Genomic DNA, 72,089 nt, shown 5'->3' with positions numbered 1-72,089 from the left:
GTGATGGACATGTGTGCGTGCACCGAGGTATTCATGATCCGGGTAGTTCGTTGGCTATTTTGTGCCTGGTGTTGCTATCATGCTTCTTAATATCATGTTTTCTCCATTTGTATTACTACGTCAGTTGTTATTCATGCTTGAAATTATGTCTAAGCTATATGATTTATTGTTGAGGCCCGATAGGGCTATTTTTCCATGTTGAGATAATTGCCTTAGTCGTAGTCATACTATTTTAGTCATGAAAGTTGTATCTGTATATTATATCTCTGCATCTGTGCATTCTTGATATGTTATATCACATGTTATTGATGTCTGTGTACGTGACACGAGTTTGAGATGTATTTGAGGCACATTGCGGTATTCTATATTATATGATTGGTATGTTTCTGTGATATGTTGACATATGGAGACTTGAGCGGATTGATGACTGATATGGGGACATAGATCCATGTTGTGAGTTATGCAGGATCGGGTTGCACGCTGCAACGGTTATATTAATATTGAGGTGACGCGTACACCAGACCACACAATAGGCTAAGTGTTACTGAATTTGAGGTTGTGCATGCACTAAGCCCCACGATAGGGCTATGTGATTATGGTTGGCGCTTGGGAAGGATCCGCCCCTCCGGAGTTTGACTTACTAGTAGTGGTGCAGGAACAATGTTATATATACGTGCTTTGATGAGGGGTTTTTATGCCAGGCACCCGTACTCTGCTAAGTGTTACTGTGAGTGATGGTAAGGGCCTTGTGCCAGGCACCGTGAGCGTGCTAAGTGTGGTTATTCTTGATGGTTTCACTGTGATGAGATTGAGTTGCCATGAATATTTGACATGTAGGCATAGACATGCAATTTCCTCATGCTAGACAGTAATAGGACATTTGATTATTTGACTTGTATATTAGACATATATATTAGACATATAGGCATAGAGATGTAAATTCCTCATGCTAGATTGTATATGATAATTGATGACTTGACATTTATATTAACATTTAGGCATAGAGATGTACTTTCCTCATGTTAATTGGTAAACGAAATTCTTATATGGTGTTGTGAAATAAAAATAAATACAGCTCTTTTGATAAACTCATGTTTAGTTGATTTTGGTGGTAAGATTTGGACTTTGACGGTCATACTTGAAAAGCATGTCTATTTTCCCATAACTGTGATCGAACTGAGCATAATATTTTTCTGAGTTGTTTACTGTTTTTGGAATTATCATACCTCATGTTATTATTGATTATAGATGTTGGACTCTGACTATCTTCCGAGCTTGTCATTGCTTTTAACCTGATGTTAGGTTTGCTACTTATTGAGTACATGGGGTCGGTTGTACTCATACTACACTTCTGTACCTTGCATGCAGATCTTGGATCCGATGCTGCTGTGTATGGCGGGAGCTGGCATTGAAGATGTATCTGCTTCTGGATATAGCTGCGACTTATCCTTGTTAGCTTTAGATTCATAATCTGTTTATGAACATTCCAAACAAATGTTGTATTTATTATCATATCATATTTGTAAATCCAAGTCTTAGTAGATCATGGCTTGTACTACCAATCCTTCGATTGATGTATAGAAATTCAGTTATTCATCATTGATCTCTTATTATTCTCATTTGATTTGTGTTGACTGTTAGTTGGCTTACCTAGCGAGTTAGGTTAGGTGCCATCATGACTAGTGGATTTTTGGGTCGTGACACTAGGTGACAGCTCTATGAGGGACAACAAACTCATATGCGAGCCAAGGATCCAAACTCCAGCTCAATTCGATCAGTAGAACTCCAAAATTGTCAAAGTCTTTCAAATCCTATAATCAAGTTGCAATTCAGAAATCACTGATTCTTGAAAACTTTTCGTCTTGCGGTATCGTCATAACACGATACTGGCCAATTCCTGCATGCATAAATCTCTCCAAATCATCATTCCAGAACTAAAAATGGCCCGATCCTCGTTAAGCCCAAGGTATGTAGGCGATTCAAAACTAGAATTCGGTCGTAATCTCAATAGGTCATGGTCTTTCACATTTTCATACATCCTATATGCAGTATATGCCTATAGTCGGGGCAAATTTGGCCATTAAGTCAATTTCTTTTCCCGCAAACTCTTTTATCGTCTCTAGTAAAAGTGGGGCAGTTGTTGACGACCGATTTTGACCCTCCCCTTTTAAAATTAAAATTTTACACTTATTAGTCAGCTATAAAAGTTGTAGAGTATTTTTAAAATTAATAATATCTATTTCTCAAAATGTAAACAATACAATAGATAATAATAAGTATAATAATAGTTAATAATAGTAATTTTATAATTAATAATAGTTTGGTCTTAAACATTTATGATTATATTACTTATATTACTTTAAATAATTAAAAATTAGCTTTTATAATTTTACAAACGAGTATTATAATTATTTTTAATAATATAATAATAATTACAGTAATTATTCAATAATACGTGTGTTAATTATATTTTATTACATTTATTGGAATTAAATAAGACTAGTTAATTTAATTATAAAAGGGGCTAATACTTTAAATGGCCTACAATTGCAATTGGTTAATTTTAAATCAATATGGACATAGTTTAAATTCCCCATCCAGCCTAATACCCCAAATGTGGCCCAATAACACCAGCCCAACACACTTGACCCGGTCCGGCCAACCCATCACTATCCTACTTGGCAATCGTTGCCACTCACCCTCAGCCAATCATAATGCGCCAAGTCACACCCTCTCAAACGCTCACACAACAAATACAACCAATCCGAATCGTTTATCAATATCATCAGCAGACCATAATTAATTCCAATTCCTCCTTAAATTTTTAGTTCCCCAACACTTTATCTCCACTGTTGGATCTAAATGATCTAGCGGCTCCAGTTTTATCTCCTTAAACCTTTTTCTTTCGTTTTATCTCCAAAAATCTAGAGCCGTCGATCAAATTGATCCAACGGCTCCCATTTAATCTTTCGTTTTAACTAGGAAACTAACATCAAACCCTAATCATTTCGTCCAAGACTGACTGCCCTTATTTCCCTTTCCCTCTTTTTTCTCTCATCCTCTCAGACCCATCAATCTCCGAAACCTAGCACGAAATGGTGCAAGGCCACTCAAAATCGACTGAAATCTCATTCTCTCTCTCTTTCGACCGCGAATCCTGCCGGTTGTTCTCTTTTCCATCATCCGAATTCAAATCTCAAACTCCCAAACCCTAGACCTAAACGTGAAAGGGTGAGAATCTCATCGTTTCGTCTTTTGCTTGTTCAAATCAACATATGCAGCTGTAGATTCATGAGAATCTTGACCATTTCATGATAGTCGATGGTCCAGAGGTCAAACGCAGTGACCTCTCGAAATTGTCTTTAACCGACGGTCCTCTGGCTTCAACAAGCAATTTCTTCATCATTTTGAGCAAGGTAAAACTTCTCTATGATTTTCCCCTCTATTTTCCCTCTTGCTATGATAAGCGTTCAATTGTCATGTTTCACTATCTCTTTCAAATTCAAACGGAACCCTAAGGCTCCAATGTAAACTATAAATAGGGACTTTAATGCTCTCACCAAACACACAGACACACCCAAAATATACACAAACTACTCTAGAAAATCTCGTAAATATTATCTGCTTAAATACTAAAAGAATCCCTCCGATTTCCTTTTCTTTATTTTCGAGTTCAATTACTGGGAATTGATTGCAAACTTAGGATCCTAAACGGTTAAGAGAGACTACCTGGTTTGTTGCTCCGAAGAAGGTCAATAAAGCACTGACCCCCTCTTTAATTATTCAGTTGTTCATGTATTATCATCTAGATCTATTTGTTTAATGTTAATTACTTGCCTATTCTTCTTCATGATGTTCATAAGTAAACATGTGACTCTTATTGTGTTCTGCTGTTTGTCTTGCTCTTCATTGATACTTCTTGTTCATTATTGTGTTTATCCATATATGGTTGTTTACATCAATATCATACAGTGATTATTGAGTTCTATTTCTGAAATTATCATTAGGTGTATTTCTTAATTAATTGAAATGATGTTAATGTGATCCTCGTCATGTTAATTCCTTATATTAATTTCTGTGTTGGCAACTGTATGTGGTCTATACTACTGCACTGTTGATTGAGTGATACTTACTAATTTCTATACGTATGCTCACATTTATCATGCTGATTAAGATAATTGAATGATGTTCCTAAACCTTTCATGCTTTCCGATTGTCACGACCAAAACTAACCCCTGTCGTGATGGCGCCTATCGTGGAACTAGGCAAGCCGACTCATTTCCAAAACAAACTGATATTTTTCATTTCAAAAATAATTTCAATATTATTTAACATAAAAACCTTCATAAAGGAGTTCCAATAAAAAAAAACCAAAGTGCGGAAGGAAAAGCACGACATCGGGGTGTCACTAATCATGAACATCTACTACAATCTGTCTATATCAAGGCTAACTCAGCCTGGAAAATAGCTAAATATAACTAGAGGAAGATAAGAGGGAGAAGAGCAGGGGTGCGATCGCCAGGCAGCTACCTTGCTATCCCCGGAAAAATCTGCAATCAGAACAACCAACAACCGCTACTGTGTCCAGCTACACCTGGATCTGCACACAAGGTGCAGGGAGTAACGTGAGTACGCCAACTCAGTAAGTAACAATAATAAATAAACACTGAGCAGTAGTGATGAGCAATAAAGCATATAACGTTCATATCATGAAACCTCAGTAAAATACCTCATGCTTTTAAAAATCGGGATTTGAATCAAAACATCTCGTTTAAACCCAGTTCCAATAAAAAAGAATCATTTAAAGATATTTTTCAACAGCTTTCCAACAGAGGAAAAAAACTGCAAAGGTGAGCAAAATGATGAAATCATAAACAGCCCCTCGGGCAAAATATCACTCATATACAGCCCCTCGGGAAAACCTCACAGTCACTCGTGCCACTCGGGCATACCTCACAATCACTCATGCCTCCCAGTCACTCAGCACTCGGCACTCGCACTCAGTACATGCGCTCACTGGGGGTGTGTACAGACTCCGGAGGGGCTCCTTCAGCCCAAGTGCTATAATCTACACGGACAACTCACGTGCTATAATAATAAAGTATGCTGCACGCGGGCAGCCCCGATCTACACTCATCCTCAAAATCAGGCCCTCGGCCGATATCAAACATACTGCGGCGTGCAGCCTGATCCCATAAATATGCAACATGCTGCGGCGTGCAGCCCGATCCCATTAATATTCTCACAAATCAGGCCCTCGGCCTCACTCAGTCATAAACCTCTCAAGCCACTCGGGCATTTCAGTAAAACAGGGCATTCGACCCAAAACATTTATATGCATCAAAATAGAGTTATAAAACTGGGTTATACGGTAAACAAGTATAAACATGATGAGTATAGATTTCAATCGAAAACAGTGAGAGGATAGTAAGAAAAGGCCCCTAAGGGTCCAAACTGCACTGGCACAAGGCCCAAACATGGCATTAAGCCCAATTTACAGAAACTCCTTCTAAAACATATAAGTATCATATAGTTTCAACAAAATCTGCAACTTTACAGTTGCTACGGGACGGACCAAGTCACAAATCCCCAACGGTGCACGCCCACACGCCCGTCACCTAGCATGTGCGTCACCTCAAAGTAGTAAAATGATACGAAATCCGGGGTTTCATACCCTCAGGACTAGATTTACAATCGTTACTTACATCAAGCCGTGAAATTCTTATTCTGCAATGTCCTTTCCTCATGAATTGGTCTCTAAATGCCTCGAATCTGGTCATAAATAATTCGTTTCAATCAATAAAATTCATTGGAATTAATTCCATAAGAAAATAATGATTTTCCATAAAACTCCAAAAATTAGCTCAAAAATTGCCTGTAGGGACCACGTCTCGGAACTCGACAAAAGTTTACCAAAATCTGACCCCAACTCGACCTTCAAATATTCAATATTACCAAGAGGGTTTTCAAATTTTCCCAACTCAATTCACCAATTAAATGATAAAAACAACCATGGATTCGGGTAATTTAACCAATATTGAGTTAAGAACACTTACCCCGTTGTTTCCTCTGAAAATCACCCAAAAACCGCCTCAATCCGAGCTCCAAATCGTCAAAAACTGAAAATGGGACAAAGTCCCATTTTCAGAACTTAAACTCACTGCCCAGGCTTTTCTTCTTCGCGAACGCGGTCAGTGCCTCGCGTTCGCGAAGCACAAAATAGCTCCCGTCCAAATTCCTCCTTCGCGAACGCGACATCACACTCGCGTTTGTGAAGCACAAAGTGCCTTTGCCTCAATTCCTTCTACGCGAACACGTTCAACCCATCGCGAATGCGATGCTTTATTCCCCCTCACTACGCGAACGCGACACCCCCAACGCGAACGCGTAGACCAATTGCCTGAGGTCCTCGGCTGCTTCCTCTCTTCTTCGCGAACGCGTAACACCTCTCGCGTTCGCGATGCATACCCAGTCCACCCTTCGCGAACACGTTCTTCTATTTGCGAACGCGAAGGGAAAATATTGCCAGCCTCTCAGTTCCCCTTCGCGAACGTGAGGCTCCACTCGCGAACGCGATGAAGGAAACCAGATGGTGCATCAGAAAAAATCCATCAGAGTTCCAAGTCCATAATCCAGCCCGTTAACCATCCGAAACTCACTCGAGCCCCTCGGGACCTCAACCATTTATACCAACAAGTCTTAAAACATCATACGGATTTAGTCGAACCCTCAAATCACCTCAAACAACGCTAAAACCATGAATTACAGCCCAATTCAAGCCTAATGGACATTGAAATTTCTAATTTCTACAAATGACTCCGGAACCTATCAAATCACGTCTGATTGACCTCAAATTTTGTACACAAGTAATAAATGACATAACATAGGTATTCCAATTTTCAAAATCGGATTCCGTCCCCGATATCAAAAAGTCAACCCCGGTCAAACTTCTCAAAAATTAAACTTTTGGCATTTCAAGCCTAATTCCTCTACGGACCTCCAAATAATATTCTCGACACGCTCCTAAGTCCAAAATCACCATACGGAGCTATTGGAATTACCAGAATTAGAATACGAGATCGCTCACACATAGGTCAACATCCGGTAGACTTTTCCAACCTAAGGTTCTAAATAAGAGACTAAGTGTCTCATTCCACTCCGAAATCACTCGGGCCAGAACCAACTAACCCGGTATATCAAAATATAGCTTAAGAGCATAAAGGAAACATAAATGGGGGAAACGGGGCTATAACTCCCGAAACGACCGGCCGGGTCGTTACATCCTCCCCTACTTAAACATACGTTCGTCCTCGAACGTGCCGAGAGTTGTTCCAAAAGCCAAGAAATGGCTGTTTAACTTTCCCATGCACATTCCCGGGGGGTGATCCCACGTCACCCTATCCCATACAGGTACGATAGCACAGCATAACTAAAATTCCTCAATTCAACCTAGCCCACAAGCCTTCGAATCAACATTCCGACATCCAAAATTTCTGATAAGATCAGAAGTTCGCATCTACATACCATATAAGTCTGAACAAGCTGTACCAAAAGCCATAACCATAACTCAAATACTCAAATTCAAATACCGCATAGCTCGAATGCTCGAAGCAATGATTTCAAACCACAGTATCGACTCAAATCAACCCAGTGCTGGTAATAAACGTCATATCAGACAAAACCTCGTTCTAAAACCTTTGTAAACTGCCGATGATGAAAGAAACATACCGAATTCATAACCATTCATTAGACCAACAGGTCATGGAGCTCCCGTTCCTTCTACAAGAACTATAGCCAATTTCAAAGCCTACTTCCGGTATTATTCTCCCAATTATACCACAATCAAATCTGATAGCATCCATTCTAGGCCCAATGACCTCGTATCATCCAACACGACCACTCTAGTGACATGACATATCAATACAATCTAAAGCCACAACCCGTGCAATCCGTGCACTAGATAGCAACATTCCAAATGTACCCAATCGTAACAATGACCCAAACAGGAGAACCGTTCTGCAAGCTCGACGAGTACCACCCCGAGGCAATTCTAAGAACCCATCACACACCGCAGAACCATAACACACGAATCTTACACAAGGGATCATATTTCCACATAACCCTGCTGCAATATGCGACCCTATCCAAATACTGGTCCATATGAAACACCTCAAGCCACCCTGCTAAAATCTATAACCATGCGCAATTTGACATCAAGTACCCAAAGTGCATTACCATAACCACGGAGAAGCAAACGACACCATGCCATATAAAACCCGAAAGAACATAACCAATACGTCATCAACCAAGCAATATCCAATACTATTCTCGCTCAAATTTCGCTATAAGGCCACAATAGAATCGCACCATATGTGCATATAACCAACGAATCACAACTCCCCGTAGCATAGAAGAGTAACTCACAGATCATTTCAGAACACGAATAAGCTTCACATCAACCGAATGGCACATCCTTCAACAATAGCAATATGGAGCCAATCAATCCAGCTCGGTGTAGAATACACATCCTAATTAGGCCTACCAATGGCCCCCAAATCAACTATGGTCAGCCACCAATAGATAAACAACCTCCGAAAGACCACAATGACGGAATCATAACACCTTCTATCATCTGGCTAGCTCCGGACACAACTTCACAGTCTACAACCATGAAACAATCTGCTCCTGAGAATTCCCAATCTCCAATTCCATAGAACACATGAATCACCATATTTGATTCCACCTCCACCGCCCGAATGCCTAACACCTCTCTCATACACAATTATCCCACGAGAAATACAAAAACAAAATTCTTTCGTGCCACCTGGTGAAAATTTGAATATCAACAGTCGATCAACCAGGAGAGTGTCGCAATACCAGCGAAGTACCCATAAATCAAAACACACTGCCCCCTTCTGAAATGTACACTCTCATCAAGCTATACCAGATAGTAATATCATTTACCTAGTCATCGAAAACTGTTCATGCTGCCTAAGAATTTATGTCCTTCCCTTCAAAACTGAATTGTGACCTTGTACATGTAAATCTTATTCTCGCACAACACACCACATCTACTATGCCATCATGTGACAAGCATAAGAATTCCATTATCAACTCTGAGTCACTAGCAAATTATATACCTTATTAGTCAGAAACCTCTTTTTTGCTTCTTTCTAGGAGGAAATCATAACACACAACACGTTTCGTATATCGGTAGAAAATATCCGGTGCAAACCATGGTAGAACCCATCATGAACACTTTGAAATCCATTTGTATATAACCAAGCTATCTGAACTGAATTCCTCTAACTCCACCAAGCCGTACAGGTTGCCAAATTCGAGAGCATTGCCACGAAACACCTGTAGATACTAGCCACATCATAAGTACCCAAAGAACCGATCATACCCATTACTGTGTTAACCCAGCCTACTACCAAGCCGTCCTATTTCTCCAAGTTCTTTCTAAATTGCCTTCAAATTGCTACTTTTTCCTTGTTAGAACACTACTATCCTTAACTAAAACTTACCCCACGAACTCTAGAATAGAATCACGCCGCCCTAAGTCTTATAAGCCGCTGAATTCCCTTTTTATGTATCTCAAAGGTTCCACAACCAAAAATGCTTACTCCGAAAAGACTTTATGTGAACCTAAAATTGTTTCCTTCACATTCTTAATACTAAAATGCATAATTCACAATAAGATGCCACGAGTCTCAACACCGTTCAATGCAACTCCCAGTTTTCTAGACATATTTATAAATCTTGAATCCATTAGAACCATTCTCGAGAGTCATCCACTCTACTCAAATCTTGAATTAACCGACCAAACTGACCGAAATGACTTGTGTCCCATTAGCACACCAACACCCAAGGGAATAAAGAGTAACCCACACTCCTACGCAACCGAGCAAATTCCCGCTCCATGTACACTACATTCTCTGTGAATAACCACTCAATTATTTTATGGTCCTCCTATAACCATAGAGTGTAATACAACTTGTATCCAGAAATTCCTTTACCCGTGTCATCCTCGATCTCGACCTCTGCAAGTCATAACTGATTCACCGGTATACCCTGAACTGAAACTAATATGACCCATAACCGTGCAATCAACTCGTCGATAGCATACTCCCCCACTTAGCCTTAAGCCGCAATTATATAAAATTAGAACCCGTAAGGATTTCTCCTTCTCAATTACCAAGGTCTCGCACCGTTAACCTGCCAGACTTCTCGAAGTCTTTTATTAAGCCTTTCATGAACATTCTGAATCTACAGCCAAAATCACACACGCGACCACCTACCGGGTAGCAAGTAATATTCCTCGCAAAAGATTCATCAACATCATGCCACCGCTAGCTGCACACAGGAGATAACCCACATGTGGAATTCCTTACCGACATCTTCCAATGACACTGCACTGAGTGCAACGACCACTAAATTCATAAATTCTCCTGAGTTCATGCTCGCCCACCATTTGTATAAGTCTGTACTTTCCCTATTGACATCAACTGTACGTCAACAATACCTTCTGAACTCAAGTCATATTACACCTAACACGATAATCAGATCTTCACGCCTCTATTCATTTCAAACACACTCTTTTCTGCCATATTCAATTTTCCTTTGTACACTAACCATCACTCCAAATAGAGTCTGCAGGCCGATTCACATACTAACATGATTCCAAACCATTTTGAACTTTCTCAAGGCGCACGACTACCCTACTAGTGAATTCATATGCTAATATGCCACTCTTACTTCAGTTAAATCATCCCCTTTAAGAAACTTCTCAACCACTACTTCTCCTACTTGACCTGCTAGTACTTCAACCACCGCGAAACACTTCCCGTCATGTCTTCCCTCATACGTTGCTACCCAACTGCTGCATCAAATCGAAATGTATCTCTGTTGTACCTGAACCAATAAAATGTTGCCGACTCTAAGTCTCTTCGAAGATCATCTTTCTCGAGCCATCAACATCAAAAATACCCATTTGCAACCATAATTACTACACAATCACTTACTCTTCTTGAGTCCAAACTCATTGACAATACATGAGAATTTAATTTGCCCCAAAATTTAACAACGTGAAAGATCCTTCAAAACATTCACACTCGAGACCGTACGTCACATCAAAATGAAAATCAAGCACCCAATGGCCTTCCTTTACATTTCAGGTAAACACTTCTCGTCACATTCGAATCATCTTAACACATCCCGCAGTTACATCATACTCATCACAAACCATTCCACCGCTCATCGAGCCACGAATTCCACTCGTAGGGGCATTACTAGACATATGAGTCCAAATGTACAGGTTACAACTGAAGCTACCGAGCCAAAACTACGGTTTAAACCTGGCCTCAAGTCCTCCAGACTAGCCCATCACCAAAAATCATAATATACATCTCGAATATCGTTCATAGAATCACAAGCCGGCGATGCACAACTGATACCAAATGCTCATGTACGCATACGAATGCATGGAAGGAATTCAAAGAGTTATGTTTCAAGCTAAATCAATTTCGCACGATAGAATATAAGAAAGTGAAATTTTTCTAAGGATTCTGCAGCCTCTTAAGATAAGTACAGACGTCTCCGTACCGATCCGCAAGACTCTATTAAACCCGCTCATGACTCGTGAGACCTATGTAACTAAGGCTCTGATACCAATCTGTCACGACCCAAACTAACCCCTATCGTGATGGCGCATATCCTGGAACTAAGCAAGCCGACTTATTTTCAAAACAAACAGATATTTTTCATTTCAAAGATAATTTCAATATTATTTAACATAAAAACCTTCATGAAGGAGTTCCAATAAAAACAAAAAAAAATAAAGTGCGGAAGGAAAAGCCCGACATTGGGGTGTCACTAGTCATGAGCATCTACTACAATCTGTCTAACAATATCAAGGCTAACTCAGCCTGAAAAATAGCTAAATACAATTAGAGAAAGATAAGAGGGAGAAGAGTAGGGTTGCGATCGCCAGACAACTACCTTGCTATCCCCGGGAAAATCTGCAATTAGAACAACCAACAACCGCTACCGTGTCCAGCTACACCTGGATCTGCACACAAGGTATAGGGAGTAACATGAGTACGCCAACTCAGTAAGTAACAATAATAAATAAAGACTGAGCAGTAGTGACGAGCAATAAAGCATATAACGTTCATATCATGAAATCTCAGTAAAATACCTCATGCTTTTAAAAATCAGGATTTGAATCAAAACATCTCGTTTAAACCCAGTTCCAGTAAAAAAAATCATTTAAAGATATTTTTCAATAGCTTTCCAACAGAGGAAAAAAAATGCAAAGGTGAGCAAAATGATGAAATCATAAACAGCCCCTCGGGCAAAACATCACTCATATACAGCCCCTCGGGCAAACCTCACAGTCACTCGTGCCACTCGGGCATACCTCACAATCACTCATGCCTCCCAGTCACTCAGCACTCACACTCAGTAGGTACCTGTGCTCACTGGGGTGTGTGTACAGACTCCAGAGGGGCTCCTTCAGCCTAAGCGCTATAATCTGTACGGACAACTCACATGCTATAATAATAAAGTATGCTGCAGGCGGGCAGCCCGATCCACATTCATCCTCACAATCAGGCCCTCGGCCGATATCAAACATGCTGCGGTGTGCAGCCCGATCCCATAAATATGCAACATGCTGCGGCGTGCTGCCCGATCCCATAAATATCCTCACAAATCAGGCCCCCGGCCTCACTCAGTCATAAACCTCTCAAGCCACTCGATCATTTCAGTAAAACAAGGCATTCGGCCCAAAATATTTATATGCATCAAAATAGAGTCATAAAACTGAGTTATACGGTAAACAAGTATAAACATAACTGAGTATAGATTTCAATCGAAAACAGTGAGAGGATAGTAAGAAAAGGCCCCTAAGGGTCCAAACAGCACTGGCACAAGGCCCAAACATGGCATTCAGCCCAATTTACAGAAACGCTTTCTAAAACATATAAGTATCATATAGTTTCAACAAAATATGCAACTTTACAGTTGCTACGGGACGGACCAAGTCAAAAATTCCCAATGGTGCACGCCCACACGCCCGTCACTTAGCATGCGCGTCACCTCAAAGTAGTAAAATGATACGAAATTCGGGGTTTCATACCCTCAGGACTAGATTTACAATCATTACTTATATCAAGCTGTGAAATTCTTATTCTGCAATGTCCTTTCCTCGTGAATTGGTCTCTAAATGCCTCGAATCTGCTCATAAATAATTCGTTTCAGTGAATAAAATTTATTGAAATTAATTTCATAAGAAAATAATAATTTTCCATAAAAATGCAAAAATTAGCTCAAAAATCGTCTGTGGGGCCCACGTCTCGGAACTCGAGAAAAGTTACAAAATCCGGAAGCCCATTCAACCACGAGTCTAACCATACCAATTTTACCAAAATCCGACCCCAACTCAACCCTCAAATCTTCAATTTAAACCAAGAGGGTTTTCAAATTTTTCCAACTCAATTCACCAATTAAATGATAAAAACAACTATGGATTCAGGTAATTTAACCAATATTGATTTAAGAACACTTACCTCGTTGTTTCCTCTGAAAATCACCCAAAAATCACCTCAATCCGAGCTCCAAATCGTCAAAAACTGAAACTTAAACTCACTGCCCAGGCTTTTCTTCTTCGCGAACGCGGTCAGTGCCTCGCGTTCGCGAAGCACAAAGTAGCTCCCGTCCAAATTCCTCCTTCGCGAACGCGACATCACACTCGCATTCGCGAAGCACAAAATGCCTCTACCTCAATGCCTTCTACGCGAACGCATTCAACCCATCGCGAACGCGATGCTTCGTTCCCCCTCACTATGCGAATGCGACACCCCCTACGCGAACAAGTAGACCAATTGCCTGGGGTCCTCGGCTGCTTCTTCTCTTCTTCGCGAACGCGTAACACCTCTCACGTTCGCGATGCACACTCAGTCCACCTTTCGTGAACGCGTTCTTCTCTTCACGAACGCGAAGAGCAAATATTGCCAGCCTCTCAGTTCCCCTTCGCGAACGCGAGGCTCCACTCGCGAACGCGATGAAGGAAACCAGCTGGTGCATCAGAAAAATTCCAGTAGAGTTCCAAGTCCATAATCCAACCCGTTAACTATCCGAAATTCACCCGAGCCCCTCGGGACCTCAACTAATTATACCAACAAGTCCTAAAATATTATACGGACTTAGTCGAACCCTCAAATTACCTCAAAAAATGCTAAAACCATGAATTACAGCCCAATTCAAGCCTAATGAACTTTGAAATTTCTAATTTTTACAAACGACTCTGGAACCTATCAAATCACATTCGATTAACCTCAAATTTTGCACACAAGTCATAAATGATATAACAGAGGTATTCCAATTTTCAGAATTAGATTCCGACCCCGATATCAAAAAGTCAACCCCCCGGTCAAACTTCTCAAAAATTAAACTTTTGGCATTTCAAGCCTAATTCCTCTACGGACCTCCAAATAATATTTCGGACATGCTCCTAAGTCTAAAATCACCATACGGAGCTATTGAAATTATCAGAATTCGAATCCGAGATCGTTTACACATAGGTCAACATCCGATTGACTTTTTCAACTTAAGGTTCTAAATAAGAGACTAAGTGTCTCATTCCACTTCGAAACTACTCCAGACCCGAACCAACTAACCCGATATATCATAATATAGCTTAAGAGTATAAAGAAAATAGAAATGAGAGAAACGGGACTATAACTCCCGAAACGACCGGCCGGGTCGTTAAACCTATTTGACTAGTTGAAGTCTCCATTCCTAAATCATTATATTGCCCTGTTCAAATGATCTTCATGCTTATAGTATCATGTTGCTTGTGTTTATAGAATTAAATGACTCTCATTGATGGTTCTGCTTACATTATCATGTTGAGTTGCTTGTTTTATTAAGTGGTTTCAATTGATGGTCCTATTATGACACTATGTCATTCTGTATAGTTAAGTCTATGTGTGTCTACTATGCTAATATGAAATAAAATGGGGTACATGATAACATCATGATGGTATGATAAACTTTGGAGTCCAATAGGTGATCCTGTTTGCCTGAATCGTAATCACATGCTTGTCTTGTTTTAGGGCTAGCTGTACATAAGTGGTTTTTTGTTTTCTCATGATCATTTGATGTCTAAGAAGTTCTTCACCAATATAATCTGAGTGTTGTTGATTCTGATGGCTTAGAAGTTTTAATTGAATGTTGTTAAATATATATTGTTAGATATCATGCTTATAGAAATCATATAAAGAGGCTGAAAGTTGAACCTCTTATTCACGCTAAATGGTCTATGTTGTCCTAACTGATTGGTATGACCCCTTTGTGAATTCTAAGGTATTAGCATAGGCTCCTAATGTAGTAAAATCCCAACCCCTGTGCTTATTATCCTGTTGTGGAAAGGACTGTTCTGTAAGTTGTCATGATGTTATACATCCTGCTTTAATAATTTAAACTTACCTTGAGAAAATTCTGTTTGACTGGACCTTTTATTAAGCACTGAACCTCTGATAAAGTTAGTAATGAGTGCATGTGTTTGTCTTTGTTAGCTGCTAATTCCTTAACCACTTAGGGTGGCACTCTTGAATGATGAAATTGTTAGTAGCACGACAGACATGACTACAATGGTGTATAGTTGATCATATGTGATTAGTGGCCCTTTCTTGATCATGTATGCGGTTCTAAGAATATTCTGTAAATGTTGTGTTACATGAAATGATTTAGTATCATCCTTTAAACCTTTGAAACTTTTAAAAGATTATAAGAATCTACATGCACTGATATCATGTGTCTGATAATGATCACAGTTTTAAAACTCTAACATGTAATGGTTCTTGGATGCTTATGGCTTTGTCCTTCAGTGATGACTTCAATTCCTAACATGTTGTCCTAAGTTGTTAGTGTTTTTGAAGTATGTTCTGATGGTTTGAGACACTATATTGAATCTGATATAGTTCTGCTAGTTTATTCCATGTTGGCTGTGTGGATTGCCTAGGCACATGTTTGATCAAATGCGAAGTTGAAATCTCATTTGTATCTAAACCTCTGAAGAGGGGTAAGGTTCATTACTTTGGGATGATTGGTGTGGGCTTGACTTTATGGTTGAGGAACCCCTCTCTGATAGAAGCACTGCCCAGGGTCCAAGAGACCCTCGTGAACTCTTAAGTGTCAAGAGTCCATAGGGGAACCCCATATGTAAATATGGTTCACCCTAGGCCCATAAGTACTGATCTTAAGTAATCTTCATGTGATTCGCATAAACAAAATTTAGATTTGTTATATTACTTTAGACCTTGTTCATATCTATCATAAACATTAATTCTTTCTCTTTTCTTTGCATGCATTATTGGGCCTACTGAGTTCATTGAGAAATCAACCCCATATTTAAAGAGCTGGACTGCCTCCTTGTCGTCCGTTGAAGCCTGCTGCCGCTTAGAGCCTAACTGAGCCTGACTGATTCGTCACCCCATTATGAGAGTCCCAACTTTTCCTTCCCTTTATCTAAAAATAATTGATGTTGTTAGAGCTTTATTTTTTTGTGTGTATGTCTTTAAGGAACTAACACTAATATTGGATGTTCATTGACCATTGTCATTTTGATTGTTTCGGAAGATCTTAGGTAAATCAGAACCTTATAAGGCAAAGATGGTCTCTGTCCTGCCTTCTTTATTATAAAGTAAATTATCTAACTTGATGAGTTAAAGGTATTACTACGTACGTAATATGAAACATCTATCCATATCTATATATATTTATAAAAGATGGACACAATCCAGGTGACGTGGCACGTTCTTTGCCGAGGAAACACAATTTTCTTTATTCTCAATTTTTCATCGCTCTTTTGCTTTTTTCTATTATATCCCTGTTTAAAAACTGCTTTGTTCAACTAAAATGTCTAGGAAGAATACAACGGTTGCAATAGTTTATTGTCCCGCATGGGATACGACGGTTGCAATAGGTTATAACGGTAGAAAGTTATAATACTTATATTATGAAATAATTTTCAAAACTGATCTCATCAAATACCGAAATAAATAAGGAACTTGTTTATGAAATGATTGATGACAAAAGTTTAGTCCTTTCATGTCTCTTCCCTAAAATTGTAATGGGAGAAAGGAATTATTTATTTCATGAAATAATTTTCAAAGCTAATCTCATAAAAACAAATGGCTTAATGGATGAATTGAATATAAGGGGCTAAGGCGTGATCATACGAAAATCGCGTTGCCAGCGATGGAAAAGGAAAAGGTCAGATTAATCAAAGATTATGGAGTGGAAAAGGAAAACTGCATGAAGACATGGATAAAGTTCTATTCTTTCTTTGCTTTTTTGGACAAGGTAAATGGACAAAGATCGTTTTTACTTTGTCTTAGGTTCACGATTATATTATTCTTAGTTCAATAGTTTGGCGTTCATGTGCTTGCCACTCATATCTAATCATCTTTTAGTTAATTAATTTTGTTGTTTATTTATGCCTCTTCTTCCCATTAATCATCTTAATTACACCTCTTCTTTTATACCGGCATCTAATAAGTTACTGCTCCTCCATAGGAAGATTTTCCACCGTTTCATTTCAGTCTCCTTAAAAACCCAATTCCTTGTATGTCTGTTTCTCCTCACTATTCATCGTTCCTCTCTCTGCATTTGTTTGAGAATTCACAAAGATTATAGGGACACGTTCTGTCTTTTCTTTCCCGTGGAATTTGAGGTGCTGACTAGCACGTGATATTTTTTGTTTTACCTCACACTTATAACAATGTTTGATGTCTTTAATTTGGAACTAAGATCAAATTGTTTTGGTCTTTATTTAGTGCCTACAGTAGATGTTGTGTTTGATGACAAAGTTGTCATCAATCAGATTAGATATCCATTAATAATAACTCAAATAAATCAACAAAATACAAAGGGATAAAACGTTTGATTTTGTTCTTTTTGATCGCGTGAAGAAATAATAAATTCACTGCTATAAAAAAGAATATAACAAAGGAAGCATACACGAAATTAGAAATTTTGATCCCATCATATCAGTGACATGTTACACCTAATTGATCTTTTTTTTATTTCTTAATTTCTTTTCTATTTCTTTTTATTTCCTCCCTTTGTTTTAGGATCTTTTTCTAAATTTATTCAGAAAAATGAAAAAAATGTGAACCTTGTGAAATAAAAGTGTCGGATAAGTCAATTGAGAAATAAAGAAGAAGAAAAAAGACCTTAGAGGAAGGAAAAAAAGGGTACATCTCAGATTTAAATTGGTCATTTCATATTTAACTAAAATATTTCTCATAGATGATCTTTTATGAGATGTTTCATAAGTAAAGATTAATATTATTTTATAATAATAATGGCATTAATAAATTTATTTTAATTATTTTTACGACCGCGCTTCGCGAGTAAACTAGTTAACATACTAAAAAGGTTAAGTAAAACTGAATAAAATATTAGCTAGGCATGCATGGAGCTTGTGAGCTGCTGCTTCCACTAAATAAGTTCCACGTAGACTTCACATAGAGGGTTAACTCTATAACAGAGTATGAATGGGTAGAACCAAAATTCTTACACAAAAAATTATTTAATACTATTGAAAGGGTGTTTAATAAAAGCTAAAAAGCCCATCAATAGTACAGGGTTACATTAAAGAGCAGCAGCCCTTAGACGTGAAAGTTTTTGCACACAAAACACAAAGGAAGGCGAAGATCAGAGGAAAAAAAACCTTAGTAGAGTCTTTGGAGGCGCAAAGACATAAAGGAGAATTGTGGAGTGGAAAAAGTAGGAAAGGAAGAGGAGAAATAGAAGAGGCATTGGCGTGGCTAACCTAGAGGGACGTAAAAAAGAGCAGTCTTTGACACAAGAATAAGTAGGCAGGCATTGTGAAAATCGACCGCTGATCTGAAGTTATGTTTTGACACCCACTGCCAATGGCCATCATTGAAGAACCCATCAACATCAAAACTCCTCCCAAACTCCAAGTTGATGAAAAAGTCGAGGTAAGCTTCTTTTTCATGTATTGGTTCTGGGTTTTGGATTTCTTTAATTTCGGGTTTGAAATTGGTTTCATAACCTTTTTTCCAAGATTCTTTTTGCCGGCACATTGCCTTAAATTTTATATCACTATGGGTAATAAGCTGTATTGCGATTGCATGCGGGTTTTCTGTACTGTAGTGAAAAGCCTTGAACCAGTAAAAACTACTAAATGAGTGATAACTGACTTTTGTTTTCTTCCTATTTGGGTTTTTCTTGCGTACATATAATGCGTAATTTCTCAGCATCAATGTGGTCAAAAGATTAAAAGGTTTATGGGCGCTTTCAGTATTTTTATTCAGTTACCTGTCAAAAAAGTTTAGCTTTCGCCTACCACTGTTTGTTCATGGGGGGGGGGGGGGGGGTCTCGATGGAGGAGACAGGGCTTTTTTGTTTTAATGTTTTTTTTTGAAACATTATTATGATTTTTATGCAGGTTAGGAGCATTGAAAATGGATTCCTGGGTTCATGGCACTTGGCTACCGTGATTGCTTCTGATGATTTGGTTCGTCATGTTCAGTATGATCACCTTCTATGTGATGACGGTTCCATCAACTTGATCGAGTCTGTGAATGTTTCTCCCATGGTTGATGGGGTTATTCCTGCTGATAAGGTGCCAGTTACCTATCGTGGTATCATTAGGCCTTTGCCACCTCCAATTCAATTTGGGAGATGGGCTCTACCTTATGGACAATGTGTTGATTTATTTTATCAGGATGCTTGGTGGGAAGGTGTGATTTTTGACCATGAAGATGGCACCGAGGACCGGAGAATTTTCTTTCCAGATATGGGTGATGAAATGAAGGCTCAAGTCGCCAATCTACGTATAACTCAAGATTGGGATGAGGTTTCGGAAGAATGGAAGCCCCGTGGTAGCTGGATGTTTCTTGAAATAATCGAGGAGATTGAGCCTCTGCACCCCCTTTTAGTCTCGGTGAAACAAATTTGGTATGAAGTGCGGGAGAAGAATGGCTATGAAAATCTTAAGGAGTGGTCATCTACTTCGAGGGATATCTGGAGGATCTTGATCAAGGAAGTTGTGCTTGACAATACCATGTTAACCGTCAAACAAATATTTTATGAGTTGAACTCTTCACCGGACTTTGTAGAGGGAGGCCAATTGCTAGAATTTTCAGAACCTGCTCTCCAGGCTATACTGAATGTTGAAACATATTTTGATAACTCGGCCATTGTATCCTTTATTGAAGCCATATGCAATTCGGATAGTAGGGAAATGCTGTCTATGGATCAGGATGTGTCATGTCTTCAGCCTGTTGAAAAGCAAATTGTTTCAGACGGTTTTGCACCAATCGCGGAGGATGTTCCACTGAATGGTAATGTTATGTTTAGCTCAGTTCTGCCAAGCCAAGAAGAACAACCATCTTTATCACCTACTGCTTTGTCTGTTTTACATCCCCCTAAAAATGAAATTTCTGCTACTTTCTCAATTACTAAGGGTGAAAGATTGAGTTTCACAGACTTTGAGCCTTCCAATGAGATAGATTCTAGAAAGAGAAAGCGACTTGAATGGAAGACCATGGACGATATAGCTGAGTTTTGTCCTGATGCAATTTCTAAATACAATGAAAATCAGATGTCGAACGATAGGTCACTCTCACAAAAACTTAAGAAGCATTTGTTGTTTTTAGGATGGAAAATTGAGCTAGCAAAGAGTTGCCAAAATAGGACGCGGTACATTGCTCCCGATGGAAAGATACTTCACTCACTTCGTCAAGTTTGTAAGATGTTGGAAAAGTCAGAAACTTTTGCAGAAGGCCAAAGAAGTTCATATGATAGTTCACCTGATGACCTCAAACGGTCTACTTGGCTGGCAAAAGCACAACCCTCTCCTTCTCAAGAACCAATCATTGATCCTGAATTGTGCCCTCAAGCTGTAATTGATTATTGTTTTTTAGCAGACAATCCTACCTATGACAAGTTGAACCGTGAGCTAAAGAGTTATATGATCCTGAAAGCTAAGCAGCACCTAGCTGCAACAGGATGGAAATTTTATTATCATCGGAAAGGAAACAAAAGAGAATTGCGGTACTGTTCTCCTAATGGGAAACAATTTAATTCTCTTCTAACGGCATGCAGAGGGTGTGTGAAGCAGTTGGAAGCTGAGGGTCAGTTACTTGAATTAATTTCTCCATCAACTCTGGAATTCCAGGGAAATTTATCACCTGGGAGGAGTTCATGTAAGAAGTTATCAACGGAGACATTTTCTGTCATGTCACTTCCGAAAGAACCTGCTCAACTTCACAAAGTCAAAGTTCGTGAAATCAGCATAAGAAGAAAGAAGAGGAGTAATCATGGTGACAGAAACGAGATATACGCAGGTGGCTGCAACATGCTGAAGAAAGGAAACGAATCCACATCTTTAAGTAGAGTAACAGATTGTATAGAATTTCAGTCTTCAGCTTGTGTGCTGCGATCAAGCAAAAGAGCTCGGCAGGCAGCTATTTCTTCTTCCTTGTATCATACACCTCGAACAGTGCTATCTTGGTTGATAGACAATAATGTGGTTCTGCCCCGTACCAAAGTGCAGTATCGTGGGAAAAAAGATGGTCGTCCAATGGCAGAAGGGCGGATCACTCGTGAAGGGATCAAATGCAGTTGCTGCCAAACAGTTTATGGAATTAGTAACTTTGAGGTGCATGCTGGAAGCAGTTGTCACAGACCTTCTGCAAACATATTTTTGGAAGATGGGAGATCTCTTCTTGAGTGTCAACTGCAGATGAAACTCAAAAATAGTGTAAGAAGCACGAATAATAGACCACGTTCGTTGAAGAAGGACAGTCATTTGGGTACAAATGACTATGTGTGTTCTGTGTGCCATTATGGAGGTGAATTACTTCTCTGTGATGAGTGCCCATCTTCATTTCATTCTGGTTGCCTTGGAATGAAGGTAAAATTTTTCTTCATTGCTGTATCCTACTTCTGTTTCTTTGCCCTCTTATGGGTCCAAATTTCAATTATATTGGTTAGACAGTGAGAGGGGGAGAGCATGTTTGCATATTATCTCTACACCTGGTTTTGATACCAACTGCGTTCTATTGCTTAAACAGGAGGTCCCAGATGGTGACTGGTTTTGCCCATCATGCCGTTGTGAAATGTGTGGCCAGAGCAGATTTGATAAAAACAAAGACCACTTTACAGACAGCAGTGTACTTATCTGTTGTCAGTGTGAGCACAAGTGTAAGTAGCTATCCATGCATAGGCATACAGAATTGTATGAATTTGTGGATATTACTCTCTTTTGAGTTACTGATGTTGATCAATTTTGTACAGATCATGTTCGATGTGTGAGAAATAAGGGTCTTCAGAAGCTGGATAATTATCCTGAAGGAGATTGGTTTTGCGACAAGAGATGTGAGCAGGTATTTGGTTTCCTGCCTAACACCGGGATACCAAGCATTGACATCTTGAGTAGAGAGCACAGTTGCCATTTCTTGTCAAATGTTTCATTGAAAAGTTATTCTAGTGTAGAATGCAGTTGGCCAGTTGGGTCGTAGAAAGTTTTCTTTATTGATTTTCACATATTCTCAATTCTGGGGAAACGTTTAAGGCATGAAAAACATCAAGTTCAACTTTTTTAAATAAATGATTGGCTACAGATGACAAAAGTTTATCTCTCTAAATAGAAGTTAAATTGAGTTATATGAAAGAAAGAATAAAAATATGCACCACTATTCCTTTTCTGTCTATTGAATTTTATGTTTAAGAAACATTTTCTCTGAGACAACTTAATTTCTGTTGCAGATATGTTTGGGTATCCGCCAACTTCTGGGAAAGCAAGTTATGGTGGGAGTTGATAACCTCACTTGGACTTTGTTGAAATTCTTAAAAGCTGATGATTTTGATTCTGATGCTGCTGCTGATGAGTCCATACTGGAGACTTACAGCAAACTTAGTGTCGCTCTGGATGTGATGCATGAATGTTTTGAGCCTGTCAAAGAACCTTACACAAAGAGAGATCTTGTGGAAGATGTTATCTTCAGTAGATGGTTATCTCCAGCTTTTCTGCAATTCTTGAGTAACCATTATTGAATTATGTGCAAATATTTGTGTTCAACTACATAATTATGCAAACTAAAATAATGCCTTTAATATGACACTTTCATTACTGACACACTCTCTCAATAAGGGTTAGAGAAAAGCTCCCGAGAAAAAATAAGGGTTAGAGTTGAGCTCTTTTCGCCAATCATGAATTTAATTGTCCTTTTAGAACTACCACAATTAGAAGTAAGTTGTTACTTTTAACTATAGTTGACATGGTATATCTCAACTTGAATTCGGAGCCACATTAGTTCCTAAGTAGTAGTACCTAGCTGATGTTTGAGCATGGCTATTCGGTTCTCACCAGATGTCAGATTGTCTTGTGGGTTTACTAAGCAAATGTATTATTTATCTCTGAGTTACTTAGACACTTGACACTTCTTTCAGAGATTTGTATAAATATGCTTTAATTATTTAGGCTCTGACAAAAGTTGGAATCTGAAATTGCAGGTCAGAGCTGAATCGTTTAAATTTTCAGGGGTTTTATACTGTGCTTTTGGAAAGAAATGATGAAGTGATTACAGTAGCGACTGTAAGGTATCCTTTAACCATTATATATTATTTATATCATTCAAGTATAGTTCTCTTCTTTCTATTTCAGTATTGTAGTATTTAACATATAAATACTAGTTAGGAGACTTATGGATTTCTCCTTTGGGGAAGCGGATCTGCACCAACCACGACTTATGTCACCGGTCATCGGGAATCCTCACGAAGTGGATGAATCCCCTTTGTTCACAGTCTAAAATCCTCTAGATGCAGAGAACTCCTCCAAACCCTAGCCGCTTTATTTCTCATGGAAGACAATCCCTCTTAAACACCCATAATGGTGTTTATATTGGCTAGCTTTAGGGTTTTACGTGGAGGAATAATTAATGGGCTTGTGGGTCATCTGTCACCCCTTATGGGTGGACCCAACCCATTAATATTTTCCAGCAAGTATAAATCTCCTTAGTCTTAAAAATTAGTTGAACAATATGTGTATTCTTTAGAAAGTAAACTGACAATTTTCCTGCTCATTTCAAAGGGTTTATGGAGAAAAGGTAGCCGAGGTTCCTCTTGTGGCAACACGATTTCAGTACCGCCGACTAGGAATGTGTCGCATCTTAATGAATGAGCTTGAAAAGGTTTGCATCTATACCTTCTTTCCTTTTCCTTGCCTTTTCTTCTTCTGGGGAGGGGACAGAATAGTTATTGCTGAGAGAGTGTACTTAATGGATATGTTTAAAAGATCCCATGAATTATTTAATTAGGCAGGTATGTTCATGAAAACTATAATTTGTAGGAAATCTTCTTTTAGTTTCTAGTCATATGCCTCTTTCCTTGCCAGGGCTGTATAATCAATATTTTCAAGGTTATGTATTCGAGTTGACTGGTTGGGGACATCGGATAGTTCTCCTTATCAGAAACATGCAATTTATAGGAGAAAAACCTTTAGTCAGTCTTAGGGTTACACAATGCACAATTATGCTACATCTAGTTTGTTTAACAGCAAAGATGTCAAGTTCTAGTTACCAATCTAAACAAAAAGGCCCTCAATTCTACTAAGAATAAGTGATTATATGGGGCATATCACAGTGGGAATTGCAATGGTCCTGATAGCTGTGGCTATTTTTATGGTATTCTTTCTTTGTCGTGATACTGAAACAAAAACATGAAACCTTATAATTTCTCACAGAGTCAGCCGCTGTGAACTGCCAAGCTTAACATATGAAGTAGTCTTAAATATGGGGGTCTGTAATGTGCAGGTAGAGGCTAATGATGAACATGCTTTGACATAGTGTGAATATATTTATCTGATCTGATTGTGTTTCAACTAATGCTATTTTGTTATTTGTTCCAGAAACTCATGGAATTAGGAGTTGAGAGGCTAGTTTTGCCAGCTGTTTCCACCGTGCTAAACACATGGACCACTTCATTTGGTTTCTCAGTGATGAAAGAATCTCAGAGACTGAACTTCTTGAATTACACTTTCCTTGATTTCCAGGGTACAATAATGTGTCAGAAACTCCTTCAGGATATCCCCTCCGTGGTATCAAGTGGATCAACAGGTATATAGAACTCTTCATTTACTATGAAAGGAGATGGCAATTTAATCTGCTGACTGAAAATTCTTCTTTATGCAGAAGCATATCAAACTCATTTTGAACACATAAACAACAAGGACAGTGTTGAGTTGAATGGAAACAGTGCGCTTTCTGACGTCTTCCAAGCTGAGCTAAGTGAGAGGAGTGAAATTATGGACCAAGGATCTGCACAGTATGTTTCCTCCCTTTTTTTCTCCTGTTTTTAAAGAACTGAAGTAGGGGAATCTTAGTAGCTTAATTGCTTTGCTACCTGAATTTTCACCTTCTTGATAAGGGTTCAATTCTGCACCTTGTAATCCCCTCCTTCATTTCCCCTTCCCCTATCCCCTATATATAATCAAAATTAAAAAACAAAATGAAGAAGGGAGTAATCAGAGAGCTATAAGGTTCAGATCATTCAGAGTGTAACATGAAAACAGTAATAAGCTTTTGGTAACTTGTTCAAACTTGATAATGATGTCGTTGGGAGGCTGATCATGGTAACAATATAGTAATGTGTCTCAGCTAGTCCTTCAATTTAAGGTGAGGGGGTAGGGGGATAGGGATGTGCTCTATTGGGGTTGAAAGTCCTATACTTTGGTATGTCCAGGGATGACATATCATTTTTTTTAAAATTAACATCCAGCAACTGGGTACTGAATATAACCAAGGCAAATAGTGTTTATAACATAGGCCATCTGCCTTCAAAAGATTGACTGAAGCACCTGCTCTTTCCAGTCAACATATACAAAATTTACATCAACTAACAAAAAAATTAGCCTTATCACAATGTACGGGATGACCTATCATTGATTAAGTGGTTTTGAGTTTTAGAAAAGCAATATATGGGACGTGATTGATTCAAATTTCTATTCATTGAGAATAAATCACAATCAGGTTGTATGTGAATGTGAGGATGCTTTTCTCAAAAAACAAAAAAGGAAGAAAATGTACAAAAGACGGTTTTATGCATGAAAGTAGGAGTTATCTTAATGAAAGAATGTCTATTTTGTTGGTCTTTTTTCTTGGTTCTGCTGTAATACTTAAGCAACATGGTCATTGAGGATTCATATAGCCAACCCGACATCTTTGGGAATGAGTTGTTATTGTTGTTGTTGTCGTGGTAATACTCAAATACTTATGATTAGGCTCACTGCAAGGAAAATGTAAGAAGTGTTGAATTTGGTCATGGCATATGATTAACCCCAACAAACCCACTGACCCCAACCATCCACAGTATGTAAAGGAGGAAAAAAAGCTGTGTACTTGGCTTGTCGCATCAGATTAGCTATGGCGATTTTCAATTTTGCTTCAGTTGGTGACAGTGTTGTCAAAGGCGCGCTTAAAGTGCGCTTAAGCCCTGAAGCGAGGCTCAAAACATGTTGAGCGCTTCGTCTCGCTTTGTGGGCGCTTCAGTGTCACATCAAGGCTCTAAGGCATACTTTTCCTTGCCAACGAGTGTGATCCTGAAAAAGCGACACTAAACAATTGATATTTCATTTTATCGTATTTGTTTTTCAATTTTTTTGTCCATATATTTGTTATTTATGCTTATAATTATTGGTCTTGGACTACATATACATATTTTTACTTTCACTCCAGTTGTGCCTTTTTTCATTAAAGCCCACGCTTTATTTGCGCTTAAAGCCCCAATGGACCTTAAAGCTTTTTTGCGCTTTTCGCCTTTGATAACACTGGTTGGTGAAAATAACACATTGTGGTGCTTTTGAGGATTCGAAAGAGATAGTGTTTAGCAGTGTTATCAAAGGCGAAAAGCGCAAAAAAGCTCTAAGGTCCGTTGGGGCTTTAAGCGCAAATAATGCGTGGGCTTTAATGAAAAAAGGCACAACTGGAGAAAAAGTAAAAATATGTATATGTAGTCCAAGACTAATAATTATAAGCATGAAAAACAAATATATGGACAAAGAAATTGGAAAAAAATTATGATAAAGTGAAATATTAATTGTTTAATGTCGGTCTTTTCATGATTACACTCATTGGCAAGGAATAGTATGCCTTAGAGCCTTGATGCGATACTAAAGTGCCCACAAGGCGAAGCGCTCAACATGTTTTGACTTTTGAGCCTCGCTTCAGGGCTTAAGCGCGCCTTTGACAACACTGGTGTTTAGCTAAAAAGATTTCTCAAGTGAGTCTACTCCATATTGTAACACCACACAGACACTGAGATACTACCGAGTGTATTACAGGTATGCCCATAACATGGTGCATACACTTTCAGATGTAAGATTATAGAGTTGGATTTACTACCCATTGTCTTTTGTCTTTTTACATTTATTCTTCAAAGAGACAGGAGGATGTGAAATAGGGGATTAAAAAGTTTAGCAAATGAACGTCATATAAAAAAAAATAAACGTCTTATTTATTGATCTACCTTTTGTATAAGAAAGTTGAGTTGCAGAGAGCTGTTTGTAGTTGGATTTTGGATTGTTCAGCGAAAAAGGTCAGGTTTGATTTTGGTTTTGGAACAGCGAACAGATTAGAATCCAATTGCCCCCTTAGAACTTGATTGTGTTCTTCTGCTGTTAGTTGTGTCAAAACCATGACAATTTCTTTCCGTCCTGGTATAACATCATAGAGCATTGAATAACATTCTTTTTCTTATATACCAGCAACAAGAATATTACTGACTGTTGCACTATTTTCTCAGTACACCTGGAGGACGTGAAACCTGTAATACGGATGTTCCAGCTCCCCTCGTTATTGCGGTACTTTTCCTTTGCTCGGATCATTTTGTCTAAGAAAATTTTCTTACTCTCCAGATCCTCATCTTAAGTGTAATTTTTTATGGTCTTTGAACAGGCAAACCAACAAGCTCGTCTTGGCTGCCTGCCTTGCCAGGATGAAACTAATCTGCAATACCGAGCTGAAGCTACTGGTAGTAATGTTTTTGAAAAGGCAGCTAGTGTCGAATACAAATGTTACAAACGTAGAAGAAGATATCAGCCCGTGGAAGCTAAGCTGGTTTTGGAAGGGGTAACTGTCTAGTAAGCTGGTAAATTATTCGAAAAAGATGGCACAACCACAGAACTCTGACATCTTCCAGGATTCTTATTTCAAAGGCCTAAAATCTTTTGCTTAGTTAACCTTTTCTTTCCTCCGTAAAGGAGGAAAAGACTTTAGGGCTGTTGGTCTCCAGCTCGTATATATTAATGTACAGCTGACTATCTCTAGGTAACCCTTTAGCTAATCAAAATTTCTTTTTTAATCCTGAAAGTGCAAATGTACAGAACCAAAGTCCACGGCTTGCAAGTTTGAATGTCACGCCGCAAATATAATTTTTGTCCAGAGCCAATACATTTGACCGCTGATCATATAAAAGCACAATGTTTGAGAAAATTACTGGTTGAAACATGGAATCTACTTTTGCACATCACCTGGGTTAGTGAGGGGCAATCTACTTACACATTCTTGTTGATCTGGAATCAGCCTCGCGTCTTTCGTGGCAACAAGTAGAGGAACAGAGCGGTAGTTGACAGTCGTGGACAAGGGTGCGGTGAGGTTCGACTATATTTGCATTGACATGGATGTATGGTAATCATATACTTCGTTATACACCCATAGGAAGAATGAGGCAAGGTAATGTAAGGCAGTCCCAGATTGAACCGTTGGTTGGCTTTAAGTCAAAAGCCACATCTATATAAAGGCTTTCTCTATCATTCTTCTACTCTACCTTTCTGCCAATTCTTCTTCGTTTTTATATACATTGCTATTCTTCTGACAACTCCTTTCTATTTATTGTATTTAGTTCTTGTGGTAGAAGAAACAATTAATCATTTGCATCTTGTAGGGTAATTATTATCCTAGATAGTTTCTTGGAAACACTGCGCCTACACTCGTTTCATGTCTTTTATAAAATTCTCTGGCATGATTTCACTCTTAGATTATTTCCTATAATAATTTTAGGATAGTAACATTCCAGTTCAATGAAGTCTTCTTTGTTTTGCTAAGCCATACCAAGATATGGAGATACTTGAAAAATTGAATGGCATGAACAGCAAGCATTGGAGCATTAAGATTATGTAACGATCAGCAATTTGAAGGTCTATTATGTTTGCCTATGGATAGCTTGTTGATTCATAACAAAAATGGCTTGAAGATGATTCTGTATGCCGCTCAATGATCTTGAATGCAATGAGTAATGCCCTCTTCAATGTCTTCCACATATGGTATCCTGTATATGAGTTATGAGCTGCCATTGCACAAAGGTATGTAAATGAGAATGCTGGAAATAGATGATTTTTAATTAACAAGTAAAAAAAAAAAGCCAGTCTGGTGCACTAAGCTCTCGCTATGCATGGGGTCCGGATCACAAGAGTCTATTGTACGTAGCTTTACCATGCATTTTTGCAAGAGGCTGTTTCCACGGCTCGAACTCGTGACCCTCCTGGTTATATTACAACAACTTTACCAATTACGCCAATGCTCCCTTTAAAATGGATAATTCCAAGCCTATTTTTTATCAAGTAAATGAACTTGGTGAAATTTGCGTTTCAATGCGCTGGCTGGTGTGATTGAGCTAATAATGTCTTGCAGTGAGCTTGAATCACTTCTCCATGTCGTCGTTCTTGATTGTCATCAAAAAACTATGGCTTGTTTTTCTGCTTCATTTGCATCTTATCTTGAGGCTTGTCAATTTGCTTCAAAATTTTATTTTTTCGGAAATGTTGGCAACTTCTCTATTGCTTCATTCGTTCTTCTTGGAACACTAGCGCGTGGCCCTTATCATATAAGTTTTTAAAATCATATAAATATTATTAAAAAAATATGTTTGGGTGATAAATAGTTTCTAAAATTTACAATATTGATTCTATTCAACTAACTCAATAAAGAGAGAAATATAGATGCCTTATTATAATTTTGGTATTTTTTTTCGAAGTCCTGACAGAGTAGCACAATGAATAGATTTATATTTACATTGAACGCAAATATTAATCTTTCTATGACTTTTGCACATTTTTAGAAAACACTTGAAAAATAAGCTTGAATATCGCAAGCCTACACAGTTTAAAGAAGTTGAAGCAATTTGCTACACTCATGCACAATACTATTATTACCTTGGCCAATTGAACCTCACTTTTTCTCAAAGGTAAAAGAAAATACTTCGTGTTTACATTAAAATAAATAAACTATATACAGGTCAATAAATTATAGAAGATCATAAAAGCTCATGAGAGACAATATAATATTGAAATTCAAAGAAGATCGGAGACAACACTAAAAGTAGTTAAAGAGATGAAGAACCTCCGTTGCCAATATATAAGAACCTTTAACTCTGTTCTTATACCTTGCTTTGCCACTACATTGTTAGTGATATATATATATATATATATATATATATATATATATATATATATATATATATATATTCTAACACTGTCTTTTAATCTAATCGGGACTCCCTCCAAATCTTTTATCGAAAATACAAAATTGATAACTCTACTGATTTTATTAATTAAAGATCTAAACTACTGTAATAATGAAACACTGTAATTGTTTGCTTCTAAGCCACTTTAATTTTGTTTTCACATTTTGAAAAAATACTTTTCAAAAGTAGGCTTTTTTCTTATCTAAGTTAGTGTCTCTGATCTAATCTCGCTTAACAATATGATAGTTAAGAAGTTACTTAGTTTAATTAGAAAAATATTTCAAGAGGTTAAAAAACTCTATGTAGGAAGAAGTTTACAAATAACCGATGTGGTAATCAGAGGCGGACCCACTATTTTTATACGACGACATATTATTTTACTCAACCAGTGTCCCCGAAAGGCTTTTAGTGATCAGGGTGCCAATTACTTTAAATTAACTATTTTCGAGGTATATATATAAGATTTTTGCTGAAACTTACGGGATCCGGTGACCCCTTATTATAACATATAGGTTCGCCTATGGTGGTAATGATCAAAATGTACAAAGAGCAATAAAGCTTCTAGGTGCTCGTTACACGAGAATACAAGTAGGATGATACTATAATGTAGATTTTGATAAAACCTTCGTGTGTGTGTGTATATACACACACGCATATGTTATGGTACAAATACGAGAATTACTCATCAACTATATGAGAACTATCAGATAATAGAAGTAGCAAAGTGAAGCGGCACCTAAACAAACATGAAATGCAATAATGAAATATTGGATAGCTAACTCTAGGGAAATATATATGTAGTACCAACCGCCCCCACTCCTTGATAGTGAAGATGATAAATTCAGTTGCTATCTCCCGTCAATAGAAAAACACTACTGTCATATGGCAAAGTCCTTAGAAAACTCTTGTGAAGTATATGTACTTATAATGGAAGAACTTTTTTCAAAATTGATGTGGAAATCTCAAAAGTTAGGATAGGGAAAGGTCCTTAAAATAATTGGTTTAATTACTTCCTACCTGTTACAAACTACACATGCATGGTACATTAGAAGCGCTTCATATCCCTGATGTACTAATTTCAAGTTTGCAATTAATTTTGAAGCTAAAGCAGAAAACTCCACTGCTAATGACGGTAACGCACTTTGCTATTGAGTTTATTGACTTTTGGCAGATTCATTGTACAATATAAATTGGGAGCTTTTTGTTGCCTAATTAATTGTAACTAAAACGGAATATTCATCCACCTTGACATTTGCAGTGTTTATTTACATTTTTGTATATTGATAATAAAAAGAATATTCTATGATTGAAGGGCAAAAAAAGTCCTTCAATTTTTGATGTCTATTTTAGTCTTTTAACTTTGCATGTTCAAGCTTCCCACTTTTAGTATAATATATGATATAATATATGATATGATGATTAATAGCTTCTTCATGCCTAGCAGGTTTCACATATGCCCTCAATGGGAGGATCATCTTTCTATTTTTTCAGCCTTGAATCTTTTGCTTCTCCTAAAGAAACATCTTCTATTAAAACTTGTGAATGAATGTACACTTTATAATTTCTTTTGACTCCATTGTTCAACATTTGTTGGATCAAACGAGTAATTTTTACCTCTCATCTTAAATTTAAAATTTCTTTTCTAGTTGCATCATTGATAAAATGATGCTTATCTTCAAAGGATATATACCTTGAATCTTTTTTCTACTAATTCGAATATACTTACAAGTTTCGATCAGTAGGTATATAAAAATATATATAAAATTGTCTTGGTACCTCAACTTGTTTTGATGGCAATAGTTCCTTTTTCTTTTGCAAGAATATAGACACAATTTCCTATTCTGACCTTCTTGCTTCCAGTAGACTTGAATTCTTGACAAGATCTTTATCAACGTCATATGATTGTACAACTACTATCAATCAGCCAAGATTTAGACCAAACTGAATGACGAATTAGTCATCTACTTCATATTTTTGGGATTTGTTTTTCAAACACAGCTATAGATCTTGCATTTCGTAGGTAGGTAGTTTTCCTTGCTTTAAGTATTGTGGTTGGTTGCCAAGGTTTCTTCAACCATACATCTTGCCTCACAAGGCTTCATTGCTTTATGCCTGCAAGATATTTAGCAATTATGCTAAGGTAATCTTGGACAGATCCTTTATTTTTTCTAAGATAGTTATGGATGCTTCATATCTTTTAGGCATCGTGATGAGAATTCTTTTTAACAATGCCAAGCAACCTTACCTTGTTAAAAATATCAAGCAATTGTTCTGAATATTCTTTAACGGTCTCAAATTCTTTCCTATTTTGCAACTCGAATTTTCTTACTAAATGTAGCAACTGCAAGCCTCATATACTTTCATATCCTATATTTATTTCCTTTAAATAATCCAAAATTTCTTTTGCTGATTTGAGAGTCATAACTTTCTTCGAAATTATTGCAGACACCGACAAATAAATTTATTTTACCTTTGACTTTTCGATTTTATTTTCCTTATAGCTCTTGATCTATGCCACAATGGGGTTATCGGGCAATAATATAATACCATAATCTTTTCCCATGGCTTTTAAAAGATCTAAAGCCTCCAAATAAATCGCATCCTTACTGCCCACCATTGGTAATTTTCCTCATCAAAGAAAGGAGGAAGCAAATGGAAAAAAACTCGATTTTGTTAAGCCCCGAGCTATTTGAACACTCGTAAAAGCCTTGAATTAACACTCATCCGATGATGATTATAGGGGATTAAATTTCTAAGTCCCAAGACGATACGGATGCACAAGTAAGTGTTAGGAGTCCATTTGGAACTCAGTTGAATGGACGGAATAACTTTTAAGTAGCAAATCCACGCTTGATTTTGTCTAAGAGAGGCATACAATATATGTGTACAGAGCTCTCCTAATATCAATGGTGGCAGCCACTTTGTGTCTTAAACAATTGGATTTTTGATATTATTATATACAGAAAGGCAAATGGGACAATTCCTAGTAAGGTTAAGGACGCAAGTTTGGTGAAGGTCATGGTATAAGGCCTTGTTAGTACAGGCTAAGCCTCTGCTTGGTCGTTTTGAAGAGACCCACGCAACATATTCTTCAGTTTTCCAATAATGCTGCGACAACAATGCTTAGAAGGATTTTAGTGAGTGAGACAACGTATATTTGCGCTTATGCAATGGGAGAATTTAGAACTTTTGGGATGGTTTAAGATTTAGTTTGAAATAGAAAACAAGAGCTAACAACAACAACAACAACAACAACAACAACAACAACAACAACATACCCAGTATAATCCGATAAGTAGGGTTTGGGGAGGATAGTGTCTTACCCCTACCTGGCGAGGTAGAGAGGCTGTTTCCAATAGACCCTCGGCTCAAGAAAAGATAAAAAGAGAGAAAGGAAGAAGACGAAGAAGAAAGAGGAAGAAGAAAGAAAGAATAGGGGGACAAAGGGCGATAAGGAAAAGGGGAGCAAGACAATTATAGTAACAACAATAACAATAACAACAACAACAACAACAACAACAATAACAACAGCGATACCAGTAACAGAAAATAGCATCAAACAGTAACAAACTGGAACATAAGATACACAGAGCGAAAGAAAAAGAAGAAAAAAAATAAGGGAGCTACTAATACAACTAAAAAAGAACGGGGAACTCTCGACTACCTACTAGCCAACTACCCTAATCTTCGACCTCCACACCCTTCTATCCTGGATCATGTCTTCAGTGAGATGAAATAGCGTCATATCCTGCCTAATCACCTCTCTCCAATACTTTTTTGGCCTTCCTCTACCCCTTCTCAGCCCCGCCACGGCCAACCTTTCACACCTCCTAATAGGAGCATCCGTACTCCTGCTCTGCACGTGCCCGAACTATCTCAGCCTCAACTCCCGCATCTTGTCCTCCACGGGGGACACTCCAACTTTGTCCCAAATAACTTCGTTCCTAATCTTATCTCTTCTGGTATGCCCACACATCCATCTCAGCATCATCATTTCTGCTACTTTCAATCTCTGAACATGGGAGTTCTTGACTGGCCAACACTCATCCCCATACAACAAAGTAGGTCTAACCACCACTATGTAGAACTTACCCTAAGTCTTGGTGTCACCTTCTTATCACACAAAATACCGGATGCGGGCCTCCATTTCATCCACCCCACACTGATACGGTGGGAGACCTCATCATTAATATCCCTGTTACCCTGGATTATAGACCCGAGATACTTGAAACTACCCCTCCTCGGGATGGCTTGGGTATCAAGCTTCACATCCACGTCCGCTTCATGAGTCCCGTCACTAAACTTACACTCCAAGTATTCCGTTTAACCACAGCCACTATAGACTAAGGGTATTATTTATATCACTCAACCAACAGTGAGCTAGAACAGAGAAAAATATGCTAATAATATGAGAACTTAAAAAGTTAAAAGTGTCAAGAACAAGTACAAAAACTCAAGCGAGTATTAGCACAATTAATCTACTTGAAGAGACAGATGTAACATGCAAGGTTGAATTGAATATAAGGCACTACCAATAAAGAAAATATGCTAAGAAATATGAAAACTTAACGAGTTAACGGTGTCAAGAACAAGTTCCAAAAAACAAGAAAACAAGCTCAAGCACGTGCTAGCGCAATTAATCTACCTAATGATACAGATGTAAAAAGCAAGGTTGAATTTAATACCCGGCACTACCAATACAGAAACAGATATATGTAACAGAGAACTCTGGCACGATATTGAATATGCAGTTTCTGATTTATGCTTTATTTTGCTTTACTTATTTTTATTAGCTCCTATTCATCCTCTATGATTGGGCGCACTTAGTAAGAGCTGTATTAGGCCCCCAAATTCCCTTTTCTTTCTCCTTCTTTTGTTTGATTGGTTTTCCTTTTTCCTAGCAAACTGTGAGAGAACAGTATTATCCAATAAGATCTAATAGTTTTAAGATTGGAAAAACGTTAAATGAAGTAAAACAGGATGACGATCACGCTGTACAGTTCAATACCTCTTTATTCCTTTTTTAAACTTCTGTGAAAAAATATGCTACCAATAAAGAAAATATGCTAAGAAATATGATAACTTAACGAGTTAACGGTGTCCAGAACAAGTAAAAAACAAGAACAAAAACTCAAGCACATGCTAGCGCAACAGAGAATAAACCGACTAAAAAATTGCAACGAAAAATGGAGAGATAGTTACTGGAAATCGGAGAGCTGGCCGGAAGTTTGGTGGTTGATTCCGCCTGAAAATCCTAGGTAGTGGTCACCGGAACTCTGCTTGGAGAAGTCGTCGGTTCTGAGGTCGCCGGCGGTGAACTAATACGCGGTTACCTGTGGCCGCAGAGACTGCAAACGGGAAAGAAGAAAGAGACGGGAGGGAGGAGAAAAGAAAGGGGAGAAGGCCGCCGGAAAATAGTCGCCGGCCGTGCCGGGCTACCCTTAATTAGGGTTTAAAAACTTAAAGAAAGAAAGATATGAAGAAGAGAAAAGAGGCGAGGCGGGAAGTTTGAATAAAGTATCCTCTAAGTGCAGGTCTCGAAGTTAGACCCGATGATTTAAATTTGTAAAATAAAACAAGAGCTAAAGCTTTGATATTATATTAGTCACGTGGAAACTAATTTCATAGGGGAGCAAGAAAATGATCCAGGGACTAAAGCAATTAGACTCTAGAATAATCACGATGCGACATTCGAAGACGAATGATCTCAAACGGGGAGAATATTATGCCCTATAAGTTTACATGATTAAATTTCGATAATTACAAACTTAATGATGTAATTTAATTGATTCTGAGGGGGATACGGACCCCACGAGGACGAGAATATATTGGGGTGTGGTAACATATACTAGATCTCACGTGTGGAGTTAAATTGGAGAATTAATTAAAACTGCTGGTGGTCATATTGTAAATTTTTGGTTGGATAATTATGTGAAATTGATTAATATTAAAGGTGAAAGAAAATGGTCCATTGTCCAACCCAATTTCTGGCTCACAATATGATAAGTTAAGGCAATAGAACATTGCCTTTCATAGGAAAATACACTAAGTTGCCGTAGCCACCCGGTTGAGAAATGGAAGCTTTCTGCAACTCAAGGAATGCCAAATACTTACAACTCTTCTTTTAGGATTTAAATATGGGAGCTTCATAAAGGGGTTTAGGGATGGAGTTTTGGCAGCAAACCTTGTGCTTTAATTCATTATGAAAAGCAATTACAACTCCATCAAAAAGAAAATGATCGAAGCAATTGCAAAGGAAATTTTGGGGTTAATCTGATGGGGGCATTAAGAGGAAATATAGCTGGTATTGTACTCGTACCAGTGGACTAATTTTTTTTAGAGATGTTACTGGAGGAAGAGGCGCCTACTATGGTCAACAAAAGAGGTTAAGAGGAATCTTTCGGTATTATCCACAATTATAAGCATTGACATCGTGAATAGCATATCAGATGACTTGAAGAACGTGAGCATCGAGTTTGAGCTGGGTAGCTTTGAGGTAAGTTTTAAGGATTACGCTCCTAATAGGAATTCCATTAGAGCGAACATGCTTCTATGTATTCGTTGAAATTTCTAAGCCATATCTGCTTATGCTCCAGTACTTAGTTCACTCTATTCTTATTTAGTATGACTTTATATGCAATGTGTCAGTCTTATACATGCTTATATGTATCATTGTTTGCTGTGTGCCTTTGGTTGTGATATTTACATTTAGTTTCAACACTCATTTATGTTTTAATGTGATCACATTCGGAAGGGAGAACTAGCCGACCTCCCCTTGCATGAGTGCTTTGATGCCAGGCTTAGCTATCCCACGCTTGTAGGGGCTATTATTTGCTGGAAAGATAGGCCGACACTCCCCCGTGCGTGTTGCTAGTTCTCACGTACGTAGGATCATTATGTATAACTATTTTCCAGAAAAGTTATTTCTTTGAAGCTAACTTTGTTACGGGCTTCAGTTTCATGAGTTATCAGTTATAAACTCAGTTTCCATATTTTCAGTTATCATCTTATAGTTCTGCTTATAGTTTCAGTTTCTAGCTCATTTCTTGTTTACAGATTTTATTGCCATGATATTATGTGAACCCCCATCCTTTCATATTATGATTTTTCCCAGAAGGTCTTGTTCTATCTTTTAGTGGGTATCCAATAAAACTTACTAGGTATCCTTTGGTGGTACTTAGCCTGTTTGGGCCTGCCACGTTGTGTGGGAGGGGTTGAGATTGTAGGTGACGAGATACATGGCTAGAGACAGACTCCGTGGACTTAGTTGGCGAGCCCTATTGGTTCTTCATCGGTGGTCGGATTTCTTCAGCTTATGTTATTTTATTTTGGCACATTATTGTTCAATGCCTTATAGTTTATGTATTCAGATTTAAATCATTAGAGGCTCATGACTTAGTTTAGTGTGTAACTCAATTATCAGATAATTGATTTAATGTAGTTTTAGTTATTTTGATTTGTTGCACTTAATGATATTTATGGTATTTACACTCGGTACAGATTAATTACAGGTTCACTCGATGACCAGTTAGAGTTGGGTGCCAATCACATCCCACCCAAGCTTGGGGGCGTAACAAGTTGGTATCAGAGCTACTCTTGTGTCAGCCTTGATGATGGTAGGTTAGAGTTCAACTGAGTTTAGGTAAATCCCGGTTAGGTGGGGCAAACCTCAGTGCTGAGTCTAGACGAATCCCATGCGGTGGAGCAAACCTCAGCGTGGATGTTGAGTCCATAAAAGGGGGTGTATAACATCCCAAACTTTAGACAGAGTTCCACATCGGCAAAATACAAGAGGGATGCTGGGTATATAAGTTAACAAGCCTTAAACTCTAGTGGCGCATTTTAAACCCGTGATGGGCCTAGGCCTGGAGCGGACAATATCACTGGCGTGCTGGGATGTTATAGATGGATATTGATTATCATAAATCATGATGTACTTTCTACTTTCTTGAAATGATAATCAGAAACAACTACTACATGCTACATGTGTATGTTAACTCTACCAAAGTTTCTAGAAATTTTGAGAGTTAGCCAAAGTTTGAGTTTAAAAAAAAATGGAAGTATGGCACAAGGCCTTAGGTTCCTATTTTAGATCATGTACGAGTTGGGCTTGACAATCGAGGATGAATGTCCCTAGAGTGGGGGAAAATATGAAGTCCCGAGCTATTTGAACACTCCTAAAAGCCTTGAATTAACACTCGTCCGATGATGATTATAGGGGATTAAATTTCTATGTCCCAAGACGATATGGATGCACAAGTAAGTGTTAGGAGGCCATTTGGAACTCAGTTGAATGGACGGAATAACTTTTAAGTAGCAAATCCATGCTTGATTTTGTCTAAGAGAAGTATACAATGTATGTGTACATTTCTCTCCTAATATCAATGGTGGCAGCCACTTTGTGTCTTAAACAATTGGATTTTTGATATTATTATATACAGAAAGGCAAATGGGACAATTCCTAGTAAGGTTAAGGATGCAAGTTTGGTGAAGGTTATGGTATAAAACCTTATTAATGGAGGCTAAGCCTCTGCTTGGTCGTTTTAAAGAGACCCACGCAGCATATTCTTCAGTTTTCCAATAATGCTGCGACGACAATGCTTAGAAGGATTTTAATGAGTGAGACAACGTATATTTGCGCTTATGCAATGAGAGAATTTAGAACTTTTGTGATGGTTTAAGATTTAGTTTGCAATAGAAAACAAGAGCTAAAGCTTTGATATTATATTAGTCATGTGGCAGCTAATTTCATAGGGGAGCAAGTAAATGACCAAGGGACTAAAGCAATCAGACTCTAGAATAATCATGATGCGATATTCGAGGACGAATGATCTCAAACGGGGAGAATGTTATGCCCCATAAGTTTACATGATTAAATTTTTGATAATTACAAACTTAATGATGTAATTTAATTGATCCGTAGGTGGATACAGACCTCCATGAGGACGAGAATATATTGGGATGTGGTAACATATACGAGATCTCAGGTGTGGAGTTAAATTGGAGTATTAATTAAAACGGCTGGTGGGCATACTGCAAATTTTTGGTTGGATAATTATGTGAAATTGATTAATATTAAAGGTGAAAGAAAAGGGTCCATGGCCCAACCCAATTTCTGGATCACAATATGAAAAGTTAAGGCAATAGAACATTGCCTTTTATAGGAAAATACCCTAAGTTGCCGCAGCTACCCGGTTGAGTAAGGGAAGCTTTCTGCAACTCAAGGAATACCAAATACTTACAATTCTTCTTTTAGGATTTAAATATGGGAGCTTCATAAAGGGATTTAGGGATGGAGTTTTGGCAGCAAACCTTGTGCTTTAGTTCATTATGAAAGAAGCAATTATAACTCCATCAAAAGAAAATGATCGAAGCAATTGCAAAGGGTATTTTGGGGTTAATCTATGGTGGCATTAAGAGGAAATATAGCTGGTATTGTATTCATACCAGTGGAATAATTTGTTTAGAGATGTTATCGGAGGAAGAGGCACCTACTCCGGTCAACAAAAGAGGATAAGAGAAATCTTTCAGTATTAGCCGCAATTATAAGCATTGACATCGTGAATAACATATCAGATGACTTGGTGAGCAGCGAGTTTGAGCTGGGTAGCTTTGAGGTAAGTTGTAAGGATTACTCTCCTAATAGGAATTCCATTAGAGCGAACATGCTTCAATGTATTCGATGAAATTTCTAAGCCATATCTGTTTATTTTCAGGTACTTAGTTTACTCTATTCTTATTTAGTATGACTTTAAATACAATGTGTCAGTCTTATATATGCTTATATGTATTATTATTTGCTGTGTGCCTTTGGTTGTGATATTTATATTTGTTTCAACACTCATTTATGCGTTAATGTGATCACATTCAGAAGGGAGAGCTAGCCGACCTCCCCTTGCGTGAGTGCTTTGATACCAGGGTTAGCTATCCCACGCTCGTAGGGGCAATTATGTGCTGGGGAGATAGGTCGACACTCCCCCGTACGTGTTGCTAGATCTCACGTACGTAGGGCCACTATGTATAACTATTTTCCAGAAATGTTATTTCTTTGAAACTTACTTAGTTTCCAGCTTCACTTTCATGAGTTAATAGTTATAAACTCAGTTTCCATGTTTTCAGTTATCAACTTACAATTTTGCTTATAGTTTCAGTTTCTAGCTCATTTATTGTTTACAGAATTTATTGCCATGATATTATCTGAACCCCCTTCCTTTCATTTTATGATTTTCCCAGAAAATCTTGCTCTATCTTTTAGGGGTAGCCACTGAGATTTACTGGGTATCCTTTGGTGGTACTTAGCCTGATTGGGCCTGCCACGTTGTGTGGCAGGTGTTGAGATTGTAGGTGACGAGATACGTGGCTAGAGACAGACTCCGTGGACTCAGTTGGCGAGCCCTGTTAGTTTTTCATTGGTGGTCAGATTTCTTCAGCTTATGTTATTTTTTTGGCACATTATTTATTCAATGCGTTATAGTTAATGTATTCAAATTTAAATCATTAGAGGCTCATGACTTAGTTTAGTGAGTTATGGTTCAGAGCTCAACTGTGTTAGAATCATGTAACTTAGTTATCAGATAATTGATTTAATGTAGTTTTAGTTATTTAAATTTGTTGCACTTAATGATATTTATGGTATTTACACTCGACAGGGATTAATTACGGGTTCGCTCGACGACCAGTTAGAATTGGGTGCCAATAACGTTCCACTAAGTTTGGGGGCGTGACACATTTAGTCTCCATCTCACTCAAAAAGATCTTTTTTACTCGCTCAAGACTCATATCTTAAGATGGCTCTGAAATCAATTATTGATTTTTTAAAAAAGTTGAGAGTATACATGAAATAACAAAGGAAAACAAAAGAATTGACAGAAGTGCACACGTAGATACATCCAAGGGGATTTTGGTAGTATGAGTGAGCTAATATATCTTGCATTAAACTTGAATCTTCTCGGTGTTATTGCTGTATACGGGTGAAACCGGACCCATGAGACGACCTAGTTTCCGATAAAATAGATCGAGTAAGGGACATGATGACAAGGAGATAGAATCGAGGTAAGGGACTCATCGAGATAGGTTTCGGGGGCACGACGCCCTCCCTCGAGAATATCAGGGTCGTGACTCCGGTATCGATCCAAATCTTAAAAGACTTCAGAGAGTATTATCGGGCGACCGAACATGGTTAAAGGGAGGCCGTGATATCCGTGACCGGCCGGGTATTGCGGCGTGGATATCGGCAAATGGGACAATTCCTAGTAAGGTTAAGGATGCAAGTTTGTTGAAGGTCATGGTATAAAACCTTATTAGTGGAGGCTAAGCCTCTGCTTGGTCGTTTTGAAGAGACCCACGCAGCATATTCTTCATTTTTCCAATAATGCTGCGACAACAATGCTTAGAAGGATTTTAATGAGTGAGACAACGTATATTTGCGCTTATGCAATGAGAGAATTTAGAAATTTTGTGATGGTTTAAGATTTAGTTTGCAATAGAAAACAAGAGCTAAAGCTTTGATATTATATTAGTCATGTGGCAGCTAATTTCATAGGGGAGCAAGAAAATGACCAAGGGACTAAAGCAATCAGACACTAGAATAATCACGATGCGATATTCGAGGACGAATGATCCCAAACGAGGAGAATGTTACGCCCCATAAGTTTACATGATTAAATTTTCGATAATTACAAACTTATTGATGTAATTTAATTGATCCGTAGGTGGATACGGACCTCCACGAGGACGAGAATATATTGGGATGTGGTAACATATACTAGATCTCGCGTGTGGAGTTAAATTGGAGAATTAATTAAAACGGCTGGTGGGCATATTGCAAATTTTTGGTTAGATAATTATGTGAAATGGATTAATATTAAAGGTGAAAGAAAAGGGTCCATGGCCCAACCCAATTTCTGGCTCACAATATGATAAGTTAAGGCAACAGAACATTGCCTTTCATAGGAAAATACCCTAAGTTGCCGCAGCCACCCGGTTGAGTAAGGGAAGCTTTCTGCAACTCAAGGAATGCCAAATACTTACAATTCTTCTTTTAGGATTTAAATATGGGAGCTTCATAAAGGGATTTAGGGATGGAGTTTTGGAAACATACCATGTGCTTTAGTTCATTATGAAAGAAGTAATTACAACTCCATCAAAAGAAAATGATCGAAGCAATTGCAAAGGGTATTTTGGGGTTAATCTATGGTGGCATTAAGAGGAAATATAGCTGGTATTGTATTCGTACCAGTGGACTAATTTGTTTAGAGATGTTATCAGAGGAAGAGGCGCCTACTCTGGTCAACAAAGGAGGATAAGAGGAATCTTTCGGTATTAGCCGCAATTATAAGCATTGACATCGTGAATAACATATCAGATGACTTGGTGAGCAGCGAGTTTGAGCTGGGTAGCTTTGAGGTAAGTTTTAAGGATTACTCTCCTAAAAGGAATTCCATTAGAGCAAACATGATTCTATGTATTCGATGAAATTTCTAAGCCATATCTGTTTATGTTCCGGTACTTAGTTTACTCTATTCTTATTTAGCATAACTTTAAATGCAATGTGTCAGTCTTATATATGCTTATATGTATTATTATTTGTTGTGTGCCTTTGGTTGTGATATTTATATTTTGTTTCAACACTCATTTATGCGTTAATGTGATCACATTCAGAAGGGAGAGCTAGCCGACCTCCCCTTGCGTGAGTGCTTTGATGCCAGGGTTAGCTATTCCACGCTCGTAGGGGCTATTATGTGCTGGGGAGATAGGCCGACACTCCCCCGTGCGTGTTACTAGATCTCATGTACGTAGGACCACTATGTATAACTATTTTCCAGAAATGTTTTTTCTTTGAAACTAACTTAGTTTGCAGCTTCAGTTTCATGAGTTAACAGTTATAAACTCAGGTTCTATGTTTTCAGTTATCAACTTAAAATTTTGCTTATATTTTCAGTTTCTAGCTCATTTATTGTTTACAGAATTTATTGCCATGATATTATCTGAACCCCCTTCTTTTCATTTTATGATTTTCCCAGAAAATCTTGCTCTATCTTTTAGGGGTAGCCAATGAGACTTACTGGGTATCCTTTGGTGGTACTTAGCCTGTTTGGGCCTGCCACGTTGTGTGGCAGGTGTTCAGATTGTAGGTGACGAGATACATGACTAGAGACAGACTCCGTGGACTCAGTTGGCAAGCCCTGCTAGTTTTTCATTGGTGGTCGGATTTCTTCAGCTTATGTTATTTTTTTTGGCACATTATTTATTCAATGCGTTATAGTAAATGTATTCAAATTTAAATCATTAGAGGCTCATGACTTAGTTTAGTGATAGTGAGTTATGGTTCACAGCTCAACTGTTTTAGAATCATGTAACTTAGTTATCAGATAATTGATTTAATGTAGTTTTAGTTATTTAAATTTGTTGCACTTAATGATATTAATGGTATTTACACTCGACACGGATTAATTACGGGTTCGCTCGACGACCAGTTAGAATTGGGTGCCAATCACGTTCCACCTAAGTTTGGGGGCGTGACACATTTAGTCTCCATCTCACTAAAAAAGATCTTTTTTACTCGCTCAAGTTGAGAGTATATATGAAATAACAAAGGAAAACAAAAGAATTGACAGAAGTGCACACGTAGATACATCCAAGGGGATTTTGGTGGTATGAGTGAGCTAATATATCTTGCATTAAACTTGAATCTTCTCGGTGTTGTTGCTGTATACGGGTGAAACCGGACCCATGAGACGGCCCAGTTTCTGATAAAATAGATCGAGTAAGGGACATGATGACAAGGAGCCGGAATCGAGGTAAGGGACTCAACGAGACAGGTTTCGGAGGCACGACGCCCGCCCTCGAGAATATCAGGGTCGTGACCCCGGTATCGATCCAAATCTTAAAAGACTTCAGAGAGTATTATCGGGCGACCGAACATGGTTAAAGGGAGGCCGTGATATCCGTGACCGGCCGGGTATTGCGGCATGAATATCGGCAAATGGGACAATTCCTAGTAAGGTTAAAGATGCAAGTTTGTTGAAGGTCATGGTATAAAACCTTATTAGTGGAGGCTAAGCCTCTGCTTGGTCGTTTTGAAGAGACCCACGCAGCATATTCTTCATTTTTCCAATAATGCTGCGACAACAATGCTTAGAAGGATTTTAATGAGCGAGACATCGTATATTTGCGCTTATGCAATGAGAGAATTTAGAACTTTTGTGATGGTTTAAGATTTAGTTTGCAATAGAAAACAAGAGCTAAAGCTTTGATATTATATTAGTCATGTGGCAACTAATTTCATAGGGGAGCAAGAAAATGACCAAGGGACAAAAGCAATCAGACTCTAGAATAAACATGATGCGATATTCGAGGACGAATGATCCCAAACGAGGAGAATGTTACGCCCCATAAGTTTACATGATTAAATTTTCGATAATTACAAACTTAATGATGTAATTTAATTGATCCGTAGGTGGATACGGACCTCCACGAGGACGAGAATATATTGGGATGTGGTAACATATACTAGATCTCGCGTGTGGAGTTAAATTGGAGAATTAATTAAAACGGCTGGTGGGCATATTGCAAATTTTTGTTTGGATAATTATGTGAAATGGATTAATATTAAAGGTGAAAGAAAAGGGTCCATGGCCCAACCCAATTTCTGGCTCACAATATGATAAGTTAAGGCAACAGAACATTGCCTTTCATAGGAAAATACCCTAAGTTGCCGCAGCCACCCGGTTGAGTAAGGGAAGCTTTCTGCAACTCAAGGAATGCCAAATACTTACAATTCTTCTTTTAGGATTTAAATATGGGAGCTTCATAAAGGGATTTAGGGATGGAGTTTTGGAAACATACCATGTGCTTTAGTTCATTATGAAAGAAGTAATTACAACTCCATCAAAAGAAAATGATCGAAGCAATTGCAAAGGGTATTTTGGGGTTAATCTATGGTGGCATTAAGAGGAAATATAGCTGGTATTGTATTCGTACCAGTGGACTAATTTGTTTAGAGATGTTATCGGAGGAAGAGGCGCCTACTCTGGTCAAAAAAGGAGGATAAGAGGAATCTTTCGGTATTAGCCGCAATTATAAGCATTGACATCGTGAATAACATATCAGATGACTTGGTGAGCAGCGAGTTTGAGCTGGGTAGCTTTGAGGTAAGTTTTAAGGATTACTCTCCTAAAAGGAATTCCATTAGAGCGAACATGATCTATGTATTCGATGAAATTTCTAAGCCATATCTGTTTATGTTCCGGTACTTAGTTTACTCTATTCTTATTTAGCATAACTTTAAATGCAATGTGTCAGTCTTATATATGCTTATATGTATTATTATTTGTTGTGTGCCTTTGGTTGTGATATTTATATTTTGTTTCAACACTCATTTATGCGTTAATGTGATCACATTCAGAAGGGAGAGCTAGCCGACCTCCCCTTGCGTGAGTGCTTTGATGCCAGGGTTAGCTATTCCACGCTCGTAGGGGCTATTATGTGCTGGGGAGATAGGCCGACACTCCCCCGTGCGTGTTACTAGATCTCACGTACGTAGGACCACTATGTATAACTATTTTCCAGAAATGTTTTTTCTTTGAAACTAACTTAGTTTGCAGCTTCAGTTTCATGAGTTAACAGTTATAAACTCAGGTTCTATGTTTTCAGTTATCAACTTAAAATTTTGCTTATAGTTTCAGTTTCTAGCTCATTTATTGTTTACAGAATTTATTGCCATGATATTATCTGAACCCCCTTCCTTTCATTTTATGATTTTCCCAGAAAATCTTGCTCTATCTTTTAGGGGTAGCCAATGAGACTTACTGGGTATCCTTTGGTGGTACTTAGCCTGTTTGGGCCTGCCACGTTGTGTGGCAGGTGTTCAGATTGTAGGTGACGAGATACGTGACTAGAGACAGACTCCGTGGACTCAGTTGGCAAGCCCTGTTAGTTTTTCATTGGTGGTCGGATTTCTTCAGCTTATGTTATTTTTTTTGGCACATTATTTATTCAATGCGTTATAGTTAATGTATTCAAATTTAAATCATTAGAGGCTCATGACTTAGTTTAGTGATAGTGAGTTATGGTTCACAGCTCAACTGTTTTAGAATCATGTAACTTAGTTATCAGATAATTGATTTAATGTAGTTTTAGTTATTTAAATTTGTTGCACTTAATGATATTTATGGTATTTACACTCGACACGGATTAATTACGGGTTCGCTCGACGACCAGTTAGAATTGGGTGCCAATCACGTTCCACCTAAGTTTGGGGGCGTGACACATTTAGTCTCCATCTCACTAAAAAAGATCTTTTTTACTCGCTCAAGTTGAGAGTATATATGAAATAACAAAGGAAAACAAAAGAATTGACAGAAGTGCACACGTAGATACATCCAAGGGGATTTTGGTAGTATGAGTGAGCTAATATATCTTGCATTAAACTTGAATCTTCTCGGTGTTGTTGCTGTATACGGGTGAAACCGGACCCATGAGACGGCCTAGTTTCCGATAAAATAGATCGAGTAAGGGACATGATGACAAGGAGATAGAATCGAGGTAAGGGACTCATCGAGATAGGTTTCGGAGGCACGACGCCCGCCCTCAAGAATATCGGGGTTGTGACCCCGGTATCGATCCAAATCTTAAAAGACTTCAGAGAGTATTATCGGGCGACCAAACATGGTTAAAGGGAGGCCGTGATATCCGTGACCGGCCGGGTATTGCGGCATGGATATCGGCAAATGGGACAATTCCTAGTAAGGTTAAGGATGCAAGTTTGTTGAAGGTCATGGTATAAAACCTTATTAGTGGAGGCTAAGCCTCTGCTTGGTCGTTTTGAAGAGACCCACGTAGCATATTCTTCATTTTTCCAATAATGCTGCGACAACAATGCTTAGAAGGATTTTAATGAGCGAGACATCGTATATTTGCGCTTATGCAATGAGAGAATTTAGAACTTTTGTGATGGTTTAAGATTTAGTTTGCAATAGAAAACAAGAGCTAAAGCTTTGATATTATATTAGTCATGTGGCAACTAATTTCATAGGGGAGCAAGAAAATGACCAAGGGACAAAAGCAATCAGACTCTAGAATAAGCACGATGCGATATTCGAGGACGAATGATCCCAAACGGGGAGAATGTTGTGCCCCATAAGTTTACATAATAAAATTTTTGATAATTACTAACTTAATGATGTAATTTAATTGATCCATAGGTGGATACAGACCTCCACGAGGACGAGAATATATTGGGATGTGATAACATATACTAGATCTCGCGTGTGGAGTTAAATTGGAGAATTAATTAAAATGGCTGGTGGGCATATTACAAATTTTTGTTTGGATAATTATGTGAAATGGATTAATATTAAAGGTGAAATAAAAGAGTTCATGGCCCAACCCAATTTCTGGCTCACAATATGAAAATTTAAGACAACAGAACATTGCCTTTCATAGGAAAATACCCTAAGTTACCGCAGCCACCCGGTTGAGTAAGGGAAGATTTCTGCAACTCAATGAATGCCAAATACTTACAATTCTTCTTTTAGGATTTAAATATAGGAGCTTCATAAAGGGATTTAGGGATGGAGTTTTGGAAACATACCTTGTGCTTTAGTTCATTATGAAAGAAGCAATTACAACTCCATCAAAAGAAAATGATCGAAGCAATTGCAAAGGGTATTTTGGGGTTAATCTATGGTGGCATTAAGAGGAAATATAGCTGGTATTGTATTCGTACCAGTGGACTAATTTGTTTAGAGATGTTATCGGAGGAAGAGGCGCCTACTCTGGTCAACAAAAGAGGATAAGAGGAATCCTTCGGTATTAGCCGCAATTATAAGCATTGACATCGTGAATATCATATCAGATGATTTGGCGAGCAGTGAGTTTGAGCTGGGTAGATTTGAGGTAAGTTTTAAGGATTACTCTCCTAATAGGAATTCCATTAGAGCGAACATGCTTCTATGTATTCGATGAAATTTCTAAGCCATATCTGTTTATGCTCCGGTACTTAGTTTACTCTATTCTTATTTAGTATGACTTTAAATGCAATGTGCCAGTCTTATATATGCTTATATGTATTATTATTTGCTGTGTGCCTTTGGTTGTGATATTTATATTTTGTTTCAACACTCATTTATGCATTAATGTGATCACATTCAGAAGGGAGAGCTAGCTGACCTCCCCTTGCGTGAGTGCTTTGATGCCAGGGTTAGCGATCCAATGCTCGTAGGGGCTATTATGTGCTGGTGAGATAGGCCGACACTCCCCCGTTCGTGTTGCTAGATCTCACATACGTAGGACCACTATGTATAACTATTTTCCAGAAATGTTATTTCTTTGAAGCTAACTTAGTTTCCAGCTTCAGTTTCATGAGTTAACAGTTATAAACTCAGTTTCTATGTTTTCAGTTATCAACTTACAATTTTGCTTATAGTTTCAGTTTCTAGCTCATTTATTATTTACAGAATTTATTGCCATGATATTATCTGAACCCCCTTCCTTTCGTTTTATGATTTTCCCAGAAAATCTTGCTCTATCTTTTAGGGGTAGCCAATGAGACTTACTGGGTATCCTTTGGTGGTACTTAGCCTGTTTGGGCTTGTCACGTTGTGTGGCAGGTGTTGAGATTGTAGGTGACGAGATACGTGGCTAGAGACAGACTCCGTGGACTCAGTTGGCGAGCCCTGTTAGTTTTTCATTGGTGGTCGGATTTCTTCAGCTTATGTTATTTTTTTTGGCACATTATTTATTCAATGCGTTATAGTTAATGTATTCAAATTTAAATCATTAGAGGCTCATGACTTAGTTTAGTGAGTTATGGTTCAGAGCTCAACTGTGTTAGAATCATGTAACTTAGTTATTTGATAATTGATTTAATGTAGTTTTAGTTATTTAAATTTGTTGCACTTAATGATATTTATGGTATTTACACTCGACACGGATTAATTACGGGTTCGCTCGACGACCAGTTAGAATTGGGTGCTAATCACGTTCCACCTAAGTTTGGGGGCGTGACACATTTAGTCTCCATCTCACTCAAAAAGATCTTTTTTACTCGCTCAAGTTGAGAGTATACATGAAATAACAAAGGAAAATAAAAGAATTGATAGAAGTGCACACGTAGATACATCCAAGGGGATTTTGGTGGTATGAGTGAGCTAATATATCTTGCATTAAACTTGAATCTTCTCAGTGTTGTTGCTGTATACGGGTGAAACCGGACCCTTAAGACGGCCCAGTTTCTAATAAAATAGATCGAATAAGAGACATGATGACAAGGAGCCCGAATCGAGGTAAGGGACTCAACGAGACAGGTTTCGGGGGCACGACGCCCGCTCTCGAGAATATCGGGGTCGTGACCCCGGTATCGATCTAAATCTTAAAAGACTTCAGAGAGTATTATCGGGCGACCAAACATGGTTAAAGGGAGGCCGTGATATCCGTGACCGGCCGGGTATTGCGGCATGGATATCGGCAAATGGGACAATTTCTAGTAAGGTTAAGGATGCAAGTTTGGGGAAGGTCATGGTATAAAACCTTATTAGTGGAGGCTAAGCCTCTGCTTGGTCGTTTTGAAGAGAACCACGCAGCATATTCTTCAGTTTTCCAATAATGCTGCGACAACAATGCTTAGAAGGATTTAATGAGCGAGACATCGTATATTTGCGCTTATGCAATGAGAGAATTTAGAACTTTTGTGATGGTTTAAGATTTAGTTTGCAATAGAAAACAAGAGCTAAAGCTTTGATATTATATTAGTCATGTGGCAACTAATTTCATAGGGGAGCAAGAAAATGACCAAGGGACTAAAGCAATCAGACTCTAGAATAAACAAGATGCGATATTCGAGGACGAATGATCCCAAATGGGGAGAATGTTATGCCCCATAAGTTTACATAATTAAATTTTCGATAATTACAAACTTAATGATGTAATTTAATTGATCCATAGGTGGATACAGACCTCCACGAGGACGAGAATATATTGGGATGTGATAACATATACTAGATCTCGCGTGTGGAGTTAAATTGGAGAATTAATTAAAATGGCTGGTGGGCATATTGCAAATTTTTGTTTGGATAATTATGTGAAATGGATTAATATTAAAGGTGAAATAAAAGGGTTCATGGCCCAACCCAATTTCTGGCTCACAATATGAAAATTTAAGACAACAGAACATTGCCTTTCATAGGAAAATACCCTAAGTTACCGCAGCCACCCGGTTGAGTAAGGGAAGATTTCTGCAACTCAATGAATGCCAAATACTTACAATTCTTCTTTTAGGATTTAAATATAGGAGCTTCATAAAGGGATTTAGGGATGGAGTTTTGGAAACATACCTTGTGCTTTAGTTCATTATGAAAGAAGCAATTACAACTCCATCAAAAGAAAATGATCGAAGCAATTGCAAAGGGTATTTTGGGGTTAATCTATGGTGGCATTAAGAGGAAATATAGCTGGTATTGTATTCGTACCAGTGGACTAATTTGTTTAGAGATGTTATCGGAGGAAGAGGCGCCTACTCTGGTCAACAAAAGAGGATAAGAGGAATCCTTCGGTATTAGCCGCAATTATAAGCATTGACATCGTGAATATCATATCAGATGATTTGGCGAGCAGCGAGTTTGAGCTGGGTAGATTTGAGGTAAGTTTTAAGGATTACTCTCCTAATAGGAATTCCATTAGAGCGAACATGCTTCTATGTATTCGATGAAATTTCTAAGCCATATCTGTTTATGCTCCGGTACTTAGTTTACTCTATTCTTATTTAGTATGACTTTAAATGCAATGTGCCAGTCTTATATATGCTTATATGTATTATTATTTGCTGTGTGCCTTTGGTTGTGATATTTATATTTTGTTTCAACACTCATTTATGCATTAATGTGATCACATTCAGAAGGGAGAGCTAGCTGACCTCCCCTTGCGTGAGTGCTTTGATGCCAGGGTTAGCGATCCAATGCTCGTAGGGGCTATTATGTGCTGGTGAGATAGGCCGACACTCCCCCGTTCGTGTTGCTAGATCTCACATACGTAGGACCACTATGTATAACTATTTTCCAGAAATGTTATTTCTTTGAAGCTAACTTAGTTTCCAGCTTCAGTTTCATGAGTTAACAGTTATAAACTCAGTTTCTATGTTTTCAGTTATCAACTTACAATTTTGTTTATAGTTTCAGTTTCTAGCTCATTTATTATTTACAGAATTTATTGCCATGATATTATCTGAACCCCCTTCCTTTCGTTTTATGATTTTCCCAGAAAATCTTGCTCTATCTTTTAGGGGTAGCCAATGAGACTTACTGGGTATCCTTTGGTGGTACTTAGCCTGTTTGGACTTGTCACATTGTGTGGCAGGTGTTGAGATTGTAGGTGACGAGATACGTGGCTAGAGACAGACTCCGTGGACTCAGTTGGCGAGCCCTGTTAGTTTTTCATTGGTGGTCGGATTTCTTCAGCTTATGTTATTTTTTTGGCACATTATTTATTCAATGCGTTATAGTTAATGTATTCAAATTTAAATCATTAGAGGCTCATGACTTAGTTTAGTGAGTTATGGTTCAGAGCTCAACTGTGTTAGAATCATGTAACTTAGTTATTTGATAATTGATTTAATGTAGTTTTAGTTATTTAAATTTGTTGCACTTAATGATATTTATGGTATTTACACTCGACACAGATTAATTACGGGTTCGCTCGACGACCAGTTAGAATTGGGTGCTAATCACGTTCCACCTAAGTTTGGGGGCGTGACACATTTAGTCTCCATCTCACTCAAAAAGATCTTTTTTACTCGCTCAAGTTGAGAGTATACATGAAATAACAAAGGAAAATAAAAGAATTGACAGAAGTGCACACGTAGATACATCCAAGGGGATTTTGGTGGTATGAGTGAGCTAATATATCTTGCATTAAACTTGAATCTTCTCAGTGTTGTTGCTGTATACGGGTGAAACCGGACCCTTAAGACGGCCCAGTTTCTGATAAAAAAGATCGAGTAAGGGACATGATGACAAGGAGCCCGAATCGAGGTAAGGGACTCAACGAGACAGGTTTCGGGGGCACGACGCCCGCTCTCGAGAATATCGGGGTCGTGACCCCGGTATCGATCCAAATCTTAAAAGACTTCAGAGAGTATTATCGGGCGGCCGAACATGGTTAAAGGGAGGCCGTGATATCCGTGACCGGCCGGGTATTGCGGCATGGATATCAGCAAATGGGACAATTTCTAGTAAGGTTAAGGATGCAAGTTTGGGGAAGGTCATGGTATAAAACCTTATTAGTGGAGGCTAAGCCTCTGCTTGGTCGTTTTGAAGAGAACCACGCAGCATATTCTTCAGTTTTCCAATAATGCTGCGACAACAATGCTTAGAAGGATTTAATGAGCGAGACATCGTATATTTGCGCTTATGCAATGAGAGAATTTAGAACTTTTGTGATGGTTTAAGATTTAGTTTGCAATAGAAAACAAGAGCTAAAGCTTTGATATTATATTAGTCATGTGGCAACTAATTTCATAGGGGAGCAAGAAAATGACCAAGGGACTAAAGCAATCAGACTCTAGAATAAACAAGATGCGATATTCGAGGACGAATGATCCCAAATGGGGAGAATGTTATGCCCCATAAGTTTACATGATTAAATTTTCGATAATTACAAACTTAATGATGTAATTTAATTGATCCATAGGTGGATACAGACCTCCACGAGGACGAGAATATATTGGGATGTGATAACATATACTAGATCTCGCGTGTGGAGTTAAATTGGAGAATTAATTAAAATGGCTGGTGGGCATATTGCAAATTTTTGTTTGGATAATTATGTGAAATGGATTAATATTAAAGGTGAAATAAAAGGGTTCATGGCCCAACCCAATTTCTGGCTCACAATATGAAAATTTAAGACAACAGAACATTGCCTTTCATAGGAAAATACCCTAAGTTACCGCAGCCACCCGGTTGAGTAAGGGAAGATTTCTGCAACTCAATGAATGCCAAATACTTACAATTCTTCTTTTAGGATTTAAATATAGGAGCTTCATAAAGGGATTTAGGGATGGAGTTTTGGAAACATACCTTGTGCTTTAGTTCATTATGAAAGAAGCAATTACAACTCCATCAAAAGAAAATGATCGAAGCAATTGCAAAGGGTATTTTGGGGTTAATCTATGGTGGCATTAAGAGGAAATATAGCTGGTATTGTATTCGTACCAGTGGACTAATTTGTTTAGAGATGTTATCGGAGGAAGAGGCGCCTACTCTGGTCAACAAAAGAGGATAAGAGGAATCCTTCGGTATTAGCCGCAATTATAAGCATTGACATCGTGAATATCATATCAGATGATTTGGCGAGCAGCGAGTTTGAGCTGGGTAGATTTGAGGTAAGTTTTAAGGATTACTCTCCTAATAGGAATTCCATTAGAGCGAACATGCTTCTATGTATTCGATGAAATTTCTAAGCCATATCTGTTTATGCTCCGGTACTTAGTTTACTCTATTCTTATTTAGTATGACTTTAAATGCAATGTGCCAGTCTTATATATGCTTATATGTATTATTATTTGCTGTGTGCCTTTGGTTGTGATATTTATATTTTGTTTCAACACTCATTTATGCATTAATGTGATCACATTCAGAAGGGAGAGCTAGCCGACCTCCCCTTGCGTGAGTGCTTTGATGCTAGGGTTAGCGATCCAATGCTCGTAGGGGCTATTATGTGCTGGTGAGATAGGCCGACACTCCCCCGTTCGTGTTGCTAGATCTCACGTACGTAGGACCACTATGTATAACTATTTTCCAGAAATGTTATTTCTTTGAAGCTAACTTAGTTTCCAGCTTCAGTTTCATGAGTTAACAGTTATAAACTCAGTTTCTATGTTTTCAGTTATCAACTTACAATTTTGCTTATAGTTTCAGTTTCTAGCTCATTTATTATTTACAGAATTTATTGCCATGATATTATCTGAACCCCCTTCCATTCGTTTTATGATTTTCCCAGAAAATCTTGCTCTATCTTTTAAGAGTAGCCAATGAGACTTACTGGGTATCCTTTGGTGGTACTTAGCCTGTTTGGGCTTGTCACGTTGTGTGGCAAGTGTTGAGATTGTAGGTGACGAGATACGTGGCTAGAGACAGACTCCGTGGACTCAGTTGGCGAGCCCTGTTAGTTTTTCATTGGTGGTCGGATTTCTTCAGCTTATGTTATTTTTTTTGGCACATTATTTATTCAATGCGTTACAGTTAATGTATTTAAATTTAAATCATTAGAGGCTCATGACTTAGTTTAGTGAGTTATGGTTCAGAGCTCAACTGTGTTAGAATCATGTAACTTAGTTATCAGATAATTGATTTAATGTAGTTTTAGTTATTTAAATTTGTTGCACTTAATGATATTTATGGTATTTACACTCGACACAGATTAATTACGGGTTCGCTCGACGACCAGTTAGAATTGGGTGCCAATCACGTTCCACCTAAGTTTGGGGGCGTGACACATTTAGTCTCCATCTCACTCAAAAAGATCTTTTTTACTCGCTCAAGTTGAGAGTATACATGAAATAACAAAGGAAAATAAAAGAATTGACAGAAGTGCACACGTAGATACATCCAAGGGGATTTTGGTGGTATGAGTGAGCTAATATATCTTGCATTAAACTTGAATCTTCTCAGTGTTGTTGCTGTATACGGGTGAAACCGGACCCTTAAGACGGCCCAGTTTCTGATAAAAAAGATCGAGTAAGGGACATGATGACAAGGAGCCCGAATCGAGGTAAGGGACTCAACGAGACAGGTTTCGGGGGCACGACGCCCGCTCTCGAGAATATCGGGGTCGTGACCCCGGTATCGATCCAAATCTTAAAAGACTTCAGAGAGTATTATCGGGCGGCCGAACATGGTTAAAGGGAGGCCGTGATATCCGTGACCGGCCGGGTATTGCGGCATGGATATCGGCAAATGGGATAATTCCTAGTAAGGTTAAGGATGCAAGTTTGGTGAAGGTCATGGTATAAAACCTTATTAGTGGAGGCTAAGCCTCTGCTTGGTCGTTTTGAAGAGAACCACGCAGTATATTCTTCAGTTTTCCAATAATGATGCGACAACAATGCTTAGAAGGATTTTAATGAGCGAGACATCGTATATTTGCGCTTATGCAATGAGAGAATTTAGAACTTTTGTGATGGTTTAAGATTTAGTTTGCAATAGAAAACAAGAGCTAAAGCTTTGATATTATATTAGTCATGTGGCAACTAATTTCATAGGGGAGCAAGAAAATGACCAAGGGACTAAAGCAATCAGACTCTAGAATAAACAAGATGCGATATTCGAGGACGAATGATCCCAAATGGGGAGAATGTTATGCTCCATAAGTTTACATGATTAAATTTTCGATAATTACAAACTTAATGATGTAATTTAATTGATCCATAGGTGGATACAGACCTCCACGAGGACGAGAATATATTGGGATGTGGTAACATATACTAGATCTCGCGTGTGGAGTTAAATTGGAGAATTAATTAAAACGGCTGGTGGGCTTATTGCAAATTTTTGTTTGGATAATTATGTGAAATGGATTAATATTAAAGGTGAAATAAAAGGGTCCATGGCCCAACCCAATTTCTGGCTCACAATATGAAAAGTTAAGACAACAGAATATTGCCTTTCATAGGAAAATACCCTAAGTTGCCGCAGCCACCCGGTTGAGTAAGGGAAGATTTCTGCAACTCAATGAATGCCAAATACTTACAATTCTTCTTTTAGGATTTAAATATGGGAGCTTCATAAAGGGATTTAGGGATGGAGTTTTGGAAACATACCTTGTGCTTTAGTTCATTATGAAAGAAGCAATTACAACTCCATCAAAAGAAAATGATCGAAGCAATTGCAAAGGGTATTTTGGGGTTAATCTATGGTGGCATTAAGAGGAAATATAGCTGGTATTGTATTCGTACCAGTGGACTAATTTGTTTAGAGATGTTATCGGAGGAAGAGGCGCCTACTCTGGTCAACAAAAGAGGATAAGAGGAATCCTTCGGTATTAGCCGCAATTATAAGCATTGACATCGTGAATATCATATCAGATGATTTGGCGAGCAGCGAGTTTGAGCTGGGTAGATTTGAGGTAAGTTTTAAGGATTACTCTCCTAATAGGAATTCCATTAGAGCGAACATGCTTCTATGTATTCGATGAAATTTCTAAGCCATATCTGTTTATGCTCCGGTACTTAGTTTACTCTATTCTTATTTAGTATGACTTTAAATGCAATGTGCCAGTCTTATATATGCTTATATGTATTATTATTTGCTGTGTGCCTTTGGTTGTGATATTTATATTTTGTTTCAACACTCATTTATGCATTAATGTGATCACATTCAGAAGGGAGAGCTAGCCGACCTCCCCTTGCGTGAGTGCTTTGATGCTAGGGTTAGCGATCCAATGCTCGTAGGGGCTATTATGTGCTGGTGAGATAGGCCGACACTCCCCCGTTCGTGTTGCTAGATCTCACGTACGTAGGACCACTATGTATAACTATTTTCCAGAAATGTTATTTCTTTGAAGCTAACTTAGTTTCCAGCTTCAGTTTCATGAGTTAACAGTTATAAACTCAGTTTCTATGTTTTCAGTTATCAACTTACAATTTTGCTTATAGTTTCAGTTTCTAGCTCATTTATTATTTACAGAATTTATTGCCATGATATTATCTGAACCCCCTTCCTTTCGTTTTATGATTTTCCTAGAAAATCTTGCTCTATCTTTTAGAGATAGCCAATGAGACTTACTGGGTATCCTTTGGTGGTACTTAGCCTGTTTGGGCCTGCCACGTTGTGTGGCAGGTGTTGAGATTATAGGTGACGAGATACATGGCTAGAGACAGACTCTGTGGACTCAGTTGGCGAGCCCTGTTAGTTTTTCATTGGTGGTTGGATTTCTTCAGCTTATGTTATTTTTTTGGCACATTATTTATTCAATGCGTTATAGTTAATGTATTCAAATTTAAATCATTAGAGGCTCATGACTTAGTTTAGTGAGTTATGGTTCAGAGCACAACTGTGTTAGAATCATGTAACTTAGTTATCAGATAATTGATTTAATGTAGTTTTAGTTATTTAAATTTGTTGCACTTAATGATATTTATGGTATTTACACTCGACACAGATTAATTACGGGTTCGCTCGACGACCAGTTAGAATTGGGTGCCAATCACGTTCCACCTAAGTTTGGGGGCGTGACACATTTAGTCTCCATCTCACTCAAAAAGATCTTTTTTACTCGCTCAAGTTGAGAGTATACATGAAATAACAAAGGAAAATAAAAGAATTGACAGAAGTGCACACGTAGATACATCCAAGGGGATTTTGGTGGTATGAGTGAGCTAATATATCTTGCATTAAACTTGAATCTTCTCAGTGTTGTTGCTGTATACGGGTGAAACCGGACCCTTAAGACGGCCCAGTTTCTGATAAAAAAGATCGAGTAAGGGACATGATGACAAGGAGCCCGAATCGAGGTAAGGGACTCAACGAGACAGGTTTCGGGGGCACGACGCCCGCTCTCGAGAATATCGGGGTCGTGACCCCGGTATCGATCCAAATCTTAAAAGACTTCAGAGAGTATTATCGGGCGGCCGAACATGGTTAAAGGGAGGCCGTGATATCCGTGACCGGCCGGGTATTGCGGCATGGATATCGGCAAATGGGATAATTCCTAGTAAGGTTAAGGATGCAAGTTTGGTGAAGGTCATGGTATAAAACCTTATTAGTGGAGGCTAAGCCTCTGCTTGGTCGTTTTGAAGAGAACCACGCAGTATATTCTTCAGTTTTCCAATAATGCTGCGACAACAATGCTTAGAAGGATTTTAATGAGTGAGACATCGTATATTTGCGCTTATGCAATGAGAGAATTTTGAACTTTTGTGATGGTTTAAGATTTAGTTTGCTATAGAAAACAAGAGCTAAAGCTTTGATATTATATTAGTCATGTGGCAACTAATTTCATAGGGGAGCAAGAAAATGACCAAGGGACTAAAGCAATCAGACTCAAGAATAATCATGATGCGATATTTGAGGACGAATGATCCCAAACGGGGAGAATGTTATGCCCCATAAGTTTACATGATTAAATTTTCGATAATTACAAACTTAATGATGTAATTTAATTGATCCATAGGTGGATACAGACCTCCACGAGGATGAGAATATATTGGGATGTGGTAACATATACTAGATCTCGCGTGTGGAGTTAAATTGGAGAATTAATTAAAACGGCTGGTGGGCTTATTGCAAATTTTTGTTTGGATAATTATGTGAAATGGATTAATATTAAAGGTGAAATAAAAGGGTCCATGGCCCAACCCAATTTCTGGCTCACAATATGAAAAGTTAAGACAACAGAATATTGCCTTTCATAGGAAAATACCCTAAGTTGCCGCAGCCACCCGGTTGAGTAAGGGAAGATTTCTGCAACTCAATGAATGCCAAATACTTACAATTCTTCTTTTAGGATTTAAATATGGGAGCTTCATAAAGGGATTTAGGGATGGAGTTTTGGAAACATACCTTGTGCTTTAGTTCATTATGAAAGAAGCAATTACAACTCCATCAAAAGAAAATGATCGAAGCAATTGCAAAGGGTATTTTGGGGTTAATCTATGGTGGCATTAAGAGGAAATATAGCTGGTATTGTATTCGTACCAGTGGACTAATTTGTTTAGAGATGTTATCGGAGGAAGAGGCGCCTACTCTGGTCAACAAAAGAGGATAAGAGGAATCCTTCGGTATTAGCCGCAATTATAAGCATTGACATCGTGAATATCATATCAGATGATTTGGCGAGCAACGAGTTTGAGCTAGGTAGATTTGAGGTAAGTTTTAAGGATTACTCTCCTAATAGGAATTCCATTAGAGCGAACATGCTTCTATGTATTCGATGAAATTTCTAAGCCATATCTGTTTATGCTCCGGTACTTAGTTTACTCTATTCTTATTTAGTATGACGTTAAATGCAATGTGCCAATCTTATATATGCTTATATGTATTATTATTTGCTGTGTGCCTTTGGTTGTGATATTTATATTTTGTTTCAACACTCATTTATGCATTAATGTGATCATATTCAGAAGGGAGAGCTAGCCGAACTTCCCTTGGTGAGTGCTTTGATGCCAGGGTTAGCGATCCCATGCTCGTAGGGGCTATTATGTGCTGGTGAGATAGGCCGACACTCCCCCGTGCGTGTTGCTAGATCTCACGTACGTAGGACCACTATGTATAACTATTTTCCAGAAATGTTATTTCTTTGAAACTAACTTAGTTTCCAGCTTCAGTTTCATGAGTTAACAGTTATAAACTCAGTTTCTATGTTTTCAGTTATCAACTTACAATTTTGCTTATAGTTTCAGTTTCTAGCTCATTTATTGTTTACAAAATTTATTGCCATGATATTATCTGAACCCCCTTCCTTTCGTTTTATGATTTTCCTAGAAAATCTTGCTCTATCTTTTAGAGATAGCCAATGAGACTTACTGGGTATCCTTTGGTGGTACTTAGCCTGTTTGGGCCTGCCACGTTGTGTGGCAGGTGTTGAGATTATAGGTGACGAGATACATGGCTAGAGACAGACTCTGTGGACTCAGTTGGCGAGCCCTGTTAGTTTTTCATTGGTGGTTGGATTTCTTCAGCTTATGTTATTTTTTTGGCACATTATTTATTCAATGCGTTATAGTTAATGTATTCAAATTTAAATCATTAGAGGCTCATGACTTAGTTTAGTGAGTTATGGTTCAGAGCACAACTGTGTTAGAATCATGTAACTTAGTTATCAGATAATTGATTTAATGTAGTTTTAGTTATTTAAATTTGTTGCACTTAATGATATTTATGGTATTTACACTCGACACGGATTAATTACGGGTTCGCTCAACGACCAGTTAAAATTGGGTGCCAATCACGTTCCACCTAAGTTTGGGGGCGTGACACATTTAGTCTCCATCTCACTCTAAAAGATCTTTTTTACTCACTCAAGACTCATATCTTAAGATGGTTCTGAAATCAATTATTGATTTTTTTAAAAAGTTGAGAGTTTACATGAAATAACAAAGGAAAACAAAAGAATTGACAGAAGTACACACGTAGATACATCCAAGGAGATTTTGGTGGTATGAGTAAGCTAATATATCTTGCATTAAACTTGAATCTTCTTGGTGTTGTTGCTGTATACGGGTGAAACCGGACCCATGAGATGGCCCAGTTTCCGATAAAATAGATCGAGTAAGGGACATGATGACAAGGAGCCGGAATCGAGGTAAGGGACTCATCGAGACAGGTTTCGGGGGCACGACGCCCGCCCTCGAGAATATCGGGGTCGTAACCTCAATATCGGTCCAAATCTTAAAAGACTTTAGAGAGTATTATCGGGCGACCAAACATGGTTAAAGGGAGGCCGTGATATCCGTGACCGGACGAGTATTGCGGCATGGATCTCAGCACGTACCGGCGGAATTCCAGTGATTAGTTGAACGAAATATATTTTACTTTTTATGGAATTGTACCTAGAGTAGGACTCCTCTACTATATAAAGATGCTCTGATTATTCATTGAGCAGATGGTAACACGAATACCAAGGCAATATACTATTATTTTTCTGTTATTCAAAGCTCTTACGTTTGTTGATCAGTGTTTTATTATTATAAGCCCAAGATCGAAGACAAGTACCTTATTGAGGTTGCCCTCGAGTCCATAATCATCCCCCCCCATTTATTTTCAAATGGTTTGATAATTTATTACATCTTTTATATGTTTATCCTAGCAATATTTACCGTTTGTATTGAATAAATCCACGTATCCTTAAAACCACTTACAAATTTAATTATTATCTGTTTTTGAGGGTAAACAGTTTGGCGCCCACCGTGGGGCTAAGGATAATAGTGAAAATTTGATACAAATTTCCATAACACATCCTATTTTACATTTGTTCTTTGAAGTGTCTTTAATTTCAGGTCAAAGTTTAAAATGTTGAATTCCCAATATGCCCCTCTAAACGTGGATGCTGAGTCCAGTCACCGTGGCGAGAACAATAATATGGTACCTAGTAACGAGGTGCCCCCTGTCGATCCCAATGGAGTTCCGACCACTAACCCAATCGACGCCAACTAACATGTGGTCAATACGAATTTTCCTACCGATCCTGAGAACAACGTCCGCGGGGGAGTCCGATCGGTAGCCCAAAATACACGACGATGAAGGAGATGAGGTCAACTTACGAGTGATCTTCGAAATACTATAGGCTCAACATTCAGTGATTGCCCAGCTGCAAAACCAAAGCCGCGACCCCAACAGAGTTGAGCCTGAGCCGTCCCAGGAAATCACTCACAGAAACAAACCAGTCACGGAGAGGCCGAGTGAAGCTGAACCTGGGACTAACCCTGAGATCATAAAAATGCTCGAGGAACTGACATAACGGGTAGAATCAAGAGAAAAGAAAATCGAATTCAATGACAAAAAGGTGGAAACCTACAATTCCAGGGTCAACCAAATCCTAGGAGCACCACCAATACTGAAGGGCCTGGATTCCGAGAAGTTTGTTCAAAAACCTTTTCCTCCGAGAGCAGCTCCGAAGCCAATCCCAAAGAGGTTTTGCATACTCGAGATTTCTAAGTACAATGGAACAACTGACCCGAATGAGCATATGACCTCCTACACATGCGCCATCAAAGGGAACGACTTGGAGGATGATTGGATCGAGTCCATCCTGCTGAAAATGTTCGGGGAAACTTTGTCAAAGGGAGCTATGATATGGTATCACAACTTACCCCCTAATTCTATTGATTCATTTGTTATGCTTGCAGGCTCCTTCGTGAAAGCACACGCCGGGGCCATCAAGGTCAAGATCAAGAAGTCAGACATTTTATAAGTGAAGCAGAGAGATAATGAGATGCTCAGGGAATTCGTGTCCCGATTTCAAATGGAACAAATGGACCTGCCTCCGGTCGCGGACGATTGTGCCGTTCAGGCCTTCACCCAAGGACTCAATACTCGAAGCTCATTGACTCCACAACAGTTAAAGCAGAATCCGATAGAATATCCGGCTGTAACTTGGGCTAACATACATAACCGGTATCAATAAAAAATTACGGTCGAAGATGATCAGCTTGGGGACCCTTCCGGGCCCGTTTATATCGTCAGAGCTATTGACAGATCCAAAAGAGACATTGATCGTCAACCAAGATCAGATAGGGATCAGTATCAACCATACAATGGAGATCGAAGAGGTAATGGGTTTGGGCAAAACTCTATGAGAAGTGAAAGGAGAAGCGATCGAGGTCAAAATAATCAAGGACTCATGAGCAAAAATGGTTTTGACAGGCCCATCGGGCCTAAGGAAGCGCCGAAGTTATCGGAGTACAACTTCAATGTCGATATTGTTGCCATCGTATCTGCCATCAGATGCATCAAAGACACCAAGTGGCCTCCACCTTTACAGTCCGATCCAGCCCAAAGGGACCCCAACCTAATGTGTAAATATCATGGCACTCACGGCCACAGAACTGTTGATTGCCGACTATTGAGAGAGGAAGTAGACCGGTTATCCAACAACGGACATCTCCGGGAGCTCCTAAGCGATCGAGCCAAAAACTATTTCAGGAATAGGGACTCTAATAAGCAGATCGAGTAGGAGGAACCTCAATACGTCATTAACATGATCATTGGTGGTTAAGTCCCTGTGAGCAGAGGATCATTTGAAACATTTGCAGGAAACCTTCAACATATTGAAAACATACAATATGACGCTGAACCCGGAGAAATGCGCATTCGGAGTCGGGTCCGGGAGATTTCTCGGATTCATGTGTCTAATACGGGAATCTGTCACGCCCCGAACTCGAGGAGCGTGACCGACGCTCAACCGAGTAAACCCAGTCGAGCAAGCCTAATTTGCATTAACCGCTCATCAATACTCATGCATGATTTACCATAACATAATAAGATCTTGACTTTCATATTAAATACATTTGGCTCAATGACCCATATTTTCTTTCTCATGGTCGTTACACAGCTCTATAAATAGATGTAAATACCGTGAACATAAATACATGACAAAACTAAAATCTTTAATTACATGACCCACAATGTACATGGAGCTTCTATGACAATAGATACCTATATACATAAAATTAACCAGACCCAAACACCCACTAGAACTGTAGCGGGCTCACCATAAGCTCAGTAGTGAAGAAGATCCCTATCGAAGGTCCATATCATCCTGTAGAAGTATACCTGCATCCATTAAAAGATGCAGCGCCCCCGGCAAAAGGGACATGAGTGCATGTGGAATGGTACTCGTATGTAAAGCAGTCAAAACAACATATGAAAATACGGTAACTCAAATAAGAGGCAAATAAAGTACATCAAGAAACTACAAAACATCCAATAGAATCACATTTCAAGTCTTATTATACTTGCATCATTCTAACCTTATTTTAGGATCAACTGCTCCATATGAACTATACGTGGAATACATAATATAATGTAATTGTTGTTAAGGCCAACGAAAGTGGCACCTTCCTCCCTTATTTTACACATATACATTTCGTAGACTGTCTTTAGTGTTCATATACATATTATACACCTATGCATCTCATAGACCGTTCTCACACTTACACAATACAAATACACCTATTCAAGGGCTTGGAGATACAACATGAATATGATTAATTATGGTAACAATAAATGGGCTTAGATAGCCGTTAGCATCAAGAAAATTTATTAAGAGCTTCCATTCAAATTTATAGATATTATGTCGGGGATCCTTAATAACCACCCTCACACGAAGCAGCCCTGCCGCCTCACCACAACATATGTGGGTGGAGGTGTATCACGATACCAAAATCTCTACACAAAGCGGCCCTGCCGCCTCACCCTAATATATGAGGGTGGAGGTGTATCACCATACCACAATCTCAACACAAACTGTCATAGTAGGCTCGCTCATAGGCATTCGGCCATACTAGGCTCTGCATCTCGGCCAACTAGGCTCGCTCATAGGCGCTCGACCATAGTAGGCTCGGTATATAACTTACCATCTGATCAGAGGTTGCCCAATAGGGGCCTGCCCATCGATTATAGTTTGATGGTCATGAAAATACTGTAATACTGTATATATAGGCTCTCTGCTCTCTTGACTGGAAGAAGACAATCCTCAATTAAATATGAAGTCCCGATAAGGAGAATACTGTAATTTATGAGACTAGGATAATGTATATAAATTCGGGAGTATGATCTTCTCTTTATACCTTGTTATCAAACACATGTAATTACGAGATCATGCTAAAAAAAGGAAGGGCTTAGCCTTAACATACCTGAGCCGATTCTCTTGACAATCCCTTTAACACCCATTGATTACGACAACACGTAACGGTGCCTTAGAGGTCCATAGGAATTTTAGATTGAACTGGAAAAAGTTGGAAAAGTTAAAATTTGGAGAGTTGAGAAGTTTGACAAAGAGTTGACTTTGATGTTACCGGGCTCGGATTTTGGTTCCATAAGTTATATTAGGTCTGTTGTGTCATTTATGAATTGTGTAAAAAATTTGAGGTCAATCGGAGTTGATTTGATAGGTTTTGGCATGGTTTGTAGAGGTTGGAAATCCATTAGTTCATTAGGTTTGAATTGTGGTGCGATTCGTGATTTTGATGTCGTTTGATGTGATTTGAGGCCTCGACTAAGCTTTGTATGATGTTTTAAGATGTGTTGGTATGTTTGGATGTGGTCCTGTGGGCATCAGGTGAGATTCGGATTGATTACGGATTGAGTTTGGCCTTATTGAGCTGCAGATTATTCTGATGTCTGGTTTCCTTATACGCCTTTGCGAGAGGAGTCTCGCGTTTGTGAAGGGTATCTGGGATGTAGGTGAAGTTTGTACCTAGCATTCAAGAAGAAGGCCTCGCATTTGCGATGGTCTAGGAAAAATGTGCATCGCGATCGCATTTGCGTAGAAGGATGAGGCCGACTTGGGCACCAGGCCTTAAGCCTTCGCGTTCGCGGCCAGGGACATGCATTCGCGTAGGTAGAGCTCTATGAAGCATCGCGTTCATAAGGGAGACTTCACTTTTGCATAAGTGGATTTTCGGGTGGTTGAGTTTTGTGCTTCACGCACGCGAGGCAATTTCCGTGTTCGCGAAGAAGGGCATTTGGGCAGCAGATATTTATTTCAAAATCAAGGGTTTGAACCCATTTTTCATATTTTGAGCTAGAGACCTCAGATTTAGGCGATCCGTGAAGGGATTTTCAACGATTTTGATTGGGGTAAGTGATTCCAACTCAATTTTGGTTGTTATACATAAATCTATCATTGTTTTTACCATTTAATTAGTATTTTGCGTTGGAAAATTTTGGGAAAATTTGTGAAACTTCGTAGACCATAATTTGAGGATTTGAAGGTCGAATTGAGATTGGAATTGAGTAATTTTAGTATGGTTGGACTCATTGTTGAATGGGTGTTCAAATTTATTTAATTTTATCGGATTCCGAGAGGTGGCTCGGGGTTCACTTTTTGGGTTTACTTTTTGACTTTGGTTAAGGAACCTAACTTTATCGTATGGAATCGATTTTTATAGCTTGTATTGATTGCATTAAGTTGTTTTTGGCTAGATTCGAGTCATTCGGAGGCCGATTCACGAAGCAAGGGCTTGTTGGTGTAGGGATTTCCGCGGTTTGAGGTAAGTTACACTTCTAAACTTGATACTGAGTGTATGAATCCCTGAACTACGTGTTATGTGGTTGGTATTGAGGTGATGCACATTCTAGGTGACGGGCGTGTGGGCATGCACCGCGGTAATTGTCTCTCGATTATTTCTGTGGTACCATGTAGTTATCAAATCTTGTTGCTATTCATGAAATTCCTACTTGTTAGAGTAATTGAGCTACAATCCATGTTAGAAATCATGTTTAGACTATATGCTTATTTTGTTGGGACCCACGAAGGTCATTTCAATTGTTGAATTATTTGGTTAAATTACAATTATTTACTCAGTCACATCTATCATTTGTATATGATATCTCAGTCTCTGTTACCTTCTGTTGTTACATAATATTATCATAGTTTGGGTTGTTTGTCATGAGATTTGTGAGCCTGAGAGACTGGAGAGATTGATGACTGCGTGAGGCCGAGGGCCTGGTTATGAGTGATATTTATCAGATCGGGTTGAGCGCCGCAACAGGCTTTATTGATTCATGATGGGATCGGACTGCACACCGCAGCATGCCATGTTGGCTTATATTAGCGCTTGGGCAAGATCCACCCCTCTGGAGTCTGACATACCAGTAGTGAGCGTAGGCACCGCTAAGTGCTGAGTGCGAGTGCCGAGTGTCGAGTGATTTATAGTGTTGAGTGATTGGGGTACTGAATGATTGCGTGTGCTGAGTGAGGTTGAATACTCTAAGAGCATGAGTATATGAGTTTATCACTATGTTGCATCACAGGTGACATGCATATTTGACATGTAGACATAGAGATCTAGCACTCCTCATGTTTGCTATACTTGGCATATTTTTATCAATATTGAGCCTAAATGGTTGATCTTGAAAGCATGTCTAATTTTATGTACTGTGTACAATAGTGTATGAGATTTTCTCTGAGTTATTACCGTCAATTTCTTGTCATATCTATACTATTATTATGTGGTTCAGACTGTACCTATCTGAGCTCATCACTGCTTTTAGCCCAAGGTTAGTCCTGTTACGTATTGAGTACATTGGGTCGGTTGAACTCATACTACACTCTACACTTCATGTGCAGATCCAGGTACTTCTGGGCACGGTGGTTGCTAGACTTGGAACATTTCCTGCTTGGAGACTTTTGAGGTAGTTGCGTTGGCGTTCGCAGACCTTGACTCTCCTTCTTTTATTCAGTTTATTTAGCAATGTTCTACCTTTCAACATAGTTGTATTAGAAGTTTTGACTATGTTGATATTTGGTAGTTCATGTACTCTGTGACACTTGAATTTTGGGGGAATTTGTATGGAGTCGCGGTATTTCTTATCAGTTATTTGTGAGAATTTTTGCTATTTAACTTGTTTCTTCATAATTTCAAATTTAAAAATGCATATTTATTTGTGACTATCAGCTTGCCTAGTTTTGTGATAGGCGCAATCACAACATGTTGAGTTTGGGTCGTGACAAGTTGGTATCAGAGCCTAGTTATACAGATCTCACGAGTCATGAGCAGGTTTAGTTGAGTCTTACGGATCGGTACGGATACGTCTGTACTTATCTTTGAGAGGCTACCGAACTATTAGGAAAACTTTGCTTTCTTGTATTCTTGTCGTGCAGATTTGTTGATTCCGGAAACTAAACTTCTATTATTCTATTCTCTCACAGATGGTGAGAACACGGGCTATCGGATCGGGTAAACAGCTACCAGTACCACCAGCTAGGGCCGCGAGAGGCCAAGGTGGAACTCGTACAACAGCTAGTCCAGCACCTTTGGAGCTACCAGTTGCTCCAGCTCAGGAGCAGATTCCAAATGTGGTTGAGCTGGTGGGACAAGCTCAGGCACCAGCTGTGCCCATTGTGATTCCAAGCCTTTAGGAGGATTTGGCCTAAATATTGACTGTATGCACTAACCTTGTTCAGGCGGTTTCAGTTCAGGCCGCACCAGCCACTTCTAAGGCCAGGGGAGGTGCACAGACTCCCACTATCCGTACTCTAGAGCAGGTGGTTCGGGGACTTCAGACACCAGGGGTACTACCAGCCTAGCCGGTTGTAGTTTCTCAGGACGAGATGGGCCCACCTATGAGTGAGGAGAAGCAGAAGACGCTAGAGCGATTTGGGAGGCTCAGGCCTCCAACATTCAGTGGGGCTGAGTTAGATAATGCTCAGGACTTCTTAGACAAGTGGCAGAGGATTCTTTGCACTGCGGGTATTCTGGAGACTAGTGGAGTCTCATTTACTACTTTTCAGCTATCGGGGGCGGCCTTCAGATGGTGGGAGACTTATGAGTTGAGCAGGCCAACTGGCGCTGCACCATTTACATGGCATGAGTTATCCGTTCTCTTCTAGGAGAAGTTTTTTCCACAGACCCGCAGGGAGGAGTTGTGTAGGCAGTTTGAGCAGCTACGCCATGAGGGGTATGTCCGTGACCCAATATGAGATGCGATTTTCATAGTTGGCTCGTCACGCGATCTGGTTGGCTCCCATAGAGACGTAGAGGATTATGAGGTTCATTGATGGCCTTAACTATGTACTGCGCTTTGTCATGACTCAAGAGATTGCATCAGGTTCTAGGTTTGACGAGGTGGCTGATATTGCTATGCGACTAAAGCAAGTCCATAGTCATGAGCGTGAGGAGAGGGAGGCCAAAAGGCCTCGTAGTTCAGGTGGTTTCAATGGTGTTTCTTCTAGAGGGCAATCCCACCACAATAGTGGTCATCCTTATAGGCCCGCTCAGATGGCTAGTCCAGTTCACCGTGGTGTATCAGCTTGGCATGGTTCATACGGTGCCTGTCCGAGTCAGTCATCACTCAGTTCCCTCCCAGCACAAAGTTCATCTCGTGCTCCATCAGTTCAGGTTTCATCTGTGCCAGGTTCTTCTAGTAGTTTTTCTAGTTCTTAGGGTCTGATTAAGTCTCTACCACCATCGGTCGATCGGAGTTGCTTCGAGTGCGGGGAGTTTGGACATGTGTGGAGGCAGTGTCCCTATCGTTTTGGAGGTCCGGTTCAGTAGAGGGGTCAGTTTATGACTTCCACACTAATTACTTCACCACCCTCTCAGCCAGCTCGGGGTGGGGCTCAGGAAGCTAAAGGTCGCCCTAGAGGGGGAGGACGAACTTGTGGCGGTCAGGCTCGATGCTATGTTTTACCTGCCAGGCCACACACTGTTTCTTTAGATGCAGTGATCACAGGTATTGCCTCGGTATGCCACAGGGATGCTTCGATATTATTTGACCCTGGTTTCACTTATTCATATGTATCATCATATTTTGCTCATTATTTGTATATGATATGTGCGTCCTTAGTCTCTCATGTTTATCTATCTAATCTGGTGGGAGATTTTACTGGTATGGACCGTATGTATCGGTCGTGTGTGGTGACCATCGGGGGATTAAAGATTAGAGTTGATCTCTTATTGCTTAGTATGGTTGATTTTGACGTGATTCTGGGCATGGATTGGTTGTCCCCATGTCATGCTATTCTGAATATCACGCTAAGACCGTGACATTGGTGATGACGAGGTTACTTAGGATCGAGTGTAGAGGTTCTCTGGACTATGTTCCCAGTAGGGTGATTTCATATCTGAAGGCTTAACGGATGGTTGGGAAGGGTTGTTTGTCATATTTGGCCTTTGTGAGGGATGTTGGTTATGATACTCCTACCATTGATTCCGCTCCAGTAGTATGAGACTTTACGGATGTGTTTCCTATAGACCCGCTTGGCATGTCGTCCGACATAGACATTAATTTTGGTATTTGCTTGGTGTCGAGCACTCAGCCCATTTCTATTCCTCTGTATCATATGGCACCATCAGCGTTGAAGGAATTGAAAGAGCAGCTTCAGGAGCTTCTTGATAAGGGGTTCATTAGGCCTAGTATGTCACCGTGGGGTGCATCGATTCTGTTTGTGAATAAGAATGAGTGTACTATGCGGATGTGCATTGACTATAGACAGTTGAACAAAGTTACAATTAAGAACAAGTATCCTTTGCGGCACATTGATGACTTATTTGACCAGCTTCAGGGGGCTAGAGTATTCTCTAAGATTGATTTTAGGTCTGGGTATCACCAGCTGAAGATTCAAGACTCTGACATTCAGAAGATGACATTCAGGACCCGTTTTGGTCAGTACAAGTTCTCTGTGATGTCTTTTGGACTGACCAATGCCCCAGCAGCATTCATGCATCTGATGTACAGTATGTTCCAGTCATATCTTGATTCGTTTGTCATAGTATTTATTGATGATATCCTGGCGTACTCATGTACCCAGGAGGAGCATGCACATCATATGATTTCAGCTCAGTTCTCCAAGTGTACATCATGTACCCAGGAGGCTATTGGGATTGTACTACAGACGTTGAGGGAGAAGAAGCTTTATGCCAAGTTCTCCAAGTGTGATTTCAGCTCAGTTCGGTGGCATTCTTGGGGCACGTGGTGTCTAGTGAGGTGATTAAGGTAGATCCGAAGATGATTAACGCGGTTTAGAGATGGCCTAGACCATCTTCAACTACGGATATTCTGAGTTTTCTCAGCTTGGCCGGATATTATCTTCGCATTGTGGAGGCTTTCTCATCCATTACAATGCCTTTGACCAGGTTGACCCAGAAGGGTGCTCCATTCGGGTGGTCGGATGAGTGTGAGGAGAGCTTTCAAAAGCTCAAGACTGCCTTGACCACAACTCTAATTCTAGTTTTGCCTTCAGCATCGGGTTCTTATAGAATGCATTGTGATTCTTCTCAGATTGGTATTGGGTGCGTCTTGATGCAGGAGGATAGAGTGATTGCTTATGCTTCACTCCAGTTGAAGCCTCGTGAGAAGAACTACCTCATTCATCATTTAGAGTTGGCAGCCATCATTCATGCATTGAAGATTTGGAAGCATTCTCTCTACCACATGTCTTGTGAGGTATTTACACATCATTAGAGTCTTCAGTACTTTCTCAAATAAAAGGATCTAAATTTGAGGCAGCGGAGATGGTTGGAGCTGTTAAAAGACTATGATACTACCATTTTGTATCATCTCGGGAAGGCCAATGTGGTGGCAGATGCCTGGATAGAAAGGCGATGAGTATGGGTAGCCTTGCATACATTCATGTCGGTGAGAGATCGCTTGCAGCAGATGTTCAGGCCTTGGCGAATCAGTTGATGAGGTAATATGTTTCGGAGCCTATAGGATTCTAGCTTGTGTGGTTTATCAATCTTCTTTATATGATCGCATTAGAGATCGTCAGTATGACGACCCCCATTTGCTTGTTCTTAAGTACACAGTTCAACACGGTGATGCCTAGGAGGTTTCTATTGGAGATGATGGGGTCTTGCGGATGCAGGGTCTGATTTGTGTCCCCGGCGTGGATGGGTTACGTGAGTTAATTCTTGAGGAGGACCACAGTTCGTGGTATTCCATTCATCCGGGTGTCGTGAAGATGTACCAAGACTTGAGGCAGCACTATTGGTGGAGGAGGATGAAGAAAGACATAGTGGATTTTGTAGCTCGGTGCTTGAATTGTCCGCAGGTGAAGTAAGAGCATCAGAGGTCGGGCGGTTTGCTTAAGAGGCTGAGTGGAAATGGGAGCGTATCACCATAGACTTCATAGTTGGTCTCCCATGGACTTTGAAGAAGTTTGATGCTATTTGGGTGATTGTGGATCGGTTGACTAAGTCCACGCATTTCATTCCAGTTGGGACTACCTATTCTTTGGAGCGGTTGGCGGAGATTTATATCTACGAGACTGTTTGCTTTCACGGTGTGCCAGTGCCCATTATTTCAGATTGGGGCACGCAGCTCACTTCGCAGTTTTGGAGAAAGGTGCAAGGAGAGTTAGGCACACGGGTT

At 39.0% G+C, this 72,089-nt stretch overlaps 1 protein-coding gene and 3 long non-coding RNA genes across 11 annotated transcripts; all 4 read left to right on the top strand.

Annotated features, from left to right (window-relative positions):
- The first annotated feature begins 17,247 nt into the window (after positions 1-17,247).
- Positions 17,248-28,865, top strand: LOC104100707 (uncharacterized). Of its 3 annotated transcripts, XM_009608010.4 has the most exons (12): positions 17,254-17,370; positions 18,657-19,016; positions 19,487-21,958; positions 22,119-22,248; positions 22,342-22,430; positions 22,813-23,057; positions 23,560-23,646; positions 24,137-24,236; positions 24,953-25,160; positions 25,236-25,368; positions 27,844-27,901; positions 27,996-28,865. In XM_009608010.4, exons 2-12 carry the CDS (start codon positions 18,948-18,950, stop codon positions 28,179-28,181), a joined length of 3,777 nt encoding a protein of 1,258 aa, XP_009606305.1. In that variant the 5' UTR covers positions 17,254-17,370; positions 18,657-18,947; the 3' UTR covers positions 28,182-28,865. The 3 variants fall into 3 exon arrangements, 2 of the variants coding, with proteins under 2 accessions (XP_009606305.1, XP_033513153.1); XM_033657262.2 differs by lacking the exon at positions 17,254-17,370 and having other exon boundaries at positions 18,624-19,016; XR_011409865.1 differs by lacking the exons at positions 24,953-25,160; positions 25,236-25,368; positions 27,844-27,901; positions 27,996-28,865 and having other exon boundaries at positions 17,248-17,370; positions 22,813-23,086; positions 24,137-24,198.
- A 10,705-nt stretch (positions 28,866-39,570) lies between these two features.
- LOC138896533 (uncharacterized) lies at positions 39,571-49,451 on the top strand. Of its 6 annotated transcripts, none has more exons than XR_011409862.1 (5): positions 39,571-40,178; positions 40,795-42,966; positions 43,584-45,713; positions 45,968-48,459; positions 49,077-49,451. It is a non-coding gene; the product is annotated as an uncharacterized lncRNA (long non-coding RNA). The 6 variants fall into 6 exon arrangements; XR_011409863.1 differs by having other exon boundaries at positions 43,584-46,097; positions 46,330-48,459; XR_011409860.1 differs by having other exon boundaries at positions 39,575-40,178; positions 46,330-48,459.
- Positions 49,452-50,478: 1,027 nt separating this feature from the next.
- On the top strand, positions 50,479-54,930 carry LOC138896532 (uncharacterized). The gene is made up of 3 exons (XR_011409858.1): positions 50,479-51,199; positions 51,817-51,998; positions 54,556-54,930. It is a non-coding gene; the product is annotated as an uncharacterized lncRNA (long non-coding RNA).
- Positions 54,931-56,183: 1,253 nt separating this feature from the next.
- LOC104115799 (uncharacterized) lies at positions 56,184-60,428 on the top strand. The gene is made up of 2 exons (XR_011409857.1): positions 56,184-56,679; positions 57,297-60,428. It is a non-coding gene; the product is annotated as an uncharacterized lncRNA (long non-coding RNA).
- The last annotated feature ends 11,661 nt before the right edge of the window (positions 60,429-72,089 follow it).

This window comes from Nicotiana tomentosiformis, chromosome 7, assembly GCF_000390325.3.
Source record: "Nicotiana tomentosiformis chromosome 7, ASM39032v3, whole genome shotgun sequence".
NCBI lineage: Eukaryota > Viridiplantae > Streptophyta > Magnoliopsida > Solanales > Solanaceae > Nicotiana > Nicotiana tomentosiformis.
Note: the sequence above shows the minus strand (reverse complement) of the source record. Positions and strands in the feature narration are given on the sequence as shown.

What these genes read in the sequence shown, in the direction of transcription:
- LOC104100707 (XM_009608010.4), top strand. Translation starts at nt 18,948, where the DNA reads ATGGCCATCATTGAAGAACCCATCAACATCAAAACTCCTCCCAAACTC. An exon ending in AAGTTGATGAAAAAGTCGAG is followed by an intron (nt 19,017 to 19,486) that starts GTAAGCTTCTTT and finishes ATTTTTATGCAG; the next exon opens with GTTAGGAGCATTGAAAATGG. An exon ending in CAGCTCCCCTCGTTATTGCG is followed by an intron (nt 27,902 to 27,995) that starts GTACTTTTCCTT and finishes GTCTTTGAACAG; the next exon opens with GCAAACCAACAAGCTCGTCT.